This window comes from Hordeum vulgare, chromosome 5H (assembly GCF_904849725.1).
Source record: "Hordeum vulgare subsp. vulgare chromosome 5H, MorexV3_pseudomolecules_assembly, whole genome shotgun sequence".
Taxonomy (NCBI): domain Eukaryota; kingdom Viridiplantae; phylum Streptophyta; class Magnoliopsida; order Poales; family Poaceae; genus Hordeum; species Hordeum vulgare.
In genome coordinates, this window is record NC_058522.1 from 432,536,902 (window position 1) to 432,608,990 (window position 72,089).

The 72,089-nt window shown below is 44.1% G+C and overlaps 3 protein-coding genes across 3 annotated transcripts; all 3 read left to right on the forward strand.

The window, feature by feature from the left end:
- The first annotated feature begins 25,757 nt into the window (after nucleotides 1-25,757).
- On the forward strand, nucleotides 25,758-31,836 carry LOC123397531. The gene is made up of 10 exons (XM_045092058.1): nucleotides 25,758-27,076; nucleotides 27,650-27,805; nucleotides 27,897-28,250; nucleotides 28,334-28,397; nucleotides 29,348-29,565; nucleotides 29,645-29,758; nucleotides 29,886-29,991; nucleotides 30,067-30,278; nucleotides 30,627-30,730; nucleotides 31,310-31,836. Exons 1-10 carry the CDS (start codon nucleotides 25,823-25,825, stop codon nucleotides 31,455-31,457), a joined length of 2,730 nt encoding a protein of 909 aa, XP_044947993.1. The 5' UTR covers nucleotides 25,758-25,822; the 3' UTR covers nucleotides 31,458-31,836.
- A 679-nt stretch (nucleotides 31,837-32,515) lies between these two features.
- LOC123397532 (20 kDa chaperonin, chloroplastic-like) lies at nucleotides 32,516-36,680 on the forward strand. Its single transcript, XM_045092059.1, has 6 exons — nucleotides 32,516-32,667; nucleotides 32,756-32,928; nucleotides 34,160-34,339; nucleotides 34,651-34,806; nucleotides 35,517-35,594; nucleotides 36,341-36,680. Exons 2-6 carry the CDS (start codon nucleotides 32,761-32,763, stop codon nucleotides 36,512-36,514), a joined length of 756 nt encoding a protein of 251 aa, XP_044947994.1. The 5' UTR covers nucleotides 32,516-32,667; nucleotides 32,756-32,760; the 3' UTR covers nucleotides 36,515-36,680.
- An 824-nt stretch (nucleotides 36,681-37,504) lies between these two features.
- On the forward strand, nucleotides 37,505-38,800 carry LOC123396827. The gene has a single exon (XM_045091633.1). It carries the CDS (start codon nucleotides 37,505-37,507, stop codon nucleotides 38,510-38,512), a length of 1,008 nt encoding a protein of 335 aa, XP_044947568.1. The 3' UTR covers nucleotides 38,513-38,800.
- The last annotated feature ends 33,289 nt before the right edge of the window (nucleotides 38,801-72,089 follow it).

The following is a 72,089-nucleotide window of genomic DNA, read 5'->3' on the forward strand; positions in this document are numbered from 1 at the left end:
TGTCACATGAAAGAAGTTACAAAGGACAAATATGCTAGGTAGCATTCCACATCAAAAATTCAGTCTTTATCACTTCCCTACTCGAGGACGAGCAGGAGTTAAGCTTGGGGATGCTTGATACGTCTCCAACGTATCTATAATTTTTTATGGTTCCATGCTATTATCTTGTCAAACTTTGGATGTTTTGTATGCCTTTTATATATTTTTTGGGACTAACTTATTAACTCGGTGCCAAGTGTTAGTTCCTGTTTTTCCGTGTTTTTGACCCTTTTCACAGGAGAATATTAGACGGAGTGCAAACGGAATAAAACCTTCGAAAAGATTTTTTTTCCGGAACAGAAGATACGCACGGAGCTTGGGAACCAAGGCAGAGGCCGCCAGGGGAGGCCACAAGCCCCCTAGGCGCAGCCAGGGGGGCCCGAGCCTAGCAGCCTTGTGGGCCCGCTCTGGCTCGTCTGCCCTACTTCTTCCGCCTATAAATCCCCGAAAAATCCAAAACCACCGGAGAGATCCACGAAAATACTTTTCCGCCACCGCGAGCTTCTGTCTCCGCAAGATCCCATCTGGGGCACGTTCTGGTGCCCTGCCGGAGGGGGATTCGGATACAGAGAGCGTCTTCATCAACACCCTTGCCTCTCCGATGATGCGTGAGTAGTTCACCATAGACCTTCGGGTCCATAGCTGGTAGCTAGATGGCTTCTTCTCTCTCTTGGATCTTCAATACAAAGTTCTCCATGATCTTCATGGAGATCTATCCGATGTAATCTTCTTTTGCGGTGTGTTTGTCGAGATCTGATGAATTGTGGATTTATGATCAGATTATCTATGAATCCTATTTGAGTTTCTTCTGATCTCTTATATGCATGATTTCATATCCTTGTAATTCTCTTCGAGTTATGGGTTTTGTTTGGCCAACTTGATCTATGATTCTTGCAATGGGAGAAGTGCTTGGTTTTGGGTTCATACCGTGCGGTGACCTCACCCAGTGATAGAAGGGGTAGTGAGGCACGCATCATGTTGTTGCCATCAAGGGTAAAAAGATGGGGTTTATATCTATTGCATGAATTTATCCCTCTACATCATGTCATCTTGCTTAAGGCGTTACTCTATTCGTCATGAACTCAATACACTAGATGCATGCTGGATAGCGGTCGATGTGTGGAGTAATAGTAGTAGATGCAAACAGTATCGGTCTACTTGTCTCGGACATGATGCCTATATGTATGATCATTGCCTTAGATACGGTCATATCTTTGCGCGGTTCTATCAATTGCTCGACGGTAATTCGTTCACCCACCGTAATATTTGTTATTTTGAGAGAAGCCTCTAGTGAACACTATGGCCCCCGGGTCTACTTCACATCATATTTTCAGCCTTACACTTTTACTTTGTTGCACTTTCCACCTTCCGATCTCACCTTGCAATCAATCGTGAAGGGATTGACAACCCCTTTGTAGCGTTGGGTGCAAGTTTGGTGTTTTTGCGCAGGTACTTCGGAAACTTGGCTTGATACTCCTACTGGATTGATACCTTGGTTCTCAAAATTGAGGGAAATACTTACTGCTATTGTGCTGCATCACCCTTTCCTCTTCAAGGGAAAAACCAACGCAAGCTCAAGAGGTAGCAAGAAGTATTTCTGGCGCCGTTGCCGGGGAGGATCAAGTCAAGAATAGTCTCCCGTCAACGTTTCAATTTCTGGCACCGGGGATTATTCTAAGTGAAGCTTATCCAAGTAAGTGTCGCAAACTCATCTCTTGCATTTACTTTGTTGCCTCTCGTTTTCCTCTCCCCCACTTCAGAAAATAAAAAAATTACAAAAATATTTGCCTTTTTTGTTCGCCCTTTTCTTTTGCTTGCTTTCTGTTCGCTTGTGTGCTTGTCTGCTTGCTCAAGTCACCATGACTGAAAACACCAAACTTTGTGACTTCTCGAATACTAATAATAATGATTTTATTAGTACTCCGATTGCTCCCGCCACTAGTGCAGAATAATATGAAATCAATGCTGCTTTGTTGAATCTTGTTATGAAAGAGCAATTCTCCGGCCTTCCTGGTGAAGATGCCGCATCCCATCTTAACACCTTCATTAAGCTTTGCGATATGCAAAAGAAGAAAGATGTGGATAATGATGTGATTAAATTGAAGATATTTCCGTTCTAGTTGCGAGATCGAGCAAAAACTTGGTTTTCATCTTTTCCCAAAAATAGTATTGATTCTTGGAACAAGTGCAAAGATGCTTATATATCCAAGTATTTTCCGCCGGCTAAGATTATCTCACTCCGTAATGATATCATGAATTTTAAGCAACTTGATCATGAACATGTTGCACAATCCTTGGAGAGAATGAAATTGATGATTAGAAATTGTCCCGCTCATGGCTTGAGTCTTTGGATGATTATACAAATCTTCTACACTGGTTTGAATTTCGCTTCTGGAAATATCTTGGACTCCGCCTCGAGTGGAACGTTCATGGAAATCACATTAGGAGAAGCCACAAAACTCCTAGAAAATATCATGACAAACTATTCTCAGTGGCACACTGAAAGATCACCTACTAGTAAAAAGGTACACGCTATAGAAGAAATTAACTCGTTGAGTGCTAAGATGGATGAGTTAATGAAATTGTTTGCTAGTAAAGGGGCTCCTTTAGATCCAAATGATATGCCCTTGTCTTCCTTGATTGAGAGTACCAATGAGAGCTTGGACGTTAATTTTGTTGGTAGGAATAATTTCGGTCACAACAATGCTTTTAGAGGAAACTATGTTCCTAGGCCTTTTCCTAGTAATCCCTTAACTTTGGCAACTCCTACAACAATACTCATGGAAATTAAAATAAATTACCCTCTGATCTAGAGAGTAATATCAAAGAGTTTATCAACTCGCAAAAGATTTTCAATGCGTCCATAGAAGAAAAACTACTCAAAATTGATGATTTGGCTAGGAGCATTGATAGAATGTCTATTGATATTGATGCTTTGGAAGTTAGATGTGCTCCTCCCAAGATCAATATGGATGAAACTTTGAAAGCTATGCATGTTTCCATGAATGAGAGTAAAGAAAGAACCGCCCAAATTCGTGCTAGACATGAATGGCTTAAAAAGGCGTGTTCTCGTGATGAGAATCACGAAGATCTTAAAGTGCTTGGTGTGACTCCCATTGAATCCTTGTTTTCTAGTGTCAAAACTAATGATGACGGGGTTGGATATGAATCCACCTTGGTTGAAAAACGCCGCAATGATTCGGAGTCTATCTATCTTGATGCTAAAAGCATTGAAAGTGGAGTAGAGGATATCAAAACTTTGAGTAGTAATGAAACTACTACTTTGGATTTCAAGGAATTCAATTTTGATAGTTACTCTTTGTTTGAATGTATTTCCTTGATGCAATCCATTCTAAACTCTCCACGCGGTTATAGCCAAAACAAGGCCTTTACCGATCATATCGTCGATGCTATGATAAAATCTCTTGAAGAGAAACTTGAGTTGGAAGTTTCTATTCCTAGAAAGCTTCATGATGAGTGGGAACCTACTATCAAAATCAAGATCAAAAACTATGAATGCAATTCTTTGTGTGATTTGGGTGCTAGTGTTTCCGCGATTCCAAAGTCTTTATGTGATGTTCTAGGCTTTAATGAGATTGAGGAGTGTTCTCTTAATTTGCATCTTGCGGATTCTACTATCAAGAAACCCATAGGAAGGATCAATGATGTTCTTATTATTGCAAATAGGAACTATGTACCCATGGATTTCATTATGCTTGATATTTATTGCAATCCTACATGTCCTATCATTCTTGGTAGACCTTTCCTAAGGACTATCGGTGTTGTCATCGATATGAAGGAAGGGAATATTAGATTTCAATTTCCTTTAAAGAAGGGCATGGAGCATTTTCCTAGAAATAAAATAAGATTGCCTTATGAATCCATGATGAGGGCTACTTATAGTTTGAGCACCAAAGACGACGATACGTGATTCTATCACCTCATGCCTAGCTAAGGGCGTTAAACAATAGCGCTTGTTGGGAGACAACCCAATGAATTTATCTTCGCTTTTTGCTTTCTGTTTTGTTGCGTCCACACCATCATAATTCTGTTATGGTTGTGCCTTTTGTGTTTCTTTTTGTGTTTGAGCCAAGTAAAATCTTTATGACTAGTTTGGTGATGGTTGTTTGATCGTGCTGGAAAAAGACAGAAACTTTTCGCTCACGAAAATATTTTTCAGTTTTATCCATAAAGAGATTTTGAGTTAATTCATTTTGATGCTAGTTGATATGCCATTTTCCCAAACTGTCGTAATTTTTCAGAATTTTTGAGATACATAAGTATACGAAGTATACAGATTGCTACAGAGCGGTCTGTTTTTGACAGATTTTGTTTTTGTTGTGTTGGTTGCTTGTTTTAATGAAACTATGGATAGTATCGGGGGGTATTAGCCATGGAAAAGATAGAATACAGTAATCTAACACCAATATAAATAGAAATCAAGTTTGCTACAGTACCTCAAGAGGTGGTAGTTTGTTTTCTTGTACTAATGATATCACGAGTTTATGTTTAAGTTTTGTGTTGTGAAGTTTTCAAGTTTTGGGTGATGTTCTCATGGACAAAGGGATAAAGAGTAGAAAGAGCTCAAGCTTGGGGATGCCCAAGGAACCCCAAGCCAAATTCAAGGACACCAAAAAGCCTAAGCTTGGTAATGCCCCGGGAAGGCATCCCCTCTTTCGTCTTCAATCCATCGGTAACATTACTTGGAGCTATATTTTTATTCACCACATGATATGTGTTTTGCTTGGAGCGTCTTGTATCGTAGGAGTCTTTTATTTTTGTTGTGTCACAATCATCCTTGCTTCATACCTTTTGAGAGAGACATACACTCATCATGAATTTGCTATAATACTCTTTGAGCTTCGCTTATATCTTTTGAGTTAGGCAATTTAGTTCACATGTGCTTCACTTAGATCTTTTAGAGCACGGCGGCGTCATATTTTGGAGAAATAAGAACTCTCTACCTTCACTTATATATTTTTGAGAGTGATCTCTCTAAGTAACTTGGTAGTTGGCTTGTGCTATGAAAGTAGTCCCAAAGGTGATAGGCACCCAAAGAGGATACAATGAAACTTCCATCTTCTTGTGCATTGATTAGAAAGAGAAGTTTGATTCCTCTCAATTAGTTTTGAGACATGGATTTGGTGATATTAAGAGTTATGTTAGTAGGGTGTTGTGAATCTAGAAATACTTCTGTTGAAGTTAGTGATTCCCGTAACATGCACGTATGGTGAACCGCTATGTTAGGAAGTCGGAGTATAATTGATCTACTGATTGTCATCCTTTGTGTTGCGGTCGGGATCGCGCGATGGTTAACACCTACCAACTCTTCCCCTAGGAGTATGCGTTTAGCACTTTGTTTTGATTACTAATAAAAACTTTCGCAATAAGTATGTGAGTTCTTCATGACTAATGTGAGTCCATGGTATAGATGCACTTTCACCTTCCACCATTGCTAGCCTCTCTAGTGCCGCACAACTTTCGTCGGTGCACAAATCCACCATATGCCTTCCTCAAAACAGCCACTATACCTACCTACTATGGCATTTTCTTAGCCATTCCGAGATATATTGCCATGCAACTCCCACCGTTCCGCCTCACGACTTGTGGCGTCACTCTCATATTGCCATTGCATGATCGTAAGATAGCTAGCGAGTCACACGCCAAGCTAGATCGTTGCACATCCCGGTACACTGCCGGAGGCATTTCCTATAAGAGTCATCATTGTTCTAAGCATTGACCTTTGAGTAAATTAAAGTGTGATGATCATCATTATTAGAGCATTGTCCCATGTGAGGAAATAAAAAAAAGGCCAAAGTTGCCCACAAAAAAAATGGAAAGAGGCCATAGAGCCCAAACAAAAAAAGAGAAAAAGAGAGAAGGGACAATGCTACTATCTTTTCCACACTTGTGCTTCATAATAGCACCATGTTCTTCATGTTTGAGAGTTTCTCGTTTTTTCACCATCATATGCTAGTGGGAATCTTCGTTATATAACTTGGCTTGTATATTCCAATGATGGGCTTCCTCAAAATTGCCCTAGGTCTTCGTGAGCAAGCAAGTTGGATGCACACCCACTAGTTCTCCTTTTGAGCTTTCACATACTTATAGCTCTAAGTGCATCCATTGCATGGTAATCTCTACTCTTTCACATTGATATCTATTAATGGGCATCTCCATAGCCCTTTGATACGTCGAGTCGATGTGACCATCTCCTCCTTTTTGTCTCACAACCTCCACCACACTCTATTCCACCTATAGTGTTATATCCATGGCTCACATTCATGTATTGCGTGAGAGTTGAAAAAGGTTTGAGAAAGTAAGAGTGCGAAAACAATTACTTGGCCAATACCGGGGTTGTTCATGATTTAAATTAGTTGTGTGGGGATGATGGAGCATAGCTAGAATATATGATTTTGTAGGGATAACTTTCTTTGGCCTTGTTATTTCGAAAGTTCATGATTACCTTGCTAGTTTGCTTGAAGTATTATTGTTTTCATGTCAATAGCAAACTATTGTTTTGAGTCTTACGGATCTGAACATTCATGCCACATGAAAGAAGTTACAAAGGACAAATATGCTAGGTAGCATTCCACATCAAAAATTCATTCTTTATCACTTCCCTACTCGAGGACGAGCAGGAGTTAAGCTTGGGGATGCTTGATACGTGTCCAACGTATCTATAATTTGGATAGTGGGATGCTTGATGCTGTTATCTTGTCAAACTTTGGATGTTTTGTATGCCTTTTATATCTTTTTTGGGACTAACTTATTAACTCAGTGCCAATTGTCAGTTCCTGTTTTTTCCGTGTTTTTGACCCTTTTCAGAGGACAATATTAAACGGAGTCCAAACGGAATAAAACTTCCGAAATGATTTTTCCTGGAACAGAAGATACGAAGGGGGAGTGAGAACCAAGGCACAGGCCACCAGGGGAGGCCACAAGCCCCCTAGGCACGGCCAGGGGGGCCCGCGCCTAGCAGGCTTGTGGCCCCGTATGGCTCGTCTGCCCTACTTCTTCCGCCTATAAATCCCCGAAAAATCCAAAACTATGAGAGAGATCCACGAAAATACTTTTCCGCCACCGCACACTTCTGTCTCCGCAAGATCCCATCTGGGGCACGTTCTGGTGCCCTGCCGGAGGGGGGATTCGGATACGGAGGGCTTCTTCATCAACACCATTGCCTCTCCGATGATGCGTGAGTAGCTCACCATAGACCTTCGGGTCCATAGCTAGTAGCTATATGGCTTCTTCTATCTCTTGGATCTTAAATAAAAAGTTCTCCATGATCTTCATAGAGATCTATCCGATGTAATCTTCTTTTGTGGTGTGTTTGTCGAGATCCGATGAATTGTGGATTTATGATCGGATTATCTATGAATCTTATTTGAGTTTCTTCTGATCTCTTATATGCATGATTTCATATCCTTTTAATTCTCTTTGAGTTGTGGGTTTTGTTTGGCCAACTTGATCTATGATTCTTGCAATTGTAGAAGTGCTTGGTTTTCGGTTCATACCGTGCGGTGACCTCACCCAGTGACAGAAGGGGTAGCGAGGCACGCATCATGTTGTTGCCATCATGGTTAAAAAGATGGGGTTCATATCTATTGCATGAATTTATCCATCTACATCATGTCATCTTGCTTAAGGCGTTACTATGTTCGTCATGAACTCAATACACTAGATGCATGCTGGATAGCGGTCGATGTGTGGAGTAATAGTAGTAGATGCAAATAGTATCGGTCTAATTGTCTCGGACGTGATGCCTATATGTATGTTCATTGCCTTAGATATCGTCATGACTTTGCGCGGTTCTATCAATTGCTCGACAGTAATTCGTTCACCCACCGTAATATTTGCTATTTTGAGAGAAGCCTCTAGTGAACACTATGGCCCCGGGGTCTACTTCACATCATATTTTCAGACTTATACTTTTACTTTGTTGCACTTTCCACCTTCAGATCTCACCTTGCAATCAATCGTGAAGGGATTAACAACCCCTTTGTAGCATTGGGTGCAAGTTTGTTGTTTTTGCGCAGGTACTTTGCAAACTTGGCTTGATACTCCTACTGGATTGATACATTGGTTCTTAAAACTGAGGGAAATACTTACAACTACTGTGCTGCATCACCCTTTACTCTTCAAGGGAAAAACCAATGCAAGCTCAAGAGGTAGCAATACGTCTCCAACGTATCTATAATTTTTTATGGTTCCATGCTATTATCTTGTCAAACTTTGGATGTTTTGTATGCATTTTATATCTTTTTTGGGACTAACTTATTAACTCAGTGCCAAGTGCCAGTTCTTGTTTTTCCCGTGTTTTTGACCCTTTTGAAAAAAGAATATTAAACAGAGTCCAAACGGAATAAAACCTCCGAAAATATTTTTTCCGGAACAGAAGATATGCAGGAAGCGTGAGAACTAAGGCAGAGGCCACTAGGGGAGGCCTCAAGCCCCCTAGGCGCGGCCAGGGGGGCCCGTGCCTAGTAGGCTTGTGGGGCCCGTGTGGCTCGTCTGCCCTACTTCTTCCGCCTATAAATCCCCAAAAAATCCAAAACCACGACAGAGATCCACGAAAATACTTTTCCGCCGCCGCAAGCTTCTGTCTCCGCAAGATCCCATCTGGGCGACGTTCTGGTGCCCTGCCGGAGGTGGGATTCGGACACGGAGGGCTTCTTCATCAACACCATTGCCTCTCCGATGATGCGTGAGTAGTTCACCATAGACCTTCGGGTCCATAGCTAGTAGCTAGATGGCTTCTTATCTCTCTTGTATCTTCAATACAAATTTCTCCATGATCTTCATGGAGATCTATCCGATGTAATCTTCTTTTGCGGTGTGTTTGTCGAGATCCGATGAATTGTGGATTTATGATCAGATTATCTATGAATCTTATTTGAGTTTCTTCTAAGCTCTTATATGCATGATTTCATATCCTTGTAATTCTCTTCGAGTTGTGGGTTTTGTTTGGCCAACTTGATCTATGTTTCTTGCAATGGGAGAAGTGCTTGGTTTTGGGTTCATACCGTGCGGTGACCTCACCAAGTGACAGAAGGGGTAGCAAGACACGCATCGTGTTGTTGCCATCAATGGTAAAAATATGGGGTTTATATCTATTGCATGAATTTATCCCTCTACATCATGTCATCTTGCTTAAAGCGTTACTCTGTTTGTTATGAACTCAATACACTAGATGCATGTTGGATAGCGGTTGATGTGTGGAGTAATAGTAGTAGATGCAGAAAGTATCGGTCTACTTGTCTCGGACGTGATGCCTATATGTATGATCATTGTCTTAGATACCGTCATGACTTTGCGCGGTTCTATCAATTGCTCGACAGTAATTCGTTCACCCACCATAATATTTGCTATCATGAGAGAAGCCTCTAGTGAACACTATGGCCCCCGGGTCTACTTCACATCATATTTTCAGCCCTACACTTTTACTTTGTTGCATTTTTCGCCTTCAGATCTCACCTTGCAATCAATCGTGAAGGGGTTGACAACCCCTTTGTAGCGTTGGGTGCAAGTTTGCTGTTTTTGCGCAGGTACTTTGGAGACTTGCCTTGATACTCCTACTGGATTGATACCTTGGTTCTCAAACGGAGGGAAATACTTACTACTACTATGCTGCATCACCCTTTCCTATTCAAGGGAAAAACCAACGCAAGCTCAAGAGGTAGCAGTGCAAGAGCGGGAGGTGAAGCTTGAGCTGATGAAGATGGTTTTGCTTCCGGAACTGGCACAACTGCTGACCTAGACTGGGTCTTGAACTGAGTGGTGGTAGGAAGGGGTGACTCTTCATCATCACTGCTGGAGCGTGGAATCTTCACTCAATCATCTTCATGCTGAAGCTGCGCAAAAGTTGTGGTCAACTCTGTTCCTTAACATCCAGGTCATGGAATTTTTCTCAACGATCCTCTCGAGTGTCTTCTAGTTTAGCAAGATCTCAGAAACTTTCTTATCGATCCCTTGGATGGTGTTGACCAAGGAGGACATCTGCTCATCTCTGCTTCTAAGCTGTGGGGTTGGAGTTGGAGCATTCCTAGCAGCCTCTGCTGCCTCTCGAGAAGTAGCTGAGATGGGATGGCTATCGTCCATCACAACTTCATTGTCTTCAAAATCAGGCTAAAGTGGCAGGTGGGGACGATCAAGTAGATATGCATGCTTGCCAATCTTGGCATTGATGGGCATCTAAATGTATGTAGCATATCCACATGATCTCTTCTGATCTACAACAGTCCTCTTGACAGTCTCAACTATCAAGTCCATCACTCGGTACCAGGTGTGGGTGTCTAGCTGATGCAGCATGTTGATGGAATAACCTCTAATCATCTTATCATCACCTGTTTTGGGCATCCGGGTGTATCTCATGATGGTGTTCATAGTGGTATCCCTGCTTGCAAGAAATAGACAGAGCCAAACTTGTGAGATGGCTCAAACTAATGGGGCACTGGCTTGTACATGTTAGCCATGGTGTTGTGGTTCATCTTGAGTTTTGAGTACACATGAAGTCTTCTTCTTGAGCTTTTGGAGAACCAATGATAGTGGCCACTCATCAACTGTATATTCATACACGTGACCGTTAGTCATCCAAACAATTCTTCCATCTGAATAGAGATGAGTGGTGGAATAGAATTGCATGATCAACTCATCGTTCCATGCAGTTATCTCTTTGCCAACAAAGTCTTGAATATCAACCATCCTTCAATTTTATCTCACATGGAGAGAATAATCTTCATTGGCCTTGATGTATTCCCAATCGACATATCTCATGTCGCTGACTGCTGGATTCTTATCAAGAAAAATTGTCTCATAGAAATCTTGTTGTTCCCTTGTGTGAAAGCGGGGATCAACAGTAGTTCTCCTTGTCATACCATATGGATCAGCAGATCTCCACTTCCTCAGACTTGAATCTTCACTCTTCTTCATGTCCTCAGCAGTAGGATGAGAAGCGTCATGGGTTGGCAGATGAGGTCTCAGCTTCATAAGCACAGGGGCATCCTCATCTTCCTCTACAACAAAATTTGTGGAGGCAGAGCCCTTGTTCTTCTCAGTTGCAAGAATATCCTTTGTAGTCCTCTTTGGAGCTACAAACTTCTTAGTCTTAGGTGCTGAAGGTTTTGGGGCAGACTTCTTAGGCATAGCATCAACCATCAGCCTTTTCCTCTTAGGAGGAGGAACCTCCGCTGGAATTTCTTCCCCCTCATCATCAGCAGCTTCTGATGGATCTTCATACATTGAGGTTGGTCTTCCAACAACATGGATAGTTCTCTGTTGGGATCTTTTCTCACCTCGCTTCTTCGTAAGCCTAGCTTTTGGATCTCTAGTGTCAACAGGTTTAGCATACTCCTTCCTCACAGTCTTCCTAACTGTGGTCTTCTCCTTCTGCTTGTGGGGAGAAAATTCCTCAGGGATGAAGTCAACATCTTCTTCATCAGAATTGAGCTTCCTTCTGGACCTGGTAGCTATCTTGGGCATGCCATGGGAGCTAGGAGTACCTGGGTCAAAAGGTATCCTCTCAGGACTAGTGCCTGAGTCCATTTCACAAATGGGCTCACTAAAGTTGTTTTGGCTATCCTCTGAACCTGACATTTTGACAAGAACAAGCACACAAGCAGACAGGAAAAGAAGGATACAAGTAGACCGTGTGAAAAAAATATAGAAGAGCTGGAATGGATGAGCATTAAAAAATTGCAGAAGTTTTGTAAATTTTGAACACTGGAAATTTTAGTTTTAACATTCAGTAAAAGTGGATTTCGGTTCCATCGAGTCAGAAATTTCGGAGCCACCGAGACAAATGTTCTTATTAACAGGAACTTGGCACCCTTTTCAGTTTCACCGAAAAGGAGAACTTGGTTCCACCAAGAACATTCTGAGTAACCCTAAAACCAAAATTGGTAAGACCGATTTTTGCAACTCGGTGACACCGAGATTCAATCTTGCGGACTGTTAGCCCTAAAATCGTATTTTCTCGCTAACCTAAGGAATTTTTATGCTGGAAAGAATTAGTGCAGTAGTGGATAGAGAATGGCAGAACCTATTTGCGCAAAGAATCAGATTTGGAGCACAAAAGGAAATCGAATTTGTACCCTAACTTGGCGTCGATTCTCTACGACGGCGACGAGAACTCATGTGGCGAGGGCGCACGAGAGGATCAAGGAGACGTCCAGGGGACTAGGGTGCAGCAACGAGGAGGTGCAGTTGTTTGACGTTTGAAGTGATTTTCAACCGTCGGGGTCCGCGAGGGCGCATGACAGTGACGTTTGAAGGGATGTTGCTGTCGGTGACACCGAGACAAGATTTTTGGTGCCACCGAGTTCCACAACTGTGTGCTGACACTGAAACTCGGTGAGGCCGAAAAGCAAAACTTGGTTGCACCGAGATGATAAAACCTGATCAACCCTAGGCTTCGGTGGGACCGAGATTTTGAGGTTGGTTACACCGAGATGCACTTTGGGAGGTTTTGGAATTCATCCCTTGTCGAGAGTAGAGACGGATATCCGAGTGCTCCTCACAAAGAGTGTCCCTAAAGTGCTTCCGCAAATTTTGTGATGAAGCATGAATAGAATTTGAGACAAGAAAGCAAGAAATAAATAGAAATCCAAATGACAACAATTGGATAACCTCGAATGAGAAAAATATGCATACCAACATGCTCACACAATAAGATGTCAAATAAATATGGTGAACATGCACAATCATTCTAACATCTATCAAGCACTTTGGCGATGATGAAGTCATCTATATATGAGTATATTGACTTAGGAGCCAAGTTAGAATACTTGATCATAGGTCATACTCATCGATTAAGCATAAGTGGGGTTACCACTTTTGTATAATGCATTAATGTGTTCACATCATTTAGGAGATGCTTATACTCAAGTCTTAGAGTAAAGCTCCCCCTAGATGTGACACCCCCTAAGAGGGATAAACTAACCTTGGGTTTTGTCATAGAAGACTTCAGGTAGGTGTAGTAGTGATGGATGCTCATTGTTTATGAAGATCATATTGAGTTGGGAGCAATCCTTGTTGTTTCTTAGTCTTCTCACCTACATGGGTTAGCCCCAAAGCAAAAGGAACAAATGCAAAGATAACTATGGACATGGAGTGAAATACGTTGGAGGTGATGTCCAAAGATGCGTTAATTACCTTGTCCCTTGCTCAGCTTTGAGGGAATGCGTGACTCCTTGAACTGATGCATATGGTTGGAGTTGGTTGCATATAGTTCTTGCCAAAATTAATAAGAGTGAATTTCATTGGCGGAGTCACCCCTCAAGAACTTTCTGGTTCTTCCTCTTGGGGACCCACATCACCTTGATGGGGATCCTTGGAGTTGTGATAGCACTAGATGAGGTAGTACTAGAAGTGTCCTTGGGAACCCACTCGACCTTGGCTTGGGGTTCTTCCTCAAATAAGTCAATCTCCTCTTGAAGCTTTTGCTTGCCCTTGTTGTCTTGTGGTAGAAGGCCATCTTGAGAGAAAGTTCCCTTGGGAGGATTAGGATCATACTTCTCCTATTGAGGAACAAACTTGGGAATGGGTTTGGACCTTCTTTCCAAACATCTCTGTTGACATTGAAGCAGACAACACCTTGCTTCTTCCGATGTCCTCCTTGCTTGCGCACAATTTCCTCGAATTGCTTACTTCCGGCAAGACTCTTGAATACACCTCTCTCTATAATCCCATTCCATAAATTGTTTTCTTTCTCAAGTGTAACTTGGCAAAGGGAATCATTAGTGGAATCAAGAGAGCTACTAGAAACAACATCATTTGATCTAGCTTTAGCATTGTTGTTACTAGATGAAGAAACTTTCTTGCCTTTGTTACCAATGTTCTTACGTTTAACTTGTGGAACAAAAGTAGACAAGAGTAATTGTTTGGCTAGATAAGAAGAACTCTTCTTTCGAAGATCATCATTGATTGCTTTTAGAAACTCATGCTCTTGCTCTAAATTTAGCTTCTCGAAGCATAGCTTCTCATGAGTTCTTGCAAGCTCTATATGATCTTCTAGAGTAGTTTCATGATCTAACTTAAGAGTATTTAATTCTTTAGTTAGTATTTCAATCTTTTTCTTATCATCATCATTTGATTTCTCTTGACTAGCATGATTATTTTCAAGTTCATTTTCAATGTTATCACTAGTCTCATCAAAGAGAAAATCATCTTCCCCTAACAAGTCATCCTCATCACTATCAAAGTCAGAGTACTCATGGTGTGATACCTTGGGGCCTTTTGCCATAAAGTAGTTTACAATCCCTTCATTTAGTGAATAAAATAAGTCATAGGAGTTGGAGGAAACAAGTGCAAGACTGGAAACACCTTCATCTTGACTATAGTCGGAGTTGGGGTGATAGCTTCTCTCAGATTGGTTGTCAGACTCGGAGCCAGAAACTCATTCACCAACGTGAGCTTGATGTCTTCTTCTTGAACTGGTCTTGGTGTACTCGTCCTTTTTCTCCGATGCTTTGCCCCTCCTAGAGTGTCTTCATTCAGAATTATCTTCTCTACTCCTTCTCTCTCTAAGAGGTGACTCATCTCCTGAGCTTCGTCTTCTAGGTGACTCTTCTCTTCGTTTGTGGAGAGCCGAGCACTCATTGGAATAGTGTTCTGGCTTTCCACATTTGTAGTAGTTTCGGTCACGACTAGATGAATGCTTCTCATCATATCTTGAGCTTGAGCTTCTCTCTTTGCCTCTACTCTTGTAGAACTTGTTGAATTCTCTAACCATGAGGCTTATCTCTTCATTAGTAACAAGGTTGTCACTTGAAGTAGCGGGAGTATCATTTGAAGCTTTGTAAGCACCGCTTAACTTGTTGTGCAACTCATCTTTGTCCTCGAGAGACATTTCATGAGCAACAATCCTTCCAATGACTTCAGTTGGCTTGAGATCCTTGTAGTTTGGCATCATTTGGATTAATGTGCACACGGTGTCATATCTTCCATCCAAGGCTCTAAGTATCTTCTTGACGATGAATTTGTCGGTCATCTCTTCACTTCCTAAGCTTGCAATCTCATTTGTGATGAGAGCTAGCCTAGAGTACAACTCAGCGACTCCTTCACCTTCCTTCATTTTGAACTTGTCAAGCTGACTTTGAAGCACATCCAACTTAGATTCCCTCACAGAAGCACTACCTTCGTGCATATCAATCAAAGTATCCCAAATTTCCTTTGCATTCTCAAGGCGACTGATTTTGTTGAATTATTCGGGACACAAGCAATTGAACAGAATATCAAAGGCTTGAGCATTGAATTGCAGCATCTTCAATTCTTCCGCTGTCACATCACGATATGGTTCTTTTCCTTCTCCGAAGAAATCACCTTGCACACCAACACGAACAACAGCCAAAACGACACGATTATGACCAAGAATATGCATTTTCATCTTATGCTTCCAATTAGCGAAATTAGTGTCATCGAAATATGGACCTCTACGGTGATAATTTCCCTCACTAGACGCCATACTCCCCTAGGTTTTGAAACCAATGCAATGGAGGCCAAAGATCTGATACCACTTGTAGGATCGAAAATATGTCTAGAGGGGGTGATTAGACTACTTGACAAGAAAAAAACTTAGCCTTTTCCCAATTTTAGTTGTGGGCCAGTTTTAGCAATTATGACTAGTCAAGTACACCCTACACATGCACATCTAAGAGTATAGGAGTGGAAAGTAAGACATGCAAATGTAAAGTAGAGTGTAAGGTAGGGAGATCAAATGCAAAGGTTGACATAGTGATTCTTGGCATGGTTCCGATAGGTGGCGCTATCGTACGTCCATGTTAATGGAGACTTCAACCCACGGAGGGTAACGTCTCCGAGAGTCCATGGAGGGCTCCACCCATGAGGGGTCCACGAAGAAGTGCCCCTTTCTATTACACCACGGCTTCCATCCACACAGGACTAGCCTGAGTCACGGTAGATCTTCACGAAGTAGGCGATCTCCTTGCCCTTACAAACATCTTGGTTCAACTCCACAACACGAAGTAGGAGTCTCCCAAGCGACACCTAACCAATCTAGGAGGCACCACCCTCCAAAAGGTAATAGTGTGGTAGCACGATGAACTCCTTGCTCTTGTGCTTCTAAAGATAGTCTCCTTAACACTCAACCACTCTCTATCAGGCAGGGGTAGGAGAGATTGATCTTGTGGAAAGCAACTTGGTGAGCCTACAAATCAAGGTTCAAATGGTTGGAACGGAATCTCTTGATCTCAACACATGAGTAGGTGGCTCTCTCTCAGAAAAATGGATCTGGCAAGTGTAAGTGTGTTATGAGTGCTTCATCTCGGAAAGAGAGGTAGGTGGAGGGATATATATAGGCATCCCCCAAAATCCAACCGTTACAACATTATTCCCCAACTCGGTGACACAGAAATGAATCTCGGTGGTACCGAGTTGCACTAAATGTGGCAACTTTTGAATTCTCGGTGAGACCAATATAGAATTCTCTGTGGTACCGATACGGTGGCCTAGACCAGTTTTCAAATCTTGGTGAGACTGATTTCAAACTCGGAAATTCTGATTCTTGAAATCTTATCAACAGAAAGTTGGTCACCGAATCTCGGTGGAATTGATGTGGAAGTTGGTGGTATCGAGATGGTAGGGTTTGGCATAGGATCTATCAAGTGTAAAATCGGTAGGGCCGAGTGGAAATAGTTGGTGGCACCGATTTTCCAGGTTTATGTTTGGATAGAGATATTTTGTGGGAGAATGACTGGGTATTTTTGGTGGCTACCTCTAAGCACTTGAGCAATCAATTCATCATAATACCTCACCCTCTTTTAATAGTATTGGCTTTCATATGGACTCAAAGTGATTTCTCACAAATGTAAAATATAGAGTCTTCTTGCTTGAAGCTTGAGCCAATCCTATTCCTTTCCTTGCATCAAGGGGTTTCTCCTCACAATCCTATAGCCAAAGCATCTTTGAACTTTTTCTGAAATATACTTGAGTAAACTCATTACTCCAATGATGCATATGTTGTGATTAATTACCAAAACCACCTTAGGGAGTAATTGTGCTTTCACTATATTATCAAAAAATGCAAAAATACCTTACTCGGTGACACCCTCCCTTCCTTCCTAAATATAAGTCTTTTAAGAGATCCCACTAAGAGACTACATATGTATGTATATAGACATGCTTTAGAAAGTAGATTCATCCATTTTACTTCGTATGTAGTCCCCTAGTCAAATCTTTTAAAAACTTATATTTAGGAACGGAGAGAGTATTTTCTATCACTCTTATTTGCATCTATCAATCTATATTTACTTTACCCACGAGAGATTGACAACCCCTCCACGCGTTGGGTTGCGAGGATTTGCTATTTGTGTGCAAGTGCTCCTTACATAGTCTTGTGGATCATCCTACTAGATTTATACCTTGGTTTCATAACTAAGGGAAATACTTGTCGTCGCTGTGCTACATCACCCTTTAAGCTTGGAGGGAAACCAACGCATTAGCGAGGAGTAGAATTACATGAAAGAAGTTGTCGTCGGCCGATTGTACCTCATGGTGAAAGTCAAGGAAGAGAATTAGTTCTATGGAAATGAACTATACATTGAGTTTGATGAATTGTTTTGGTTATACAATCAAGACGCACTCGACAAATCTATCATGAGTTGTTATTGTATGTAAGTGATTTCTTTCTGTAATTTAAGTCTCTAGCTCACCTCGTTCATTGCGTGTAATTATCCTCACTATATTATTTTGTACGCTATTATGCAGAATGAATATCATGCAGAATGAAGATTCTCCAATGCAAAAGAGAGCGAATCTATGCCATTGGGTTCATTGACCCATATATCCTTACTGAAAAATTGATACAACACCACCCCGAAGACTCGTAGATGAACTTGCTAAGGTTTTTAAAGACACAAAATACCAAAATAGAAATATCATGACCTTACAACTTCAAGTGAGTGTTACTCTCTTGTAGTACAAATTCTATTTTGCTTAGTCTATGTTAAGTGTAGTTGATGATTTATGCATGCCTTCTTATGTAAACGTGTGCATATGCCAGTGGATGTTGCTAATCATTAGAGTTGATGATGTAATTGTTGAAGTCCTAGACTCACTAAATAAAAATCCCGAAGATTACGCCAGCGTGGTTAAAATGCTCCGCGAGTAATTTCAATCATTATCGCACTATGTCGGCCTCTTACGTTCATTTTCTGATATAAAGTAATTAATAAATCCTTTATTCATTTTCTTTGTCGGGCAGGTTTAGAAATAGTTCATCAAAGAGGTTAGGGATGAATGAAAACCGGAGTTGCGTTGGAAACTCGTCAAGGGAATTAATTAAGTAGTACAAACTAGGTCTGCGCATCTCTTTAATTCCAGTTTCAGTACCATTATCATGTTTGATTATTATTTGATTGAATTCTATTATCACAAAGTGCATGAGCCATAAATACAGGACAAATTTATGTGCATACTACGTCTGTGAGATCGCATAGCGATGGAATGGCGCACAGATGAACAACAACGTTAGGTACGTAAACACTATTCATATTTTTTTATGATGATCTAATATATATACAACTAATATATTTATTTGATCTCCTTGTTTAAAGATTGAAGAAATGCGGCAGAAGGTCCTGCCACATAACCACATACGAGCAATTCAAAAGGAAATTGCGAGATTTTTCCTTAAAAAGGTCATACCTCAAAGCGGAGAATACCATTACATGTAATGATCTTCAAATTGTACATATCAAATTATATATATATATATATATATGTATGTATGTATATATGTATGTATGTATGTATGTATGTATGTATATGTATATGTGTATATATATGATCGTACGAGAAATTATATTATATATGCATCAACATGTACAATATATAGTAGCATAAAGTATGTTGAAATGAATGGAAAACACAAAATGAAAAGGAAAAATAAACTATAAATCCTAAACCCTAAAACTCTAAACCCAAACAAAAAATACAAAATCTTTAGTTCCGGTTGGTGACACCAACCGGGACTAAGTGTCCTCCAGCCCCCGCCACACGTGTGCGACCACATGGAGCGACTTTAGTCCCACGGTATGGCCAACTGGGACTAAAGGTCGGACCCTTTAGTCCCGATTGGTGACCCGAGACTAAAGGTAGTTTCCAACTGGGACTAAATCCCTCTTCTCCATTAGTGAATGTTTGGTACTGCGCTGAACTTTATCATCCACGACAATGATTACTTTTCCAATTAAAACATGAATTTGATGCTAGGCCCTTTCCACAAGACCACAGAATGATAGTCACAAAAACCAATCAATTTTATTTTATGCCGGTCACAAAAACCATGTTTGTCTTGTCCTCTCTTCTTCTTTCTTGCAACCTTAGCACAATTCCTATGATACTTTTCTGTGTTCTTAGACAACCTTTATATCATGGACTACCTCCACGTCCACCCTTCTTCTACGAGCATATATCATCACCATGAGGTACATACACTTCATGTGGACTTGAAGTTGATGGTGTGATGAATCAAGTTTCCATTATGAAATATATTTACTAATGTGTAAGAGATATGCTATTATCTTAATTGGTACATTCTAGATATTTAGTTGTTAGTTTTCCGATAATGCATATTAAATATGTCTTGAAGTATGTTACCATAGTGTAGAAGTTTCTTGTTGTTAAAGGCAATTTATAGTGTGTATGGATGGCCAAATTAAGTGATGTGACGTGAAAAGGAAATTGATACTATATACAAGATAGGGAGAGGGAGATAGATAAATAAAGAGCGAGAGGGGAGGGGAGGGAGAGAGAGAGGGGGAGCAGGATGGAGTGGAAAGGAGGGGGGGAGGGAGGGGAGAGGGAGAAGGAAAGAGATGGAGGGACAGTAGCTTGCCATGGCACAACAAAAATCCGCCTGCACGCCTTGCTAACATAAGAACATTTTGAAATATACCCAAAGTGCAGAAAGAGGGAGGGATGGGAGAGAGATATGCCCTAACTACATGGTTTCATGTTTGAATGGGTGCTTGGATTGGGGAGATGGAGATAGTGGATGGAAGAAGACGAGGAGGAGGCAGAGTGGTTTGGTGGTAAAAGAAAGCCGAGAATGCCGCTTGATGTACATGAAGATCTTAATTTTTTTAGACAAAATTAATGTTGAATACTAGAATGTATATGTCCCTGTAGTGCACATACAACACACACTGAAGATGAGGTGGGTGTCATCTGTTTTTAAATAGAGGGTTCCAGCAAGAAATGTCCCGTCACGATGGGAAACCAAACAAAAAGGTCTGACAGGAATTTTGAGCAGCCTACTGAGTGCCACGGCAGGAAACAACGGTTGAATTTTGAGGAGCCTATTAGGTGTCCGTTTGATGTTAGAACACGCCAAGACGCATGAGGAGGAAATGATCTTTGACCTTAGAGACAATCTTAATCATTTGCATGATTTATTTATATATGCATCATACCCCATAGCAACCACACAAGCATTCTACTAGTCATAGTGGGATTTATCATATCAACAATGCCAACAACACCATGACACACCATCAGGAAAAGCTTGCTATAAATAAATATATAAAGCAGATCGTTGTTTTTGGGACTGCTATGCGTCTACTCGTGGACATGTGCTATACGTCTGCCACCTCGATGGCCGTTTGACATGTGCGCGGACAACGTCCGATCGATCTCCTGCCACGTCCCGTTTGTCCCCTCCCCACTCATTAATTCCCGTAACAATGACTTTGTTGCAGAAACAACTACTTTGCCTCGGTCTAGATAGACCTGCGTCCAACAAAGATCTATTGCAGAAACACGTGTAGAATGTTTTTTGCAACAAAGATCGTGTTCTGAAAATACCTGTGGAAAATTTTGAAGCAGAGTTTGTTATATAATATTTTTCGCAACAAAAATCGTGTTGTGGAAACATGTGTAGAATTATTTTTCTGCAAAGGTCTTGCTGCAGAAATATTTTGCAACCGAGTGTTTGTTGTAGATTTTTTCTGCAACAAAGTCATGTTGCATATTTTTTTGCAGTCCTCACTTTTTTGCAACACATGTGTTGTTGCGGAAATAAGTTTTGCAACACATGTAATGTTTCATAAAAAGAAAAATGGCGACACTGCAATCTAGATTCTCACCCGCACCACCCCGCCATCGACTTCCGTAGTTGCATCCTCCACTCTGCTCGACCCCAGGAAGGATGACGGCCCCGCGGTCGCTGGTGGTGGGCGGAGGTCATCTTCGTCGAGACTCGATAGGAGCAGCGATGAGCATTGTAGATGGAGGGGAGGGAGGAGCGGGGAGTGGTGGTGGATGCGACTGACGGACGACGAAGCGCTCTAGATGGAGGGGAGAGCAGCGACGTTGTAGATGAAGGGGAAGGGAGGAGCGGGGGGGGGGGGGGGGGCGTGGTGGATACAGGCGACGAATGATGAAGCGCTTGCTCACCGCCGGCGGCACGAGAATGTGTTCGGTGGCGGCACCGTTGCTAGCACAGTAGTGCCTCATCTGAATGTAGCGGAGATGTGAGAGAGAGGATTTATTATGGGGAACGACCGGACGTGTTCACTATTTCAGAAGGGAGAGACGTATGGACGCACATGTGTCGTGCGCACGAGGAGGCGGACGGAAATTGTGTGATCCGCTGAATGATTAGTATCGTTTCCCTTTTAGATGCATTACTTTGAAATCTTCTGAGAAATTAGTGTCTCGTCAAAGACACACTTATGTATCTAGCGTGCTTTCTTTCACGATTCGACCAGTAAAATGCTCCTAAGGACATGTTTGGTTGCATGCATCATTTTTTGCCCATTTGCATACTTGTTTCAGCTGGGCCTGGTTGAGCATATGGAGGCATAAAAAAACAACATCTGCATGTTGATTGGTTGCCTGATGTCCTCTCCCCGCATCGTAGCGACGCCACTATGCATCTTGCATTGTATGTGGTCACACGAATGCATGTTGTTTTGTTACATACGAGCATAGACTTGTGCTCACCTTGTACCCTACATGGTGAGCTTACCGATACCACCACACCTTGTACACATTCACACCGAGCACACCAACGCCACAACACAACTATGCTGATGAAGTGGACGAAGATGATGAAGTTGTTCAACCCTAATGGTCGATCCACCTTGCCAACTGCAACTTTTCTGCATGAATGCTCTCACACATACCTGGAGTAAGCATCTTATGCCTCTTGCCTAGTCTTAAACCCTCCTCTGTGGTTCCTGTTGTCGTACCCTGAAACTTGTTTATTGCAAGCTTTCCATGAACTGTAAACCCCTGGAACCCTACCTTCAAACACAACATACCACTTGCCCTGGCACAAGAGCAATAAGTTCAAGCAACAAGCATTGCAACACACATACAACAAGCAATGAAGAACTCTAGGAGCAAGCAGCGGAGCAGAAGATCATTAGTAAGCATGCATGATCGTAGCAAGTTCAACCTACACTACTTTGGTGTCATCCTACCACCACATCCAAAAGAGGGTGTATTCCTATCACCGCGAGGATCACCGTGAGAGGTTAGTATATACCACCTCACCAACCATAAGATTGTTTTAAGCCCTAACTACACAAAAATATACGTCATCATCGTCCTTGTCGCCATCACCATCGAGGATCATGCACGTCGTCGCCACCACCAGAAGCAATACTAGTAGTAGTGCTCGACCATCTAGGTCCTCAGCGAGAGCACCCTGTGGGCTGGTACCATGGCAACAAACCCAACGCCCTGGGCTTTGTTGTCCAATAGGTGGATGAGGGCCATCATGAGAGCCTCTCGGCTCCATGATGGCACCGTAGAGCTGAGGATGGACGTCCACACTCTTGCTCTCCCTGAGGGCGGTGACAACCTTCTTCACTGTCCCAGTCATGTTGCTGAAAGACGCTGAGATCCTCGTCCACGAAGCTTGCCCTCTTCCTCTTCCTATCAAACACAGGAATGTGCTCACCATCCTTCTCATGAGCATCAGTGTTGATGGTGTCTGACTCCTGGGTGTCTGGCATGCTTGCTTGCCGGTTAACAACCCGAAGGAGAATATCTGTTGCATCTCGTGGTAGTTCTAGATAGGGGTGTTGAGGAACTCCGTGTCCTTGGGGTGAGCCTAAGAAGAAACAAGGTAGATATGTTAGTTAGTATGCCAATGGTTCATAGGCTTGAACTGATGGTCTGTTAGAATGGCATGGTTTCGGAGCTTACTGCGACGTGCCCTTGGTAGTGCTCTGCCTCCAGAAGGATCGAGCAGGTGTCCTCATAAGATAAATCACGCCGAGGTCTGTGAGCTTGGACGCAGTGATCCACCTAGCTCTCCACTTCCTCAGGTGGTTGTACACCTGGGTCGAGGTGACCTCGTGTCCAGAAAAGTCAAACACCTACTTTGCAACAAGGTTCAAGTGCACCTCCTTGAAGCCCTTGTCAATCCTCACCCCACTAGATATGATCTCACACATCTTGTTAAACACAAAAGTGGAGAGGAACGACTGCCATTTCATGCTTCCCCTGCCATCCTTCTTCTCCTTTACTGTTGCCTTTTGAGCAGCAGCATGGGCAACAACATTGGGTTGAGCCAGCTCAAATGGAGGAACCGTATGCGACACCTCGAGAACATCTGAATCTAGAGGCATCTGTTCCATAGGAGATCGGGAGTCCTCGACGTAGGACGACAAGAACTGGCTCTCGGACAACACGAGAGACTGACTAATCTCTTGCGTTTGTGTGGTCATGTCCTACAGACGTAAGCATCATGAACTACCAAATCCATCAAAGCATACCACACATCAACACAACAGAAGAGAGCACTAATCTTGAACACATATGGATGATTTTGTTCAACACTTCCACACTACCAGCAAAACATCTATGACCACTAGCTACCAACACTTGCCCACATGGAAACAACCCCAGCATGCTCCAAATCCATCATAGCTAGCTACTACAACATCACAGTCAAACAGATGGAACGACCTAGCCCTGCCACATGGACATATCTAGGTAGAACTAGTAGAGAGGGGGTGATGATTGAACTTACAAACGCCATCAGAACGGCCGGGGAGGAGGCGCGTGGCACGTCGGAGAGGAGGAGGAGGACCCACCGCCGTAGTCAACCGGTCGCCGGAGTTGTTGCGCCACTTACCTCGTCGCCGAACTAGATCCGTGCCGGAGGAAAGCTCGAGAGGGGGGAAATGGTGGCGGGAGTTTTGCCGTCGCGGTCACCCTCGATATATAGGGCGATCGAATCGGCGGGCGATGACTCGAATTCGTCCCGTGCTTTTTTGGAGATGCGCCATCGCCCCTGCCATCTCCCTCCCATGCGCGGCGAGCCCGACTCGCAAAAAAACGGCTGATTCGGCTGTTCCGAGCGGGTCTTGCTGAGAGGTGCTTTGAGGTTCGTGCCTGGCTGAGCCTAATGCAGGCAACCAAACACGTCCTAAATAAATATAAAATCTCGTTTTTTTTAAATCTATACCTAATAATAAAGAGGCTATTGCTTCCGTCGGAAAACCCACCGCGACATTTTTATAAAAAAGCCCCTGTAATTTTTGTTATTCAACCCGCGCTCCATTATTTATCTACAACACAAAAGGAAAAAACGATTCGCTGCAAAAATTATACCCGTACGCATCGCCTCCTCCCGTCGACCCTGGGCCACCCTAGCCTGTGCCCAGGCCGCACCACATCACTCGCCGCCGCGACCGACCTCAACCGCCACCGCTGCCGATCTCAACCCACCCGCCTCCGCAGCAGTACCTCTCCTCGCTCACTGCCCTCATTGCGGCGCTCGAGCACATCGCGTCGACCCTGGTCCACCCTGGCGTGTGCCCAGTCCACTGCCACATCACTCGCTGCCGCGGCCGACCTCAACCACCACTGTTGTCGATCTCAATCCATCCGCCTCCACGACCGTACCTCTGCCCGCTTGCTGCCCCCGTTTCGGCGCTCGAGCACAACTTCTGAATCAAATCAACGCGACAACTACAGTGACTCAGGATGATGCGTCTGCTCGATGCAGAACGGCGGTGGCGCGACGGAGCGAAGTACTTGCAGGTGGAGGCGGGCCTCCATGGCTCACACGGGGAACTCCGAGGTTATGGCGCGGCAACAACGACTCCTTATGGCCAGGTAGAGGCGCCTAACCCTTGTTCCCCTCATCGTATCCCCTCCTCTGACAGGAACTCATCATCTGGTGAGATCCCCTCCCCATGCCTCCAACCGTGTGCACCGGCAAGAAATTTTGTTTTGTGGGGATTTGTTTGCTTATGAATGAATGTATTGAATGTAAGATTGTATTGTTGTAGAGACAGAGAATGGAACACCACCTTCAGTTTGTCATCTGATCCCGCATTTTCTACCCCATGAGTGAAATAAGATAACAGTCCATTGATCAATTCACGTAGCCTCTTTGTTTTGCTTTGCTTGTCCCGCTCAATTTTCCACATCGAATTAACAATGAATGGATTGATTTCTCAACAAAATAGGATAGGACTGACTACATTAGTTAGTTAGTTTATTATTTTAATAAATCAAAATAATTATAAAAAAATTAAAAGCGTGTGATATTTTTTTTCCGTTGCAACGCACGGTCCCTTTTGCTAGTGAATATAAAATCTCGTAGATTAACAAAGAGAGAGAGAGAGGCCAAAATGGCATGGTTACACGCAAACACGCCTACCGAAGGGCCCACGGAGGCACGGAGCCCCCTTGCGTTTCCTCACAGAAATAGGCGCGCCCTTTTCCATTTTCATTTTCAAATAGCCACGGCCAAAATATTCCATCTCCCAATTCCTCACCAAATTCCCCTCCTCACCAAATGCCGGCGAACCCATGGCCGCCGGCGACCTCCACCTCCACCCCCCATACCAACACCACAGCTAGGCCCTTCATTGCCGCCGTAAGCTGCGAAGCCGACGACGACGACGACTTCCAGATCCCTCCTCCCACCAGCCGCCCCCGCCCCCTGAAGCCCTCCTCCAATGGCGCCGTCTCGCGCCGCCTCCGTAAGAAGCTACAACTGCCATCACCCTACTCCGGGAAGGAGAACCGCCCCGTTGCCAGCGGCACGGCTTCCGCCGAGAGTGTTGTCCCAGTGGCTGCGGCGGCTGCCGAAACCCTAGCCGGCCGTTCGAGGGTTGGTACCGGCACGCGCCGCGTACCGGAGGGCAACGAGGTGAAGGGTGGAGCAATTTGCGGCTCATCGAGGTCCCATTCGGATGACCCCAAGTTAGGCGCTACCGAGCAGACAGGATTGGGCAGCTACGGCGGTTGCAACGGAAGTTCCAATAGCTTCCCCGATTCGACAGACTCGATTGTTTTGGAGTCAGGCGAAACATGTAATTTGGGAAGTTGGCACTGTGAAGAGGCGGAAGGGGTCTCCAGGGCTTGCAACGCAGTTCCTGTGGAGAGGGTGCTGGGGGGAAGATCTGGTTCATGGCTCCATGCGTCCGTCTCTGATGAAGGGAATGCGGATATGGAAGCTGAGATTGCATCTCAAGCCGAGACCCAAAAGAATAGGTGGAGTGGATTTGAAGTCCATGACGGCAATCGCCACTCATGTTCTATGGAATCAGAGCTTTTAGTGCCGAATTCAAAATATGATTTTGGAGGTGCAGATTGCAAATACTTCCAAGAGCCCGGATCAGGAATCTCTAGCTTTGTTTCTGAAGAGAGGAAAGTTGCTTTAGAAGATGCTGCTACTTGCAGTCCTGAGACTAGGGAGAAGAAATCAAGCTCAACTGCAGATTTTGTAGAGCATCAATCCTCGAATTCAGTTGAATCAGTGCTTCTGGAATCATGTACGACCCATCATTTTGAACAGGACGATTGTGACAATTTTGAGATTGGAACCCAGCTTAATGAGCTCATAAACCTGTGCATGGAGGATCAGGTGCACAGTCATGGTAACAGTAGGGCAACTCCTGTTGAAGGGAATAAAATGGATTCTGGGAGGTTTGAGTCAGTTTATAAAGTGCAGTGCCCATTATGTGGGTCAGATATCTCTGATCTGAGCGAGGAGCTCCAGTTAGCACATACTAACAATTGCCTCGACGAAGATGAACCTGCTAAGGTGATGCTTCAGTGTCATGCTCCCTCTGTCCCAAAATAAGTGTCTCAACTTTGTACTAGCTCTAGTACAAAGTTGTACTAAGCTTGAGACAGTTATTTTGGGACGGAGGGAGTATTACATATATTAAACTGCTGTGCTAGTATAGTGTTTATATTAATCATTCATGATAACTTATTGGGCTCTCAAAGGCAGTTTATTTTATTGGGACCGTACTGATGTGTTTCTTGAAATTTTGTACCAGTGTTCATTATTGAACCTAAGCATGAGGTTGTTTAATATTTTCATTCACTGTGTATTAATCATAGTCACATGGACTGTTGTTGTGCATGTGCATCATTATCTGCCTAGTTGAGTTGATAGATGAACACATGAACATATCTTGCCAATATTTTGTTGTGGATCGTGGGGCTGTTGGCGATATGAGGATTCTATTTTCGTGTCATGTTAACTCAAGCACACACAAAATCAAGTGATGGGAGGAGACTCTTGATTCGATATCTTTTGGTTAATGGTTTTTGTATCAATTATTTCTCATCAACATTGCATAAGATGTTTGAATTTCCTCTGTTCCAGGAATCTAATCCCAATCATGAAAGAGGACCTTGCGATGGAGAAAATACTGAGAAGTGTGTTGTAGAATGGTTAAGGAACCTGGGGCTATCTAAATATGAGGAAATTTTTACCAAAGAAGAAATTGACTGGGAGACCTTGCAGTGGCTCACAGAAGAGGTAGTCAACGTATACTGGTTGGTGTATTAAATTTGACAGTCTTTCTAGTTATAGATAAAAGAATTGACATAATGGTGCCTATGGATTGCAGGATCTTCTAGGTATGGGAATCACTTCTCTTGGACCCAGAAAGAAAATTATCCATGCTCTTGGTGAATTAAGGAAGAAAAATGACAATGCTAATGACACAGAAGCAGATGTGTTAATTTCTGAAAATACTAAAAGGACTAAAGGTCCAATGAACGGGAATAAATTAATTACGGAATTCTTTCGGTGTTCCTCATCTGATCAGAAACAGAGAGACCACAAAGTCCAGAAACCATCTAATTTAAATAACCAGAAAAATTCTAGTGCCAAGGCGGCTGTTAGCAGAAGTCGTACTCGTAAAGCAAAGGTTAAAGATACACCTCTTTGGTGTTGCATCCCTGGAACACCTTTTCGAGTGGTATGGTATTTCCAGGCACAAGTCAATCTGAGCATTTGTCCTTCATACGGTAGTGGTTTCTGTAACTAAATTTGTTGCTGCAGGATGCATTTCGCTACTTAAGAGGAGATTGCAGCCACTGGTTTTTGACACACTTCCATCTAGACCGTAAGTCAAGGTCCTTTTTTGCGTGCCAGTGCCAACTAATAGAGTAATCACAGAAGATGATCGCCAAACTTCCTGAGTGCTTTTCCCCCTGTTTGAATGAAGATTTCTCAAATCCCAACGAACAATTTTGTTATGTTTTCGTGGTGATGTAGTGGTTTTGCCCTAAGTTATCCAGAAAGAGATGTCTGCAAACTTTAATCAGTATAAGAGCTTCCTGCTGAGCAATCGGTTTTTCTGAGCCCAAAAATGTATGAAGATACCTAGCCCCTACGACTTCATGAACATCGTGAGGCTGTTCTTTAGCAATCTAAGTGCTTTTCTAATGAAATAGGGCCAGGGTACCCTACTACTCATCCATTATGTTAATCACTTGGTGTGTGAGTCACTGAATTTGTATGGAATTTGGTAGGAGGATTATCTTTAAAATAAATAAATTCTTTTCTGTATATTTGAATCTGCTGACTGCTGGCCTCTATTGCGTTATACATATTTAACGTTTGTTTTGTACTGTTCATGGAGCTACAGCCGTGGCATCAGAGTAATTTTTGAACTTACCTAATCAGAATATACTGGTGCATAATTGTAAAAAATAATATAATTTGACAACACGCTTGCTTAGCTTACTGCTGTTCCTTTTGTAAATTATAATTTGGAACACACAAAATGGAGTTGACATCAACCTCATATGGACTAAAGTGATAGTGGCGTGTAGACAGTTTCTTGTTTAATCAAAGAACCATTTTATTTCTCACTTTTTGTTGAATTATCGTCTGTAACGTTTGTCTAGGTTACTAGTTGACCACCAGACTTTGTCTATTTGCATGCCCATTGGTTGTTCACTCTATCTCTAATAGTATGTTTCAGTCAATTGAGTGCTTCCCACCTCAGTGATGCTACACACTTCTATTTGATGTTTTGATTCCTAAGCTTGAGGTCTTTGTCTTTAACAGACTACCAAGGCTTGACTAAGAGCTTTTGTCATGGGAAGATATACTGTACCTCAATAACAGCAAACCTTGTACACCATAAGATTGGTGTCGCATGGGATAGAATGCATGTATTGCCACTGAACAAAAGGGTTACTGTTGCCGGTGTTAATTTGACATGTTTTGATGCCAACCATTGCCCTGGATCAATAATCATCCTTTTTGAGCCTCCCAATGGTAAAGTAAGTATTGTTCTGATTTGCTTCTATCATCTGTTCGCATGATTAGTCAATATCTTATTTTTCCTTGCTTGCATTTTAGGCTGTTCTACACACTGGAGACTTCCGATTTTCTTCCGAGATGACCAACAATCCTGTTTTGCAGTCTTCTCATATCCACACTCTAATACTTGACACGACCTACTGTAATCCACGAGTATGTATTTTTCCTGACCAAAAGTGTTACCAAAGTTCCTGCAAAAAAATAGTGTTACAAAATTTAGAGTTGAGTTTTTACGACCAATCTACCATTAATTCTTCACACTCAAAAAATTATTTTGCAGTATGACTTCCCAAGTCAAGAGATTGTAATACAGTTTGTCATTGAGGCCATACAAGCAGAAGCTTTTAATCCAAAAACACTGTTTTTGATTGGCAGCTACACAATTGGTACAGTTTCATCTTTGCGCCCTTTAATATTCAAATGCTCTTGTATCTCACGTCTTATATTATCACTGATCACAGGAAAAGAAAGACTGTTTACAGAGGTTGCCCGTTTGCTTCAGAAGAAAATATATGTTGGAGCTGCAAAGCTGCAAATATTAAAACACTTGGAGCTTCCTCAGGAAATCATGCCCTGGTTGACAGCCAATGAAGCTGAAAGTCACATACATGTTGCCCCCATGTGGACTCTAGCAAGCTTCAAACGGTTGAAACATTTATCGAGTCAATATGCTGTAAGGCTGACTGTTCTATCCTTCCTACCAGTTGCATACTATTTAAGTTATAATATCTCAAAGCTACTATCATTCATGAGTATCAGGTCAACCTGGCAGCCATTACCAGCATTCTGTTTATCTGATACCAAGATTAATAAAAGACATCTAGGTTTTCTTTTTATGCTTAGCTTTCTGTTTGATGAAATGGCCAAAATTTAAATATCAACATTTCATAATTCATACCCGAGAGTTGCTATCCAGTGGGAAACCGGAATCTCAGTGCATTGTTATTCCCATGTTCTTGATGGGAAACCGGAATCTTAGTGTCATCTATTATGATTTTCTGATGGCTACTTTACTTTTTAGGACCGATATGACCTCATTGTGGCATTTTGTCCCACTGGTTGGTCATTTGGTAAAGGGAGGAAAAAGACACCAGGCAGAAGGTGTCAACAAGGGACAATCATCAGGTACTGTCCTGGAATTGCTAAACTAATACTCCCCCTGTTCAATATTATTTCATGTTTTGGGCATCTGCACTTCAGCAATCTCCAACATGCAACTTTGGTACTATCGACAGTTCTTTATGAATATGCAAACTTTTTATTATAAATTATTAAACCATGAAAGCATGTTTCATGACTATAATAATCATGTAAAGCTCAAACGTTTCATATTTCCAAGGGAGTGGTAGTCACACTGTAATTTCCCTAAAGAAAATAGTAAGAAATCATTTCAGCACCATTGACACTTTTCAACAAGGAGATTGTAGTACTGTAGTTTTCACCTTATTTCTTCAGACGAGTTTTCACCTTATTAACCTCACTTAATATTTGTCGAAAATGAAGAAGCTGTTCTAAGAGCTGGAGTGGGCATCCTTTTGGGCAAAACTAGATTTAACTTTGTCTACGCATTAGAGAAAATTGAGATTTTTGTTGTTAGTTCAACGTTTCTGAAGTTATCTTCACAAAAACCAAAATCTCTGATGACCTGATTACTGTCTCTGGGTTGATTCTGAAGTTCTGTCTGCTGTTTCTTCACCCGTACAGATACGAAGTACCGTACAGTGAGCACAGCAGCTTCACAGAACTCCGAGAATTTGTCCGGTTCATATCGCCAGAGCATATAGTTCCCAGTGTAAACAATGATGGTCCTGAGAGTGCAGATGCTATGCTGGCCCAATTGTTAAATGACTAGTGAAATGTATCGCTCCACCGTGACAGCGTGATCTATTAACTACCGTTAGTAGATTACCTAAATTGATGTCCAAATATACAGAGCTGAAGGTGAAGCAGTCTGTTTGCTGTGCTGATGCCCCTAATTTCTGATGCTGAGATCATGACGTAGGAACGTGCCAAATGCTCGTTGGTAAATTCTTTGGCAAAGCAATTGCCCCACCGAAAGAAGTTCTACAACACATACTTGTGAACAGGGGGAAATGTAAAATGCATGACTGAGTGAATCACAATCTTTTTTCATTAGTTGTGGATGATTTATGGGTAAGAATGTAAAATCACAAGACCGGGGGTATCTGAGTGAATATTTATAAGTAATCCCTCACATATCATTTGCCCAATGTTGTGCATCAGTATCTTCTGTAAACATGGTTCATCTGTGGACAATCTTTGGACATCACTAGACGAAAGGGCCATATGCAACCGCTCGTGATTATCCTATATTCTGCATATCTCGTTTGGTGTGGGGATCCCTTTGTTTGTTTGATATACTTCCTCCGTCTCTAAATATAAGTCTTGTTAGAGATTTCACTGTTAACTACTCCCTCCGTCAAGTATGTCAAAACTTTACTTTATATTAAAGTTAGTACAAAACTGAGTCATTTATTTTGAGACGGAGGGAGTACATACCAATGCACATAAGCATATTTTAGAGGATGGATTTATTTATTTTGCTTCATATATAGTTCGTAATGAAATCTCTAAAAAACTTATATTATTTAGAAATGGAGGGAGTAGTTGACTTATATGCGATCATTCAGTTTGTCGCAAAGTCTCTGTTAAGTATGCAATTCTCCTTTTATTTCCCGAGTTTTTTTATGATCCTCCAGGGTTTGGTTGAGCGTCTGCAATCCATTCGTAACATATTTTTTTCCTTTCATAATGGGCCAGGCCGCAAGACATAGCTGGGCCGGTTCGAAGCAATTCCCCCAGGCCGGATGGATGGGTTGCGGGAGTCCGAATCGCGGCACCGGCACCCATCTTCTAGAACAATCCGGCAGCCTCCTTTTTCGTCCTAAACCCGACTGCCCGAGAGTAACAAAATCCTTATCCCAAGCTCAGTCAGGCTCAGCCCCCGTCTCCTCGGTTTCTCCTCCCCCACGAACCCTCGCTCCATCCACCACTCTCTCCCTCTCCCACTCCGGCGCGCGCTCAGCTGAATCCTGCCGCAGGTACGTGCCGCGGAAGCTCGGTTCGTTGGGCCTCTCGTTGCTCACTCACGGTGTGATTTTGTGTGCTGTTGGCGGTTGGTTTGGGCAGGAGCCATGGCGTCGGTGCATCTGTGCGGCCCCAAGGTGGCGTCGGCGGCGATGGCGAAGCCAGCGCTGGCGGACGGGCTCCGCGTCCCCGCTTCGTCGTCTGCGCGTCCCGTGCCGACCGGGCGGAGGCTCCGGGGCCTCGTCGTCAGGGCCGCCACCGTCGTCTCGCCCAAGGTAACATTCAAATGACCGGGAATTGTCAAATACTACTATTGCCCATTTACCCAATTTGTGCTACTAGTTCTATGGCTACACCTTGCACCTAGCCATTATTTCGTTGAAGGAAACTGGATAGGATGTAGGAGAGGAAGCGCAATAGTCCAAACACTTGCTCCTATCCAGTTTAGAATGGTTAATAGTGCTTTAGGGTACTGCAAGGTGGAGGCGTGGAGGCTTAGGTCTGAGGGAGCGAAGATTAGTTACTCGTTGAGAATTGCTGGTCATGAGACTTTCTGTAATCTTATTAGAAAACACAGATCCACAACCTAACTTGTTTTTGAACACAAACTGGAGTACATAATTGAATACTCCCTCCGTTCCTAAATATAAGTCTTTCTGGAGATTTTACTAAGAGACTACATACGGATGTATATAGACATACTTTAGAGTGTAGATTCATTCATTTTGCTCCGTATATAGTCACCTAGTGAAATCTCTTAAAAGACTTATATTTAGGAACGGAGGGAGTAGTTTTTTTTCCTTAGTATGTTACTTATTCTGCTGTACAAATGTAAATTTCTGCCTTCCTTGTCTTATAAATACTTTTTTGAACCCAGCTACTCCCTTGTCTTGATAAATATGAAGACCATTACCATAAGTAGCATGAAAAATATGCGATACTTCTGATTTCTGAGCATTTCTGATGCACATCCTTCAAATGGGACTTTCAGAACTCAAACATAAAATTGATGTAATCACCAAACCTGCGTGTTTTCAAATTTGGGGCAGGACCAAGTTTGCTGGTAATTAGATGCGGTTTAACTCTCTTTAGCGTGATATGCTTTGGCTTTAGGGGAGATTGTTATGCACTTATGCTGCTATATATCTGGCACACTTTGCTTCCAAACTTGCCTAAGGTTAGGCGTTCAGAATCAGCACCACACTTTTGTGAGTCAATACATGTGGGATCCAGGTTGTAAGGAACAAATCTTTGCCTAAATTGAGGTGTGGCATGACTGTGCACCAACCAAGTATGTTCATGTGCAAAGCTACAGCTTTCTGTAGTTTACTTCATACACCACATCACCACATTATTATATCGCAGTTGTGCAGGCGAAGCAGGTCCGTTACTTACTACAAGTTAGCTTTGATACTGTTTAAACTTCTGAGAATGTAATGTGCAATACCCTGGCCTTTTGGTTTCTACCTAAGCTCTAGTGTTCATAAACTGGTGAATATTTTGCAGTATACTTCTGTGAAACCATTGGGAGATAGGGTACTAGTGAAGAGCAAGACCTCTGAGGATAAAACTGCTGGAGGGATATTGCTTCCAACAACAGCTCAGTCAAGACCACAAGCAGGGGAGGTTGTTGCAGTTGGAGAGGGGACAAGCTTAGGCAGCAACATCGTCGAGATCAGTGTTCCGGTAGGTACCCTATGTGGTTGACTAAGATTATCTTCTGTTTGGTGATAGGATCTATACCTGTTTAGCAGAGCATGTAAATAAAATAAACTGAAAGATAAATCACCTAAATGTGTTGTTACTGAAGTGCCATTTATGGACAAGAAACAATAACACTACAACTTAACTGCATGTAATCTTTTTTTTACATCAAAATCTATGTTCTTGAAGACTACTCGCATGACCTCTTCGTGGCCACAGTTTATGTTATTCTCCTGTTTAACCTAATATTTTACTGCGATGAGAGGAAGTAACAATATATTATCTGGTTACAGGTTGGTGCCAAAGTTATTTACTCTAAATATGCTGGCACCGAGTTGGAATTCAACGATACTACCCACCTCATCATGAAAGAAGATGACATCATTGGTATTCTTGACACTGATGACGTGAAAGATCTGAAGCCACTGAGTGACCGTATTCTCATTAAGGTTTATTTCAACACATCATTTCCACACTCTTTACTAAGTGGTTACTGTATTCCTCTTGTGAACAGAATGTGTATTCAAATCCTTTCTTGGTTCAGTACCGCAACTGCACACTCAATTTGCATAGGCTATATTATTGCCAAGTAATATTCATGGCTTATGTATCAAATTAGAATACGGCATTATGGTATAGAACCTATTCAACAGAAAAAATAGAGGATAATTTTACCCACTAACGATAGGGCAACAACTTATTAACAACCGAACAAGAAGTGCTCTTTAAAAAAAAATACAACGTAGAACAAGAAAAATACTCCTTATGTTATTTGATCTACTCTGTTTTGCTCATGAGCCTGAGCAACCTCATTTAATTGAAATAAAAAAAAGCTTGGTTGTATAACTCCTCAATTTTGTTCTTTCCTGCTCTTTCTTTCTGCCGGACTGTCTTTAGTTCAGATCCACTATGGTTCTATTCCAGGTTCACCATGCTCAGTATCTGTGCGACTATGCATTATTGCATCGCGATTGTCAATGTGAAGTTTTTTTTTGCTTGAAGCATTCAGATTAGACAACAGCGGAGCTAGATTTTCTGTAGAAAAAACCTTAATTCAGATTGCCAGGATCTATTTCTTTCTTGTCTGAGTACAGTTTGTAATATAGACACCACAAGCACCCATCACCAACTGAATTTTTCTATTCTCCTTTGGCATTAGGTTGCAGAGTCTGAAGAGGAAACTGCTGGTGGTTTGCTATTGACACAGATGTCGAAAGAGAAGCCTTCTGTTGGAACAGTGAGCACTTCTGTTTGTTATGCATTTGCTGCAATTAATCAGATGACCGTGATCATAACTGCTTATAACCTCAAACTAGAAACATATCAACTATGAAATAGTTGCATCCCTTAACACAATTATCGCTCTCTGTGAGGTGTTGTTTTTACTGTGTTTTTTCTACTTATTAATGTTAATAGTATATGTGTTCTTAAGCTATAAGGGAAGGAGGAACACCAGATCTGTGTTGAAGTGTGATCTATAGTCTTGCATAGTGTAATTAGTCAGTGCCCAAGAGGCCAAGACACCCTGCTGTTTTCTTGGCTATATATTTTTGCTCATTTTGTGGTGACCTGTTTTTTCCTGTTGCTTTTGTCGCCTGCCAGTTTCCACAATGGTGTCCGCGAGATGCCACTTTCACCACTAACTGAAACAACTATGGAGATCCCTAGACGCCTAACAAGTAGTAGTACTCATATTGCTCGTTGACTAGGTTTGATAGATAGACTAGACCTTAACTGGGGTCCCAATCTTGAATGTATTTTTACCATCATATGAAACATGAGCAATCAGGCACACCATACTACCATCATTTATTCTTTTTTCGCATTCCCTACATGCACTCTATACATGACTGCATGGCTATGAATTGAGCAATCCTCCTGTCTTGGGTAGTTAGCTATCCACTTTGATATAGTCATATAATGTTGTTGCGTAGACTTGTTGCATGAATTACTGAGCTCTGACCACCTCTTTGGCTGAAACAGGTGGTCGCTGTTGGCCCCGGGCCTTTGGGCGATGATGGCAGCAGGACGCCGTTGTCGATCACTCCTGGAAGCAGCGTGCTCTACTCCAAGTATGCAGGAAGTGAGTTCAAGGGTTCGGAAGGCGAGTACATCGTTCTCAGATCATCTGACGTGATAGCTGTGCTGTCATCATAAGCTTGTCCTGCCCTGCTCATGCGAACTAGGAATTTTGATATTTAGTCCAGAACCTTGTTTGGTTATTGCTCTTGCTTGGGATTGGTGAATTGTGAATTGCTTCTTCGCTCTATCGTGGAAATGTTGCCTGATAGTTTTAATAAGACGACGGCTTAGATTTCAGAAATGTCTGTGCTTTGCTTCTAAGCGTCTTGGTTTGGTGGGCGTCTAAACTTTGACAGATGGACAGGGTCAGCGTTTCTCACGAAGATTGGCGGCTTGAAAATAACCCGCTCATGTGAAGAACGCTTGGTAGTTGTTTGTAGTCAAAAAGCGTGCAGACATTGCACTTGGCTCGGTTGGTGAACGACTATACTGGATAATACTCGTCTGCTAGAGTTGGTGTATCAGTACAGAAGATTTGTCTCTAGGGAGGGCCTAGTCTTACAAAATGCTCATCTGTGCGTTGTTACCTAACCGGCTCTTCCTTTCTTGCTGGCGAGACATAGACTGACAAATCGTCAGTGCGGCGTCTGAAAGAAAATGTCCAACAGAAACTGATGCCACTCGGACAGCGAAAGGAAGAGCTTAACAAGGATACAAATTTCTCCAGTCAATTCTGGTGACCTAAGCTTCTCCGAGCCTGCAGTTCGTGAAGGAAAAATCTGAGCCCTGGCACGACTTTCACACTGTCTCTGGGCCGCGAGAAGCTGGCCAGGTCGACGCCCCCCACCTGGTCAACCAAAAGCCCCGGCGGCGTCCTCATCAGCCGCGCGCGACCGAATCAAACAAACGCAACAAAAACTAGTCCAAAGCCCCCGTGCCGCTTTCTGCCGCCAATTAACCGATGCTGCCAACACGAGCACGAGACCCCGGAGTCGTCCGACACGGTCACACTCGCACCTCCAGACTTAATCACGCCGCGGCGACGCGCGCGTATATAGCCCGCTGCGCTCGGCGCGCCCGATCCGGCACGCAAGAGAATTGTCTCTGTTTGTCTCCACTGGACCCATGGCGAGCCACGACGCGCTCTGGGCGAAGCTCTGGGAGCTGGAGCTGCAGCTCGCGGCGTACAAGCTCCTGCACGCCGCGCGGCGCGGGGAGGACGACGACGTGGCTCCGGACGGCGCGCGGGAGGCCGCGGGGACCGGCGCCTGCCGCCGCGGCAGGCAGTACGACGCTTACATGCGCCGGCGCGACGCCAGGCGCGTGTCCGTCGCCGCGGCGGCCAAGAGCCAGCAGCAGCAGCAGAGGCCGATCGGCGGCACGCGTGCCGGCGGCAGGCCAGGCCCGCTCACCGTCAAGTGCGCCGCTCGGGACACGCCGCAGGTGAGGAGGACGGTGCCGTCGGGAGTGTCCACCCCGAGGAAGGAGCACGGCGCGCTTCCACTGCCCAGGAGCAGGACGGTGAGCAGCGGCGCGCCGGTGGCGATGCCGCAGTCGCACCGGAGGCGGAACAGCGTCGGCGGCGACCTGGGCGACTGCGCCACGCCGAGGCCGTTCCTCAGGCGCGGCAGCGGGACCGGCGGCGCGATCGGGAACCTGCGGTCGCCGAGGGTGCACGACCTCCCCAGCGGCAGCCCGAGCCCGAGGCGGGCGCCGCTGGACCAGTTCGTCCCAAAGGTGACGGCCGGGCGGCACCTCCGGTCCGTGTCGGAGCTGCCGCTCCGCGCGACGTCGGTGGAGTCCCCGAGGTGGGTGGAGACGCCGCGGCCGGACCAGTCACGGGCGAGGAAGCGGTGGGGCGGCCTGGAGAGCCCGCCGCCGGCGATCTTCTCGGCCCCGGCGGCCAACCCGCACATGGACCTGGCCAAGGGGCTCCGCAAGCTGCTGAGCTTCGTGAGGAAGGGCAAGAGCGGCGAGCGCCAGCGCGACGGCGGCGGGCGTGAATCCGGCGACGGGAAGCCCGTGAAGGAGTGGACAGCTTGCTCCGTCCTTGATGGCCCGTTCGAACGTGCGAGCCTGGAGGGGCACCGGTTCCCCCTGCCCATGACACGGGCAGTCGGCACCTCCGGATGAGGCGTGTGGGCTGGCATGGCACGTAAACCGTGATGCTCATTAGATACGCCCTCTGCGTTCCTCGTGGTCGTGGGGATGCTTCGTCCACGTACGGCCATGCTTTCGTAGCTTTGTATTGCGCTCCATGAATTAACCTGTAGATACCAGCTTCAGCTTGTGTGTTCCGGTTGTTTGAGAGATGTGTCGCGAGTGAAACATGCTTTTCGATCGCAATTTTCTCGCTCATCCAGCAAGTCATCAATCAGGTTGAAGCCGAGGGTTTCTGGTCAAATCTACATGTTTACACGATTAGGTTAGTTGTATGTACTTTCATAATGCATAATATTATTTATTAGTATCATAAACTAATTTATTTATTGTCATGTATGATACGTGTACTCCTCTATACGAGTGCATATGACACTTTACAAAAAACAGGTTTTCTCAAAACGCTTAGGCGTGCTTCAATAACTCCCCTCCTTGTTTCCCTCCCAGCCTCGTTTGCTGCCTCTTAGTACCTTTAGAGCATGGTTAATAATACAACCAACAATCGGCTACAAGGAGTTGCTATGTCATATAGAGCCAACCTAATAGTCGGCATATATAATAGTAATTTTTAGATGTGTATTATTTTAAGAATAGTTGACCTATCTTACAATCTTACAAAGTGTTTTGGGTCTCGTGCTGCAGCTGGCTACTCATCAAGAACCTGCTTCTCTTCTCTCTCCTCCTCTCTTTCCTCCAACTAAGCAAGAATATAATATTCTAATCCTTATAGCCTGCTTATGTCACCTTATTGTACTTGCTCTTACATGCAGTGCGTCTACTCGGTGATTAGTGAAGAAATCAAAACCTGTTCACATGCAATGAAGTACGTGGGCCTGGAGTAGCTAAAAAGACATCCACTTAAATACAACGATCAATTTAATTGGAAGGATGACCGACCTTGTTTTCTCTTGCTCTCCAATCAGCTACCACCTCGGTCGCGCTGCGCCTCCTAAAGTGCCCTATGCACTGGTACAGAGGAAGTAGTACATTATTTAATACGATACAACATCATAATACGATATTCAATCATCTCTTTCTTCATTTAATTATATGTCACATCATTAAAATTATCTTGTTGGCATGCATAATACGATCTATGATACCTTCATCCTTGGGGAAAAGAGACGTCCAAACAGATCTCGATCCAGGGGACCCAACTCTCCCCTCCGCCGCCCATAGCGCGAGCGACCGAGGGGGCTCAACTCTCCGCCGTCGATCGCCTTCCTTCTTCCCGTGCCCCTCCGCTGCCGTCAGTGGTCGGCGTCGGGCTAAGCCCGCGCGTGCGATGGCGGCGACAGAGGCATCACCGTCTCACTCCGGACTCGGGATGCACGGGATCTCCGTTCTTGAGGATGAGGCCACGATCGATGGCGGCGGCGCCGATCTCGCCCATGACGGCGTCCATCTGCAGCTCGGCGACATGGCGGCCGGTCGGTGACCCAGTGGCGGCCATGGCGGCAGACTGATCCGAGGCGGTCGAGGCGTCAGATCTAGAGGTCCCCTTTCTCTTGCTCCCTCTATCGCCGTCCCGGTGGTTTACGGTTGCAGGCTCCGGTGATGGTGAGCCCTGGTGGTGTACCTTGGGTCTGGGGGAAACCTTGGCCGGTCTGGCCGGATCGACGGTGGCGTCGCCCATGGGTGTCGCTTTCCTTCATGAAGGTGCAGCCGAGGGCTCAATTTACCCACCCCGATCTCCTACCGGGTGAGAACCTTCAATCCTCTTCGGATTTTGCGGCAGCGGTGCTGTTCGCATCGTGACCTTCCTGGAGGTGTTGATAGGGGCCCTGGAGCTCGGTTGGAAGTACAAAGGATCTGCAGGTGAAGGGGATGAGACCAGTGGCTGGAGTTGGTGTTCGCGAAGGAGGAGCGATGTTGCAGTTGTGTGTGCGCTGGACCGGTGGGTGCCCCATATTGGGCAAGCGGCTTGGTTGGATCCTCATGTCTTAGATGCTAGGCTTGGTAACGAGGTCTATTTGGTATTAGGCCAGACTATCAGCATCCCTTTATCAACTGGATATGAGTAGCGACATAAGTTGCCTAGATGGTGGCTTCAGACTTACTACCGTATTGCTTTGTAAGGTCTTCTGTGAATAATCAATAAAGTGGCTGCATGCATCGCCTAGATGTGGAGGCCGGGGGTGTTCCTCCTTTTCTAAAAAAATCACGACCAACCTTAGCATTTGTGACAGGTCGTCCAAGAGTTTGGAGCAAGTTTTTTCTTCTCCTTTTTGCTTTTCATGTGCTCCATCTGTTTTATTTACTGCCCATATTAGTTTTGATCTAAATCAAACTCTCTATAGTTTCATCAGATTTGTAGAAAATAATATGATTTCTCATTGTAACAAATATATATGATTCTAATTGTATTGATTTGATACCGTGGGTGTTAATAATTCTACATAAAAACTTGGTCAAACTTTACTTGAGACGAATCTAATATGGAGAACACTGGAATGGTTTCTAGCGTCGTTGTTTTGTTTCATCTAAATATGTTACTTGCATTTTCTTCTTCAAAATAGAGGGTTTATCCCAGACATTAAATTTCTACTACCGAGCTCAAATGCACCCCATAAACAATAAAAATGTCGGATTTTTTGGCAGCAAACTTTTTGAATTTTCTATCTACCCGCAAAATTCTATGGATAAATAACATCCTATTATTGCTCTGGGATAAAAATAATCAATGCTCCAACAAGACTATCTTTGAACCCACTTTGCTTATGCCACTCTAGAATTGGTCATTTCACTTTTGCCACTCTTAGCTTTTAACAATACATCACAATTGCCATTCCGTGGCAAAAACAATAATTCCAAAGTGGCAACTGCGATACATTGTCAAAAGCTAAGGGTGACATAAGTGAAATAAAATAATATTGTTTTTGCTACCAAATGTTATTTGTGATGTATTGTCCAAAGCTAAGAGCATCTCCATGTTGGAAATATGCCCTAGAGGCAATAATAAAGTAGTTATTATTATATTTCCCTATTCATGATAATCTTTTATTATCCATGCTAGAATTGTATTGAATGAGAACTCAAATACATGTGTGGATACATAGAAAACACACCCTTCCTAGCGAGTCTCTAATGGACTAGCTCATTGTTCAAAGATGGTCAAGGTTTCCTGGCCATAGACATGAGTTGTCATTTGATAACGGGATCACATCATTAGGAGAATGATGTGATGGATAAGACCCAAACTATGAACGTATCATATGATCGTGTCAGTTTATTGCTATTGTTTTCTATATGTCAAGTATCTATTCCTATGATCATGATATCATGCAACTCACTAACACCGGAGGAGTACCTTGTGTGTATCAAACATCGCAACGTAACTCGATGACTATAAAGGTGCTCTACAGGTATCTCCGAGGATGTTTGTTGAGTTGGCATGGATTAAGACTGTGATTTGTCACTCTGTGTGATGGAGAGGTATCTTAGGGCCCACTCGATAATACATCATCACAACAAGCTTGCAAGCAATGTGACTAAAGAGTTAGTCACGGGATCTTGTATTACATAACGAGTAAACAAACTTGGTGGTAACGAGATTGAACTTGGTACGGAGCTACTGACGATCGAATCTTGGGCAAGTAACATACCGATGGACAAAGGGAATTGTATACGGGATTGATTGAATCCTTGACATCGAGGTTCGACTGATATAGATCTTCGTAGAATATGTAGGAACCAATATGGGCATCCAGGTCCCACTATTGATTATTGACCAAAGAGTGTCTCGGTCATGTCTACATAGTTCTCGAACCCGCCGGGTCTACACACTTAAGGTTCGATGACGATATAATTATAATCGAGTCATTTTGTTGGTGATCGAAGGTTGTTAGGAGTCTCGGATGAGATCCTGGATGTGATGAGGAACTTCGGAATGGTCCAGAGGTGAATATTGATATATAGGGTGAAGGTCATCGAAGTCCGGAAGAGCTCCAGGGCACACCGAGGAAGTGACGGAATACCGAAAGGAGTTTCGGGAGGCCCCGACAATTGTAGGGGGGCCTCATGGGCCAAGGAGAGGGGGCACCGCAGCCCACTAGAGGGCTAGGCGCCACCCTACACCTCAGCCCACTTCGGCCGAAGGGAGGGGACCTCACCCTAGGGTGTCGGTGCAACGCTCAAGATGTGACCCTATTCTTATTTTTGGCGCGAGGGCCTCGACAGGGATAGAAGCGTATCTCGTCATTTCACAAGAATAGATTTCGTTACAAGTACATGTACTGAAGAGATGAGTATATGAAATTGGCTTACACTCGCCACAAGCTACATCAGGTACACATCAATACAACAATATACAGTCATCATGAAGAAGAGCAGGGTCCGACTATGGACGAAAACAAACGATAAAAGAATGACGTCCATCCTTGCTATCCCAGGCTGCCGGCCTGGAGCCTATCCTAGATCGAAGAAGAAGAAGAAGAAAACTCCAAATAGCACAATCATCGCGCTCACGTCATAATATCACTTTACCTGTACCTGCAACCGGTGTTGTAGTAATCTGTGAGCCACTGGGACTCAGCAATCTCATTTCCAAAGGTATCAAGACTAGCAAAGCTTAATGGGTGAGATATGATTAAGTGGTGAGGCTGCAGCAAGCGACTAAGCATTTATTTGAAGTGGCTAACTTACGAGTACGAGAATACAAGAGGGGATGATCTACGCATAATCAGACGTGAACTAATAATGATCAAATGAATGATTCTGAACACCTACTTACGTCACACATAACCCCACCGTGTCCTCAATCGGAGAAGGAGCTCACAAAAGAGACAGTCACGGTTATGCACACAGTTGGTAAGTTTAATTAAGTTTACTTCAGGTCGTCTAGAACCGGATGTTAATCAAAGTTTCCAAGTTTGCCACATAACCGCGGGCACGACTTTCCGAAAGATTTAACCCTGCAGGGGTGCTCTAACTAGTCCATCACAAATTACCACAAGCCGCATAGAAAGCCTCGATCGCGTAACTCGTGATCTCCTCAGATTCCTTAATGGAAAACCTCAAATCTAAGATATCCCAAAGCATCACCGGAATCCCGATGCACAAGATATTTCGTAAAAGGTAAAACAAGTCCAGCAAGGCCGCCCGACGTGTCGACGAACCCGATAGGAGTCGCGTATCTCGTTCTCAGGACACAACCAGATGGAAAAGCCTACAAGTAAAACCAAACCTCGAGTTGCCCCGTGGTGGCCCTGTAGTGTGCCGTTTTTGGACCAACACTCATGAGGAGCACTGGCCCGGGGGTTGATTAATTATCTACGGGTGCCGGCGGGTCCCTATGCTTTTTATTAGTTATTAGGCAAATGTAGTACCAAAGTTGGGCCTTGCCAGACAAGCTTTAACTAAGACGAATCATCAAGGGTGTCCCCATAACAACCCCAATCGTGTTAGGAGCGCTCAATTATGGAATATAACACTGGTAGCCGAAACTAAGGCGACAAAGGTGGAACAAAACACGAGGCTAGAAAGGCCGAGCCTTCCACCTTTTACCAAGTATATAGGTGCATTAATTTAAATATCATTAGTATGGTGATATAACAAGAAACCCATGTTATCACATGGAAGCAACTACACCCACAACTAGCAACGCTATCAAATGGTTAAGCAAGCGGTAACATAGCCAATGAGTGGTTTGCTAGGTTGTAGAAAAGGTTGAAGGTTTTCATGGCAATGTTGAGAGGCTGACACTTAACAGGTGGTAGGCTGCGAGACATAACGAAAGAAACAAGACAACTAGCATGACATTGATAGTAATGGTATCTAGGGAAATGACCATCTTGCCTGTGATCCCGCTTGGAAGAAGAACGACTTCGTGAAGCAGATGAACCGACGTAGTCGAACGGATCCTCACATTTCGACACGCTTGCGGAACTCTATCGAGAGGGAGCAAACCGAAACAACAATCAACACACAATATACACCACGACACATGCATGATATGATGCACATCCTAATATGATGCATTTTCATTTCAATTATGCAAGGCATGGCATGGCAATCCACAACAGTCAAAGACTACACATTAAGTGAAGCTCAATATGCAACGAGTTGCATATTGACGAAACTCCACATACTAATTATTTAGTTCACTCCCGTTTAAGTACACAACAATATTAAATGTTGTTTAAACATGGCAAGAGGTGAAGCATGCGATTCTACACGTCATACTAGTCGGTTCACATAAAAGAACATTGAACGGAGCTATGGTTAAATATACGTGCAACACAGGATATTATGCCATGAATGCAACATGCGTGCAATTGATAGCCACAACAACGTTCCGGTTCTGATAAATCGACGAGATACTGATGCCAACGAATTGTGAGCGTGTCATGCCAAAGAATAATGGGGTGATCCCGGTTACCGGGTTCCCATGTGTCGGAGGCATGAAAATGGGGTACCTGCAACTAACATGGTGATATCCCACAAGTGTAGGGGATCGTGTGTAGCCTTTTCGATAAGTAAGAGTGTCGAACCCAACGAGGAGCTAAAGGTGGGATAAATATTCTCTAAGGTTCTATCAACCACTGACACAACTCTACGCATACTAAACATTTTGCAATATCTAGGAAATAAAACTAGAGTAACAATACGGGTAAACAAGATAGTTTTGCAAGATAATAAATACAAGAAAGTAAGTGTTAGTGCTGCAGCGATAAAATATACTAAGTAACCATAAACTAACAGTACCATGAGTGCGGAAAAGTGGTGGTAATTGTGGTGGAATTGTCCATGATCAAATAGTCAAATTCAAGGTTGATATTCCTCTTTTATGTGGGAGAGGCAAAGCTAACAAGCTCTCACTGTCCAATGATTGCAAGTACTTATGATTGGAACTCTAGCAAACATCCGTAAATACTAGAAGATACATTAAGGTAAAAATACCCAACCATAGCATTAAGTTCAAAAGGTCCTCTTTATCCCATATGCTTTGATCACTAGATTGGGGCTCATGTTTCTGTCACTCAAGCAACCCACCCTCTAGCTTTCTCCACATACTACAAACCCTATGATGTGATCCATGCGTGCATAAACATATGATGGGCACCATAGGACTGTAACAAATTCAACATATAGCTCAAACCATTCATGTAGATTCAACAATCAATCATATGACAAAAGGGAACTACACAAACATGACATAGATGCAATAGATCATTTGCAAATAATTTATAACATCAAACACCATGTTTACGTAGGGGATTACAGAGGTTTGTGGGAGAGTGAACCGCTGTTGCTATGGAGGAGATGATGATGGAGGTGTTGGTGAAGGCGGCATCATGACAGAGAGGGTGGAGAAGGGGCATCACGTGAAGTGCAGGGCGACGCCGTCGGCCATCGGCAGTGCAGGGGGGGCCCTCCTGCACCGGCCGGACATCATGGGGGAGCGCCGCCCCTTAGCCCCATTCCTCCATGGCTTCTTGGTGCCATATATGAGCCCTCCCCCATGGAGATGAGGCCATGGGGGAGGCAAATTTCGTCGATTTTGGTGGCTGCCTAGAAATCAGGGTTTTCCTCTCCTTATATGAGCTGAGACGATCATCCTTGGCCCTCCGATGGATGCCCCTTTGATCCAAGGGCTCTTGGGCACCTCTAGAACCTTCCTAGGGACCCCTCTCAGCCCTAATGAGGTCCCAAAGTCGTGGCTTGGCCGAATCCATCAAATATGTTAAGAGTTGGACGTCATCGATTCCCGTAATCCCGTAATCAGATATTTGTCCTCCAGTAAAACGGGCTTTCCTGGAGGGTCCGAACTTCAAATGGGCCTAATTTTATGTCTAGAATTATCAGCATAAAATTGCCCACACTTTTTCTTCTGTGAGATTTCTGTTGGAGGCCGTCTTCGACCCGTAAAGTGGCAATCTTTAAAAGAATTTTCACACAGATTTCAGGAAAGTCCCAATTCGACTCCAACAAGGTTTCCTCTTGTATTTTTGATAGTTCCTACACATAAAAGTGTAAAACAAGAACATTGTGCACTTTTGCAACTATTAATAGGTTAGTCCAAATAAATCATAAACTTAATATAAAAACAATTATCAAAATCATAAAAGTAGCATGAAACCATAAAAAATTATAGATACGTTTTGGACGTATCACATGGCCTCTACGAAACAGACAACAATGCAACTCATACAACAACACATTCGGTCCACGGGTGATCGTCTTGGTGGTTATACCTTTGAAGCGTGCCTCTTGGAGCGGATCGAGTTGTTGCAGTGTAGATGTACATGGTCGTCATGGACGTAGTGGAAGTAGACGTTCCTGCGACGGTAGTTGAAGTAGGTGTACACGGGTCGACGAAGAACTTGATGAATGTGATGTCCTTTCGCGTCGTAGTGGAAGTAGTTTTACCCGCACCCGTAGTCGTACGCCGGAAGTAGTCGTCCAAGGCGCCTGTTTTGGGGGTTCCGCATGCAGTTGAACTCGACGTGGTCTTGGGTACCCACGGTTAGATGCGTTCGGGGACATCACGTCCAACAAAGAGGCCAAACGAGGAAGGGGCAATTCTTGGTCGATGATGCCGGATACGCTCCTGAGCAGAGCATGCACAACAACAAGTGGAGCAAGCACGACGATGCAGCACGCAGGAGGCATGCGAGAAGGATTTGGCTGCTGGAGCCCACCTGGCGGTGGCTCCTGGAGGCGCGGCCAACGCGGATGGCGAGGTGCTCGGATCCACCTCCTCTGGAACAGGGGGTTGCAGCAAGAGGCGACGCGAGAGCAGCGGGGTTAGGAAGCAACGCGGCAGCCCGAGACAAGGTGGTCGCCGGCGGAGCATGGCAGGCGAGGGGTAGGTGAGCTGCATGGCTGGGGACGGGGCGAGATCGCCGGGATCTGGTGAATCCGGGGCTGTGGCGGCCGAAGAAGGCCCCAACAGCGGCAGACTGCGGGGTGGCCGGCAGCGGCTGCGGCTGCGGCGGGCTGGAGGCGAGGAGGGGCAAGCAGGTTGGCAGTGGCGCTGGTTGCTGCTGCTCGCGACGACGGGATCGAGCACGAGTTGTGGGCGGCGGCGCAGACTTGCACGGAAAGGAGGCGCGAGGTGCGCTGGGGCTTCGGGCGCACGACATTCGGTGGCTGCGACTCCACAGGGCACGGGAGGAGCTCAGGCGCTGGCTGTGCGGGGCGAGGGCGATGGGATCGAGGCCTCCCTTGATGTGCTGTGGGCGCTGGGGTCTCGGACCGAGGAGGGGATCGAGTGGAGGCTAGCTGCGGTTGGCCCAATGGGGAAAACGAGATGTGTGTGTGTGTGTGTGGGGGGGGGGGGGGGGGCGCTACGGGCTTAGGGTGGCTAGGGCTAGGTTTTGTCTAAAATGGGCTAGGGGTAGACTACATAGCAATTGGATTAGCTTTAGAGGCATTTGGACCCCCCGATTAAATCGTACGGTTGGATATAACTAGGTTAGGAAGTCCAGTGGACAAACCGATGACGGTTTGCGATAAAACAGGGTTGAACCGGATCCAACGGCCACGACCGCTGGGTTCGGGTTCCGGGAGGTTTTCGGGCTAGGTTGCGCGCAGGTCGGTGCACTGTGCACACGGGCTAGGCGGAGATGAGAGAGAAAATGGGCAACCCGGCGACAGAGTTTAAAGCAACGAAAAACTTCCGACGGAATGACCGACTATAGTGCTGCTATAGGTTTAACGGTTCGGGTATCAAACGAACTCGGACTGCGACGAAAGTTGACAGGCGGCTGATACGTCTCAAACGTATCTATAATTTTTGATGGTTTCACGCTGTTATCTTGTCAACTTTGGATGTTTTGTTTACCTTTTATATCTTTTTTGGGACTAACTTATTAACTCAGTGCCAAGTGCCAGTTCCTGTTTTTTGTGTGTTTTTGACTCTTTTCAGATCTGATTTTGGAACGGAGTCCAAACGGAATAAAATCCCTGAAATGAATTTTTCCAGAACGGAAGAAGATCAGGAGGCTTGAGGGCCAAGCAAGTGGGCCCACAGGGGGCCCACAAGCCCTGTTGCCGCGGCCAGGGGGGAGGCCGCGACAACCAAGCTTGTGCCCCCCTGGCGCTCCCCTGCCCTAGGTCTTTGGCCTATAAATTCCCTAAAAATCCAGAAAAAATCAGGGCATCCACGAAAACACTTCTCTGCTGCCGCAAGCTTCCGTTTCCACGAGATCTCATCTGGAGACCCTTCCCGGTGCCCTGCGGGAGGGGACTTTGGAGTTGGAGGGCTTCTTCATCAACATCATCGCCCCTCCAATGACTCGTGAGTAGTTCACTTCAGACCTACGGGTCCGTAGTTAGTAGCTAGATGGCTTCTTCTCTCTCTTGGATCTTCAATACAAAGTTCTCCATGATCTTCATGGAGATCTATCCGATGTAATCCTCTTTCGCGGTGTGTTTGTCGAGATCCGATGAATTGTGGATTTGTGATCAGATTATCTATGAATTATATTTGAGTCTTTGCTGATTTCTTATATGCATGATTTGATATCCTTGTAAGTCTCTCCGAGTCTTGGGTTTTGTTTGGCCAACTAGATCTATGATTCTTGCAATGGGAGAAGTGCTTGGTTTTGGGTTCATACCGTGTGGTGACCTTTCCCAATGACAGAAGGGGCAGCAAGGCACGCATCATGTCGTTGCCATCAAGGGTAACAAGATGGGCTTTTATCGTAGATATGAGATTGTCCATCTACATCATGTCATCTTGCTTAAGGCGTTACTCTGTTCTTTTGGACTTAATACACTAGATGCATGCTGGATAGCGGTCGACGTGTGGAGTAATAGTAGTAGATGCAGAAAGTATCGGTCTACTTGTTTTGGACGTGATGCCTATAGATATAATCATTTTCTTAGATAACGTCACGACTTTGCGCGGTTCTATCAATTGCTCGACAGTAATTCGTTCACCCACCGTCTACTTGCTTTCATGAGAGAAGCCACTAGTGAACACTACGGCCCCCGGGTCTATTCACACCTATCGTTTCCACTTTCACTTTTACTTTGCTTTGTTTCTTTGTTGCTTTCAGTTCTCACTTGGCAAACAATCTATAAGGGATTGACAACCCCTTCATAGCGTTGGGTGGAAGCTCTTTGTGTTTGCGCAGGTACTTGGGATATTCCTTCACTGGATCGATACCTTGGTTCTCAAAACTGAGGGAAATACTTACCGCCGCTGTGCTACATCACCCTTTCTGCTTCGAGGGAACACCAACGCAAGGCTCCAAGGCCACGGGGGAATCCTTTGCATATTTGCCAAGGAAGTCCCTAAAGGCGTAGCCGTAGCAGAAGGATTCCTGGTGCCGTTGCTGAGGAGTATCAAGACAAGAATAGTCTCCCGTCAGCACGCTTGTTTCTGGCACGTTGGAAGGTATTTTGTTGTAGTAGCAGAAGTATTTGTGGTGCCGTTGCCGGGGAAGGAGTGATCTATCTAAGTAGGTCTCACAAACTCATCTCTTGCATTTACTTTTTTGCCAGTTGCCTCTCGTTTTCCTCTCCCCCACTTCACATTTGCCGTTTTCATTTGCCTTTCTCCTTTGCCTTTCTCCTTTGCCGTTTTATTTTGCCTTTTGCCTTTTTGCTGTCTTCCTTTGCCGTTCTCTTTTGCCCGCTTCACTCGCTTTCTTCCTGCTCGTTCTTGTGTGGGATAGTCCATCAATAGCTAGACCCACTACTCCAAATGATACCCCTGAGAACGAAGTTCTCAATTTCAGGCAGAATGAGGAAGAAAATTTAAAGGACGTTTGGTACAGGATTTGCAATGCTCAAAGTAGATCCACTCGTAAGCAATCCACTACCGTCCTTCTTCGCAGTTTTTATGTTGGAATCTCTCCTTGGAATAGGTATATTCTTGATACCATCGTAGGCGGGAATTTTTTGGGGAGCCATACTGTTGACTCCTATGGAGCTATCATGAATTTGGTAGGCTCACCCCCGCTCATGGTTAATGGAACTACCTTAACCTTGGAACACGTGATGCAAAGGCTTGACGCTATTGAAAACAAAATTGCCACAGTTGAACTTATTGAGGGTTTGGATAGAAAGATCCACAATCAAATTACTCAGTACGGATCCAAAGTGGGAAATGTTTTGAAAAAATTAAGGGAGAAGGAACCTATAGTTAATGATTCCTCTAGAATTGGCAAACTAGAGGATGTCATAACCAACTTGGGTTCCGCTTTTGCCGCTGTGAAAAATACTCCAAATCTCACTCTCAAGAAGACCGTCAAGTATGTTTTTGTTCCTAAAGCTAGTGGTGAGTCATCAATAAAGATGAAGATCTTAAGATGATAAATGATCACACTACTTATGGTTTGAGCACCAAGGATGACTATACGTGATTCCATCACCTTATGCCTAGCTAAGGGCGTTAAACAATCGCGCTTGTTGGGATGCAACCCAACGAATCTATCCTTTTTCTTTCTGTTTTGTGTTTTCCACACTTTCATAATTCTGTTATGATTGTGTTTTTTGTGTTTCTTTTTGCGTTTGTGCCAAGCAAAACCGTTATGATTAGTCTTGGGGATGATCGTTTGGTCATGCTGGAAAAGACAGAAACTTTCTGCTCATGAAAATAATTTTCATTTTTTTTCTGTAAGAGATTTTGAGTTGATTCTTTTTTGCTGCTGATTGCTACGCAAATTCTTCAGACTGTTGTAATGTTTCAGAATTTGTGAAGTACCAGAAGTACACGAAGTATACAGATTGCTACAGACTGGTCTGCTATTAATAGATTCTGTTTTGTTGTGTTGGTTGCTTATTTTGATGAAACTATGGATAGTATCGGGGGCTATTAGCCATGGAAGATTGAAAATACAGTAACCCAACATCAACATAAGTAGAATTTAAGTTTGCTACAGTACCTAAGGAAGTGGTGGTTTGCTTTCTTATACTAATGTTATCACGAGTTTCTGTTTAAGTTTCGTGTTGTGAAGTTTTCAAGTTTTGGGTGAAGTTCTTATGGACGAAAAGATAAAGAGTGGCAAGAGCTCAAGCTTGGGGATTACCAAGGCACCCCTAGATGATTCAAGGATGTCGTAAAAGCCTAAGCTTGGGGATGCCCCGGGAAGGCATCCCCTCTTTCGTTTTCAATCCATTGGTAACGTTACTTGGGGCTATATTTTTATTCACCACATGTTATCTGTTTTGCTTGGAGCGTCTTGTATCGTAGGAGTCTTTTATTTTTGTTGTGTTACAATCATCCTTGCTGCACACCTAGAGAGAGAGACATGCACTCACCGTGATTTTGTCGAGCTTCACTTATATCCTCTGGTAGACAATTCAGCTCACATGTGCTTCACTTATATCTTTTGAGCTAGTTGCTTTTGCTCTGTGTGCTTCACTTATATCTTTTAGAGCACGGCGGTGCGTGGCTTGGTAGTTGATCTATGCTATGAAAGTAGTCTCAAAAGGGGTAGTTATCCAAAGGGATACGAAAACTTACACCTTCATGTGCATTGAACAGTTAGAGAAGTTTGATTCATCTCAACTAGTTTTGAGTTGTGGTTATGGTAATATTGAAGTTATATTAGTAAGGTGTTGTGGATCTAGAAATACTTGTGTTGAAGTTAGTGATTCCCATAGCATGCACGTATGGTGAACCGCTATGTGATGAAGTCTGAGCATGATTAGTCTATTGATTGTCATCCTTTGTGTGGCGGTCGGGATCGCGTGATGGTTTATACCTACCAACCCTTCCCCTAGGAGTATGCGTTGAATGCTTTGTTTTGTTTACTACTAAAACTTTTGCAACAAGTATATGAGTTCTTCATGACTAATGTTGAGTCCATGGTTTAGATGCACTTTCACCTTCCACCATCACTATCTTCTTTAGTGCCGTGCAACTTTCGTCGGTGCACAAAACCCATCATAGGCTCCCTCAAAACAGCCACCATACCTACCTACTATGGCTTTTTCAAAGTCATTCCAAGATATATTGCCATGCTACTACCACCATGACATGTGCCACCATGTCTACATTGCCGTTGCATGATCGTAAGATATCTAGCATGATGTTTCCATTAATGTCTATGCCATGCTAGATCATTGTCGCGGTACACTACCGGAGGCATTCCATATAGGGTCATCGTTGCTCTAAGTTTTGAGTTGTAAGTGTGATGATCATCATTGATGGAGCATTGTCCCATGTGAGGAAATAAAAGAGGCCAAAGATGCCCACCAAAAAAAAGAGAGGCCAAAGAGCCCATCCAAAAAAAAATGAAATGAGAGAAAAAGAGAGAAGGGATAATGCTACCACCTATCCACACTTGTGCATATTAAGCACCATGATCTTCATGATTGAGAGTCTCTCGTTTTGTCACCACCATATAGCTAGTGGGAAATTTTCATTATATAACTTGGCTTGTATATTCCAATGATAGGCTTCCTCAAATTTGCCTTAGGTCTTCGTGAGCAAGCAAGTTGGATGCACACCCACTAGTTTTCTTTAAGAGCTTTCACATACTCTTAGCTCTAGTGCATCATTTGTATGGCAATTCCTACTCATTCACATTGATATCTATTGATGAGCATCTTCACACCTCATTGCTATGCCTAGTTAATGTGACCATCTTCTCCTTGTTTTTCTTGCAACCTCCACCACACTCCACACCACTTATAGTGCTAAAACCATGGCTCACGCTCATGTATTGCGTGAGAGTTGAAAACGTTTGAGAAAGTAAAGGTGTGAAAACAATTACTTGGCCAATACCGGGGTTGTGCATGATTTAAATTCGTTGTGCAATGATGATAGAGCATAGCCAGACTATATGATTTTGTAGGGATAACTTTCTTTTGGCCTTGTTATTTTGAAAGTTCATGATTACCTTGCTAGTTTGCTTGAAGTATTATTGTCTCCACATCAATAGCAAACTATTGTTTTGAATCTAATGGATCTAAACATTCACGTCACATAAGAGGAGTTACAAAGGACATCTATGCTAGGTAGCATGAAAGCATAAAAAATTCATTCTTTATCACTTCCCTACTCGAGGACGAGCACGAGTTAAGCTTGGGGATGCTTGATACGTCTCAAACGTATCTATAATTTTTGATGGTTTCACGCTGTTATCTTGTCAACTTTGGATGTTTTGTTTACCTTTTATATCTTTTTTTGGGACTAACTTATTAATGCAGTGTCAAGTGCGAGTTCCTGTTTTTTTTCTGTGTTTTTGACTCTTTTCAGATCTGATTTTGGAACGGAGTCAAAATGGAATAAAATCCCCGAAATGAATTTTTCCAGAACGGAAGAAGATCGGGAGGCTTGAGGGCCAAGCAAGTGGGCCCACAAGCCCTGTTGCCGCGGCCAGGGGGGAGGCCGCGACAACCAAGCTTGTGCCCCCCTGGCGCTCCCCTGCCCTAGGTCTTTGGCCTATAAATTCCCTAAAAATCCAGAAAAAATCAGGGCATCCACGAAAACACTTCTCTGCTGCCGCAAGCTTCCATTTCCACGAGATCTCATCTGGAGACCCTTCCCGGTGCCCTGCGGGAGGGGACTTTGGAGTTGGAGGGCTTCTTCATCAACATCATCGCCCCTCCAATGACTCGTGAGTAGTTCACTTCAGACCTACGGGTCCGTAGTTAGTAGCTAGATGGCTTCTTCTCTCTCTTGGATCTTCAATACAAAGTTCTCCATGATCTTCATGGAGATCTATCCGATGTAATCCTCTTTCGCGGTGTGTTTGTCGAGATCCGATGAATTGTGGATTTGTGATCAGATTATCTATGAATTATATTTGAGTCTTTGCTGATTTCTTATATGCATGATTTGATATCCTTGTAAGTCTCTCCGAGTCTTGGGTTTTGTTTGGCCAACTAGATCTATGATTCTTGCAATGGGAGAAGTGCTTGGTTTTGGGTTCATACCGTGTGGTGACCTTTCCCAATGACAGAAGGGGCAGCAAGGCACGCATCATGTCGTTGCCATCAAGGGTAACAAGATGGGCTTTTATCGTAGATATGAGATTGTCCATCTACATCATGTCATCTTGCTTAAGGCGTTACTCTGTTCTTTTGGACTTAATACACTAGATGCATGCTGGATAGCGGTCGACGTGTGGAGTAATAGTAGTAGATGCAGAAAGTATCGGTCTACTTGTTTTGGACGTGATGCCTATAGATATAATCATTTTCTTAGATAACGTCACGACTTTGCGCGGTTCTATCAATTGCTCGACAGTAATTCGTTCACCCACCGTCTACTTGCTTTCATGAGAGAAGCCACTAGTGAACACTACGGCCCCCGGGTCTATTCACACCTATCGTTTCCACTTTCACTTTTACTTTGCTTTGTTTCTTTGTTGCTTTCAGTTCTCACTTGGCAAACAATCTATAAGGGATTGACAACCCCTTCATAGCGTTGGGTGGAAGCTCTTTGTGTTTGCGCAGGTACTTGGGATATTCCTTCACTGGATCGATACCTTGGTTCTCAAAACTGAGGGAAATACTTACCGCCGCTGTGCTACATCACCCTTTCTGCTTCGAGGGAACACCAAAGCAAGGCTCCAAGGCCACCGGGGAATCCTTTGCATATTTGCCAAGGAAGTCCCTAAAGGCGTAGCCGTAGGAGAAGGATTCCTGGTGCCGTTGCTGAGGAGTATCAAGACAAGAATAGTCTCCCGTCAGCACACTTGTTTCTGGCGCCGTTGGAAGGTCTTTTGTTGCAGTAGCAGCGGCCTACCTATACTATATTAAGACCACGCACCAAGTTTCAATCCAATCGGAGAAGCTTTAGTACACCCCTTTTAAAACAATATTTAATGATGTTATGGGCACGTGCGTGCGTGGTTGGTCTCAAAATGGTCAACGGCAAAACGGAGAGAACCGGTAACTAATAATGGATGCCAGTTTTGAAAACTGGCGGCAAGGGAGTGCAGATGCAATGCAGATGATGCGATGATGAGTGCGTCAAACAAATAATCACAGGCCGGGAACGAAATAAAAAGGGGAATCTTCTGGAGCATCGATCTCTGGCTGTTACAACTCTCCTACACTAACAAGAGATCTCGCCCCGAGATCTAAGAATGAAGAGAGTAAGAGGATGAGAAGGCAAGAGGTAAAACTTAGTCGCTTCTTTGACAAACGAGAGAAACCAACGATCCTTGAAGCTTGCAATGAGATGAAGAATGATATGAGAAACAAGGAAGAATTCACACAAAATTTCGGCAACACTTCGGTAGGAAATTGAGGATTTTTTTTGATAAGATGGAAATATGTTGACAAGATTCACAACAAACTAACTAAATTGATAAGGAAGGAAAGAACATGATCTTGACAACCCGAGATGATTGATATGAAAAGAGAAACATCATAACATCTCCGAACAAGAGAATAGATACTTGAACATTTGAAAGAAAAGAATGGAGAAAAAATGACATATACTACCACAATTGAACTAGAAGAGCACCCTTAGAAAGAAAAATTGAACGGAGTTGTTGGAAAACCAACAACGAAGAGAACAACTTGTTGTGGGCTTATGGAAACCATCCCAAAATAATGAGGTGACAACCAGCCACTAACAAAAAGAAGGATTGATTGGATGCAGCAAGAAAGGCAAAACTTCTTACACAAACAAGATATATTGAGAACTTGGGTCAACGATAATCACCATATAGCAACAACCCTTAGGAACAACTTTAGGTGAAATCCAAACCAAGCTAGCTCAATGGAAGAAAATATGGGTTGAAAAAATATCTCATGATCAAAGAATTGGTGGGTTTAAATATCTCATTCTTGAAACAAATTCTCTTCGAGACTCCTCCACCAACAAGAATGCTATAACACCACTTCAAGGATAAAGGAGGGAGAATTGCACTTGGAATGCAAAACACTGGATATTTGAGCTTCTCCAACAAGAATGTTGAAGAACACTTCGAGAAATAATTGAAACCTTGATGGACCACCATGAAGGACCTTCGGAATAGAAGGATGATAGAAAAGAATTGAAGCTTGAAAAGAATAAGATTGGGGCCTTGCAAAAATTAGATGAAGCTTCACGAAGTGATGCTTGAGAAAACTTGGAACTCCAGAAAAAGGGAGGTTGAACAAATTAGAATTTAGAATTGATATCATGAGTCACTCCGGAAGAAGAATTGAAATCAGCTTGATGAAATAAGAATAAGAATTATGTTATGCTTACCCTTCATCAAATTTAACTTGATGACAAGCAACGGATTTAGCATAGCACTTATTCTTCCTGAACAAGATTGGGGAGAGAGAGATGGAGCACAAATTGAAAAAATCTTGAAAGAACCACCGATAAGAATTTGGAAAGAAGGCGGATACCAATAATGAATGGAGATACATGAGAATGAAGACATCATGATCCACCCGACAGAAAACTTGAACAAGACACCGGAATAATTGAGAGATGAACGAAGAGACAACCATTGAGAAGAATTGATATTGAAAGATGAAATCTGAGAACGAAGAAATCTTCCTGAAATGATGGCCTTCCGAGGATCGAGAAAAGAAAAAAAAATGAAATGCACCGGATAAATATGGAAGGAATTACTCATGACTGGAAACAATTGAGAGGATAGCATGAAGCTGAAATCACAATCCCCAAAAGAATGCACAAGATTTAAGAGAACCACTTCTTCGGTCTTCAGATTGAGAAACATGAGAGGAACACCACCAAGAATTACCAAGACACTCTGGAATAATGAAGAATGAAAGGTTGAGCCAATGACGAGAATTAATTTTGAAGCAATCTTGGAGAAGGAATATGACTGATGAAATTCATACTTATGTCATAGTTGAAAAGAACTAGGGATCTCCGGAAAATATTACAAGAGCTAGATAAATCCTGGGAAAACATGTGGGTTATCGCCCCACTAAAAGAAAACACCGCTGAATGGATTTCTTAGGAAGAGAGATATTGCACCGGTATAAATAAAAATTTGATGAGGTGAGACCCTCGAAATAATTGAAAGGATTGAAAACAAGAACTTCTGAGATATCTTCAACACTCCGGGTAGAATAGGGAGGGATGAAAACAAGAGAGGCTTGGATAAGAATTTCCAACACAGAATCATTAGAGGAAGAAAAGGATATGATGGACACCGAAATCTTGAATTGAATTCACGGAAAAGTGAACACGAGTGAAAAATTATGAACTCAGAATTCCTGAGAATCTTCACAATGAATCATCGGATACCACACGGAAGAGAAGATAGCAGAAGCATCAATGAATTGAAATGCACTTGGATGATAAGTGAAACATTGAAGAAAAAGGGAGGGAGGGTGGGGAAAACAAAGACAACTTTGGACAGATGAGATGAACTCCGGAAAGAAATGAGCGATTGATCATGCAATTCTAGAAAAGGATAGAATGACTTCACTTGAAGAGAAGCATGCCGGTTGAAAGGAATTGATATGACGACTCCGGTTGAAAAGAGTTGATAAGACAACTTGATGAGCAAAATAATTTGCATTTCCATAAAATATGAGGGCACCTTTTGGAAAGTTATGAATTCAGCACTTGACATCGAAGCAACTCGAATTACCATACCCCAACAAAAAAAATGATGAGGCTTACGAAACAAGCCGTAACAAATTCATCACAGAGATTTCGTCTGATATTTTCATGGATAGGATTGCACGGACTCTATCGTACAACAACCATCATGTACAAGGTAGTGCACACGACATACGAAGCATCCACGAGTCATAGCAAGCTACAAGGACTCTTTAAGACATAATGAGAACCGCTGTAAGACGATCGTGAACAAACGAATCCACTAGGTGTCGAACCCCAACCGCACATCATGCATCCGTTGGAAGACTGTCCTATAAGTAAGTACTTGAATTCCCACCTAAGAACTCCCGAAATTTCTGTTCATGCAATCGGGTCCACGGATACAAGGAGTAAAATCCATCACTCAACTCCTAGCAATAACACTACCCGTCTAGTGTATCACATCCGTCAACACATAACCAGAGATCTTGGAAACTGATCTATTTCAGACACTCGTAATCACAACAATACTAAGTATTGCGGTACCCCCGAACTCTCTGCACCAGTACTGGGGATGCCGGGCTTATCTTGCCACTACTAGTATTGAAGCAATTTCGAACATCCTCCATCCTGAGATACTAAGAAATATGAATGATAACGATGTGCTCAAAGTCTCCTGGAGATCAACTCCGCGGAATAAAATCAACACAACAGGAGGCACCAAGTTAGAACTCCGTCAAATCGACATCATATAGATTCCAAAATACCCGCGTGATCCTAAACTTTTTTGGAGTGAGAAGAGGAGTAGAATTAAAATTCTTACGTCAAGATTCCTCACCAGAGCATAGAAGAGGAGAAAAAAGAATCCTACTCTCTGATATATAACTAGACTCAAAGAAGTTTTTTTACTAGATTTGACTCTGCCAAGTTCGATCAATCAAGGGGGCTCCTAGGTCGGTACTGCTCTGATACCAACTTGCAACGCTCAAGAAGCGACCCTATCCTTATTTTTGGCACGAGGGTCTCGATAGGTGTTGGGGATATTATCCCATCATGAGACCCGCCCTAGGGGGTTGGGTCAGGATAATGGCGGCTCAGTATTCCATGCTCAAGATGGGCCATGACTTATGAAGCGGAAGACACAAGGCGTATATCGTGAGAGCTGGCTGCAGCCCAAGACACGAAGAAGGCGACTTACGGCCCATATGGGAAAAGAGTCGCTTGGAGTTTCCTTGCATAGAGGACAAGGCAAGTTAGAAACGTACCGACTCATGAATCGCAATATGACCCGGACTCTTGTAAACCTAGAGCCTTGACCTGTATATAAAGGAGAGTCTCGAGGGTTGCTAGGGCTAAGTTAACATCAATCGAGAGCTAGGTCAGGCGAATCCGCACCCTTGTAACCGATTTCCACAGAAATATACACATAGCAGGACGTAGGCTTTTACCTTAATCTGAGGGGCCAAACCTGGGTAAACTCATCTCCCATTCCCGAACAACCCCTTTGAGTCGCCACATAGTTGCGATGGCTTCACCACTAAGTCCTTTCATGAGGACATCTACCGTGACAAAACCATGATAGTTGGCGCCCACCTTTGGGCCTGCGCACGGTGGAGTTGAGTTCTCGAAGGGAGCCCTTCCAGGGTTCGGGAGCTATGCGGTCGACCTCATGACTAAGAGTCGCCGCGGAAAGTACTACATCGACAATTCGAGCTGGGGTCCTGAGGGCGGTTCAATCGAATCAGGATACTGGGCCCCCTTCGGCAAGATCCATGTCTTCATCGGCAAGATCGGAACACCGGTTCCCGAGCCAGACATCTGCACCGACATCGTCGAGCCGACTCGGCTCGCCCAACCTGCCACATCTCGAATTGGACGGCGTAGCGTCTTTGTCGGTTTCACGCAAGGGGCTAGCCTCCCGGATGAGCCGGAAGCTGGTGGAGATACCCCTGTCAATTCTTATGGCGAGTCATCGATCAGAGATACTGACTCAATATGCCCTCTCTACGAGGGAAGGCTTGGCGGTTTCCCTGAGGCGGTGATATCTGAAGGGCCACAGGAACCACCCCGCCAAGCCGCCATCTATATGGCAAAAGCCACGGCGGCTCAGGACCAGCTGAACGCGACAACTGCCAATGGGGCTAGCGGATCAGGGAAGACCCCGGCTCAGGCCATGTCAAATCTAATGGCTGAGATGTCAAAACTCATGGCAGTAGTTGTGACGGCTGATAACCAAGAAGAAGTTAACGCTGAATTGGCTAAACTTCATGAAGATATGGCTCAAATATAGCGCCAGATCGATGCGGAGAAGACCCGGATGGCGGATTAGCATGTTCATATCAACGAAGAGGTGGAGCGTTTGAAATTGGAGGCATGGCGACTCGACCGCAAGCGAGTCGCGTCGGACACTATCTATCAGAGAAGGCGTCAGAGTTGGGTCCCACCCAACCTTAATCCTTCTCGCCTGTTTAGCAGCCCGCAAACGCCCGACATGGACCATAACCCACCACACCAGAGCAATCCACAGGGTGAGATTGTCCAGCAGCGAATGCAGCCCCTGTTGAACCCGCAGGCGGCTCAGCACTTCCAAACACCTCAGGGTCACTTCTTCGACCTGGTGGATAATGTGCTAGCTACGACCTGTCACTTGGAGTCTCTACCTATTTGTGGGAATACCACGCTGGAAGTGGAGGCAAGGAACGCCATCGAGATGTTAAAAACGGCAGTGGTCCACCAGGCGCAGTTTTCATATAGTCGAGATCGTGTGCACTCCATGCCACAGGCAAGTCACACGAAGAGTCGCCCAGATGATCCTCCGGCGGTTTCCAGCGATGTCCGTCGACACCAACCTCAGATCAATCTACTAGAGCCGCCAACATCGAATGCTCAGGCGCTTGTCAATGCTAAACGAGCCGCCCGACAGGCCGAGGCAGAGGCAGTGGCTGCATTGGCGGGTCAGGGAGTTCCACCTTATGCCCAGCCGGTTCTTGGATACAGTTGGCAAGGAGGAAGGAGTGTAGGGGTCCACTGCCTATCTTTTGCTCTGCACAATGAGCGCATGCCCAGAGACTTTAAAGGCCCCCGAAAGGTACCCAACTATACACCCGATCTTGAGTCGGGGGCGTGGGTTGAGAGTTATGAACTGGATATGGATATGCCTGATGCTAGTAATGCAGTCTCTACCTAGTATTTCACCATGATGTTGGAAGGGCAGACTCGCATGTTGTTGAAGAACTTACCACCCAACTCCATCAACACTTGGGCGGAGCTCAAGGAGCGCTTCGTCAAAAACTTTCGGGGAACCGGCAAGCGTCCGATGACCATTGTAGATCTCCAACACCGTGTTCAGCGGGCGGATGAATCAGCTCACCATTGGACAAGGCGGGTCGTGGAAATCATCCACTCTTCAGATGACATTATGGCGGCTCAGGCCGTGTTGATCTTGGAGAGAAACTTTCATTTTCAGCCCCTGGTGTTGAAGCTTGGCCGCCTCAACCGGAAGGTACAAGATATTGGCGAGTTAATGGACACCCTCACCAGGTATGCTGAGTCGGACGACACGAAGGACGCCGACTCTGATGACGAGAAGGCCAGTGAAGTTAAAAGGGGAGATGGAGCTAAGGGTCACTTCCAAACTTCTGGGTGCATTCATAACCAGGGAGGTCAAGGAAAAAGAAGGCAACATGATGGCGTGTCTGATTTTGTTGCTAACACCAATGCCAAACCCCGGAATCAATGACAGAACATAAATCAGGGAGGCTTTGAGGACTTGGGCTTTAGTGGAAGGAAGCCGCACAATTATGAAGAGCTTCTTAAGGGACGTTGCCCTAAACATAGTACCCTAGGTGCCCCGTCTACTCACTCTTGGGAAACTGTTTTGTGATGCAGGAGTTTCGCCTTCAGGCGTCCCGGGATCACCACGGAGCCAACGAGGGAGCCCAGCAGGGTCAGTTTGGGCCGAACGGGTCACGAGGTGTTTCGTTCAGTGACTTTCCTAACCCAGGGCCTCAGGGGCGAGGCGGCTCGCATAATAATGATGGAAAGTCATCGGGCCAAGGTAGTCAGCAGTATAATGACCAGGGCGATTTCCAGCAGCCAAACAACTAGGGCGGTTTCTAGAGTAACCCTAAGCAGTTGAATGGTGGGAAATACCATGTCTTCACGACGGGCACCTGTAAAAGAGATAAGAAGGTAAAGCAGAGGGCCATCAATATGGCTGAGTCGGCGGTTCCCAGATACTTAAATTGGTCTAAACAGCGTGTCACGTGGAGTAGAGCTGACCACCCGCCTCAAATTGATAACCCTGGTGACTTGGCATTGGTGGTGGCGCCTCAGGTTGGTGGATACACGCTCTCTAAGGTCCTCATGGATGGAGGTAGCAGTATCAACATCTTATACTATGACACCTTCCGACGGATGAACTTTGATGAGAAGGACTTAATGCCCTCAACCACGGTTTTTCACGACATTGTTCCGGGCAAGTCGGCATACCCTGTTGGGCGGATCAAGTTGAATGTGGCTTTCGGTGATGAGTCGAATTATAGGAGCAAGTCAATGACATTTGAGGTAGTCAAAATTAAAAGTCCTTATCATGCTTTGTTCGGGCGGCCGTCTTATGCTCGTTTCATGGCCCGACCTTGTTATGTGTACCTCAAGCTTAAAATGTCGGGTCTCAAGGGCACCATCAGAGTCAATGGGAACTGAAAGATAGCTCAGGAGTGTGAAGAAGGAGATGTCGCATATGCCGAGTCGGCGTGCGCTACCAAGGAGTTGAAGTTCCACAAGGCCAATGTGGATCTAGCTGACATGAGCCCGTTGAAAAATCCGACGGTTGATTCTGAGCCGCCCCTTAAGTTCAAACTGGCAGATGACACCAAGCAGGTTGATTTCGTCCCTAGTAACTCTTCCAAGCAGTTCACTATTGGGACCGGCTTGGATCCCAAATAGGAAAGCGCGCTCATCGAATTCATCCGTGAGAATTGGGACATCTTTGCATGGAAACCTTCTGACATGCGAGGTGTACCGAGAGAATTCGCTGAGCACCATCTCAATGTAGATCCCAAGATGAAGCTGGTTCGTCAGTACCTTCATCATTTTAATGAGGAGAGGCGCAAGGCAATTGGAGAAGAAACACAGACCTCAAGAAAGCTTGTCCGAAAGATCCTTTTGCCCTTCCCCGTACCAATCAAATCATTGACTCTACGGCGTGTTGTGAGCGCCTGTGCTTTCTGGACGAGTATTCTGGTTATCATCAGATGAAGATGGCCAAGGAGGATCAGGAGAAGATGACCTTTATCACCCCCTTTGGTGCTTTTTTGCTATGTCTCAATGCCTTTTGGGCTCAAGAGCGCGGGGGCGACTTATCAGTGTTGTATTCAAAATTGTCTGCACAACCAGATTGGACGTAACGTCCATGCTTATGTCGATGACATTGTGGTAAAGTCACAGAAGAAGGAAACACTTCTAGGTGATCTCAAGGAGACATTTGACAACCTCCAGGTGTATCAGATGAAGCTTAACCCGACCAAGTGCGTGTTTGGGGTTCCTGCAGGAAAATTGCTGGGATTCCTGGTGACCGAGCGTGGCATAGAAGCTAACCCGAATAAGATCAAGGTGATAACTTCGTTTGGGAAGGCGGCTAACATTAATCAGGTCCAGCGTATGGCGGGTCGTATCGCGACACTGAGTCGTTTCATAAGTCGCCTCTGTGAGAACGCTATTCCTCTTTATCAGTTGCTCAAGAAAAGAGATCACTTTGTCTGGACTGATGCGGCTGATGCGGCTTTCGAGGCCCTCAAGAAGCAACTTGCTGAGCCGCCCGTGCTAGCAGCCCCGACTGACAAAGAGCCAATGCTCTTGTACATTGCCACTAATTCTAAGGCGGTGAGTGTGGCGGTGGTTGTTCAACGTAAAGAAGAAGGCAAAGAATATCCTATTCAGCGACTAGTGTATTTCGTCAGTGAGATATTGACCCTATGCAAACATCGGTATCTACATTGGCAGAAGTTGGTCTTTGGGATTTTTATGGCAAGCCGGAAGTTGAAGCACTACTTCTTGGATCACCCAATCACTGTGGTCAGTTCTGCACCGATAGGGGATATTATACAAAACCGAGAAGCCAGCGAGCGGATTGCTATATGGGCGATAGAGCTTGGTCCTCATCATGTGAAGTATATGCCTCGCACAGCCATCAAGTCTCAGGCTCTAGTAGACTTCATCAACGATTGGACCGAGTTGCAGATTTTGGAAGATATGCCTGATAACACATATTGGACTATTCATTTTGATGTCTCTAGGCAGTTGGAAGGCTCAGGTGCTGGAGTGGTGTTATCATCCCCAAGAGGAGACAAGTTTTGCTATGTTCTATGGCTTATGTTTCCTTGTGCAAATAATGCAGCTGAATACGAGGCTTTGCTTCATGGGCTCAGGATGGCCAAGGAGATGAACCTGAGCCGAGTAAGGTGCTTAAGCGACTCAGATTTAGTGGCTCGGCAAGTGTCAGGAACGTGGGATTCTAAGGATCCATTGACGAAGGCTTATAGGCGTGCGGTAACCAAGGTGGCGGGTTATTTCCATGGCTATCAGGTTGATCATATCGATCGTCAACAGAACGAGGTGGCTGATGCTCTCTCTCAACTCGAATCAAAACGTAAGCCTGTTCCCCCAATGTGTTCTTGGATGTCTTACATAATCCTTCTGCGAAGTTGCTTTCTGAAGAAGTGATACATCTCGAACGTATCTATAATTTTCGATGATTTCATGCTATTATCTTGTCAAACTTTGGATGTTTTGCATGCCTTTTATATTTTTTTGGGACTAACTTTTTAACTCAGTTGCAAGTGCCAGTTCCTGTTTTTCCATGTTTTTGACCCCTTTTAGAGGAGGATTTTAAACGGAGTCCAAACGGAACGAAAGTGCCAAAAAGATTTTTTCCGAAACAGAAGAAGATCGGGAAGCGTGAGAATGAGGACAGGGGGCCTGCAGGGACCCCACAAGCCCCCTAGCCGCGGCCAGGAGGGCCCGCGCCTCCCAGGCTTATGGTCTCCCTGGACCACCTCTGCCCTAGGTCTTTCGCCTATATATTCCCTAAAATCCTAGAAAAAAATAGGAGATCATCGAAAGTACTTTTCCACCACCGCAAGCTTCTGTCTCCACAAGATCCCATCTGGGGCGCGTTCTGGTGCCCTGCCAGAGGGGGGATTCAGATACGGAGGGCTTCTTCATAAACACCATGACCTCTCCGATGATGCATCCGTAGTTCACCATAGACCTACGGGTCCATAGCTAGTAGCTAGATGGCTTCTTCTCTCTCTTGGATCTTCAATACAAAGTTCTCCATGATCCTCATGGAGATCTATCCGATGTAATCTTCTTTTGCGGTGTGTTTGTCGAGATCTGATGAATTGTGGATTTATGATCACATTATCTATGAATCTTATTTGAGTTTCTTCTGATCTCTCTTATGCATGAATTCATATCCTTATAATTCTCTTCGAGATGTGGGTTTTGTCTAGCCAACTAGATCTGTGATTCTTGCAATGGGAGAAGTGCTTGGTTTTGGGTTCATACCGTGCGGTGACCTCACCCAGTGACAGAAGGGGTAGGGAGGCACGCATCGTGTTGTTGCCATCAAGGGTAAAAAGATGGGGTTTTCATCATTGGTTTGAGATTATCCCTCTACATCATGTCATCTTGCTTAAGGCATTACTCTGTTCGTCATGAACTCAATACACTAGATGCATGCTGGATAGCGGTCTATGTGTGGAGTAATAGTAGTAGATGCAGAAAGTATCGGTCTACTTGTCTCGGACGTGATGCCTATATGTATGATCATTGCCTTAGATATCGTCATGACTTTGCGTGGTTCTATCAATTGCTCGACAGTAATTTGTTCACCCACCGTAATATTTGCTATTTTGAGAGAAGCCTCTAGTGAACACTATGGCCCCCGGGTTTACTCCACACCATATTTTCACCCTTACTCTTTTTCTTCGTTGCACTTTCCGCCTTCAGATCTCACTTTGCAATCAATCTTGAAGGGATTGACAACCCCTTTATAGCGTTGGGTGCAAGCTCTTTGTGTTTGTGCATGTACTCTGGACTTGACGAGATTCTCCTACTGATTGATACCTTGGTTCTCAAACTGAGGGAAATACTTACTGCTCCTGTGCTGCATCACCCTTTCCTCTTCAAGGGAAAAAAACCGACGCAAGCTCAAGAGGTAGCAAGAAGAATTTCTGGCGCCGTTGCCGGGGAAGGATTTTTGTTGCCGTAGCAGAAGAATTTCTGGCGCCGTTGCCGGGGAGGATCAAGTCAAGAACACATCCAAGTAAGTGTCGCAAACTCATCTCTTGCATTTACCTTTTCTGCCTCTCGTTTTCCTCTCCCCCCTTCTGAAAAAACAAAAATTTACAAAAAAATTCTTTGCCCTTTTCTTTGTTTCCCTTTTTCTTCGTTTCCCTTTTTTCGTTTGCCTTTCCTTTGCTTGTGAGCTATGTGCCTTCAATATGCTTGCATCTTCGCTTGCTGAAAATCTAGTGATAAGGATCCTCATCCACTTGCTAATCTCTTTAAGAGATCCAATTATGTTGATCCAATTGCTAGTGAGTTGAGTGCACTTGACTTTCTCTATGGAGTTTTGCTTGAGATGCGTGAATCTGAAAATCGTGATGAAATTCATGAAGTGATTCACGAGGGATCCTTGAATGAAAATCATGATTGCAATGGTTTCACTATAAATTCTATTAGTGACAATCATGCTAAAAATATGCAAAACCCTAAGCGTGGGGATGCTAGTTTTGCTATGTCCACTACTTGTTGCAATGATCGTGATTGGGGTAATGATTTTTCTTATGATCTTCAAAATTTGTTTAAGCCTCATGATGATTATGATATTTGCAATGTTATTGAAAGTGGGTTTGGAGAAGTCATGACTTTAGTTGATGATAATCCCACTATTTTTGAAGAGCCTCAACTTTGCATGCATGTGGATCATGAAAAGAATATCCTTTGTTATAGCTATATTGTTGAATTTGGTTATGATCCCACATGTAATTGCTATGAGAGAGGAAAATATTGTGGTAGAAACTTTCATGTTACCAAATTACCTCTCGTTATGTTGAGATTGCTATTGTCTCTTTCTTCTTCCTTGCATTTGGTAACTTTTGGTTGTCTTGCCAATTTGTTCTCCTATAAAATGCCTATGCATAGGAAGTATGTTAGACTTATATGTGATTCTCACATGCTTTATGATGCTCTCGTTGTGCTTCAGTTCTTGTCTTTTGTGTGAGCATTATTGAATTATCAATGCCTAGCTAGGGGCGTTAAAGAATAGTGCTTGTTGGGAGGCAACCCAATGAATTTATTTCTCTTTCTTTCTATTTTGTTGCGTCCACACTATTATAATTCTGTTGTGATTGTGTCTTTTGTGTTTCTTTTTGTGTTTGAGCCAAGCAAAACCTTTATGACTAGTCTTGGTAATGGTTGTTTGATCCTGCTGGAAAAAGACAGAAACTTTTCGCTCACGAGATGATTTTTCATTTTTATTCAGAAAGAGCTTTTGAGTTGATTATTTTTGCTGCTGGTTGATATGACTTTTTCGCAGACAGTCGTAGTTTGTCAGAAGTTTTGAGGTACCAGAAGTATACGAAGTATACAGATTGCTACAGACTTGTCTGTTTTTGACATATTCTGTTTTTGTTGAGTTGGTTGCTTGTTTTGATGAAACTATGGTTAGTATCGGGGGGGGGGTACTAGACATGGAAAAGTGAGAATACAGTGGCCCAACACTAATATAAATAGAAATCAAGATTGCTACAGTACCTAAAGAGGTGGTAGTTTGTTTTCTTGTGCTAATGATATCACGAGTTTCTGTTTAAGTTTTGTGTTGTGAAGTTTTCAAGTTTTGGGTGATGTTCTCATGGACAAAGAGATAAGGAGTGGAAAGAGCTCAATCTTGGGGATGCCCAAGGCATCCCAAGTCAAATTCAAGGACACCAAAAAGCCTAAGCTTGGGGATGCCCCGGGAAGGCATCCCCTCTTTCGTCTTCAATCCATCGGTAACGTTACTTGGAGCTATATTTTTATCCACCACATGATATGTGTTTTGCTTGGAGCGTCCTGTTTCTTAGGAGTCTTTTTTTTGTGTCACAATCATCCTTGCTGCACACCTTTAGAGAGAGACATGCACTCATCGTGATTTTGCTAGAATTATCATAGTGCTGCACTTGGTGTTCATTGATTTGGAGAAGGCCTATGATAAGATACCTCAGAATGTCATGTGGTGGGCCTTGGAGAAACGCAAAGTCCCAATAAAGTACATTACCCTCATCAAGGATATGTATGATAATGTTGTGACAAGTGTTCGAACAAGTGATGTCGACACCGATGACTTTCCGATTAGAATAGGGCTACACCAAGGGTCAGCTTTGAGCCCTTATCTTTTTGATTTGGCGATGGATGAGGTCACAAGGGATATACAAGGAGATATCCCATGGTGTATGCTCTTTGCGGATGATGTGGTGCTAGTCGATGATAGTTGAACGGGGGTTGATAGAAAGTTAGATTTATGGAGGTGGACTCTAGAATTGAAAGGTGTTAGGCTTAGTAGAACTAAAACTAAATACATGAGGTGCAGTTTTAGTGCTACTAGGCACGAGGATGGAGAGGTTAGCCTTGGTGGGCAGGTGGTATCGGAGAGAGACACGTTTCAATATTTGGGGTCCATGTTGCAGAAGGATGGAGATATCGATGAAGACGTGGGCCACCGAATCAAGGCTGGGTGGATGAAGTGGCGCCAAGCTTGTGGCGTACTCTGTGACAAGAGAGTGCCACAAAAGCTAAAAGGCAGGTTTTATAGGACAGCTATCCGACCTGCGATGTTGTATGGCGCGGAGTGTTGGCCAACCAAGAGACGACATATCCAACAGTTAGGTGTAGCAGAGATGCGCATGTTGAGATGGATATGTGGCCACACAAGGAAGGATCGGGTACGGAATGACTATATACGAGAGAGACTTGGGGTAGCACCGATTGAAGAGAAGCTGGTCCATCATCGTCTCAGATGGTTTGGACATATTCAACGGAGGCCACCGGAAGCGCCGGTGCATAGCGGACGGATAAAGCGTGCTGAGAATGTTAAGAGGGGTTGTGGTAGACCAAACTTGACATGGGAGGAGTCCGTTAAGAGAGACCTGAAGGTTTCGAATATCAACAAAGACTTAGCCATGGACAAGGGTGCGTGGAAGTTAGCTATCCACGTTCCGGAGCCATGACTTGGCTTCGAGATCTTATGGGTTTCAACTCTAGCCTACCCCAACTTGTTTGGGACTGAAAGGCTTGGTTGTTGTTGTTGTTGCTCATAGTGCTTCACTATATCTTTTGAGCTAGATAATTTTGCTCTATGTGCTTCACTTAGATCTTTTAGAGCACAGCGGTGCGAGACTTGGTAGTTGGCTTATGATTTGAAAGTAGTCCCAAAGGTGATAAGTACCCAAAGAGGATACAAAAACCTCCATCTTCATGTGCATTGAGTAGAAAGAGAAGTTTTGATTCCTCTCAATTAGTTTTGAGACGTGGATTTGGTAATACTAAGAGTTATGTTAGTAGGGTGTTTTGAATCTATAAATACTTGTGTTGAAGTTAGTGATTCCCGTAGCATGCACGTGTGGTGAACCGCTATGTTAGGAAGTCAGAGCATAATTGATCTATTGATTGTCATCCTTTGTGTTGAGGTCGGGATCGCGCGATGGTTAACACCTACCAACCCTTCCCCTAGGAGTATGCGTTTAGCACTTTGTTTCGATTACTAATAAAAACTTTCGCAATAAGTATGTGAGTTCTTAATGGCTAATGTGAGTCCATGGTATAGATGCACTTTCACCTTCCACCATTGCTAGCCTCTCTAGTGCCGCGCAACTTTCGCCGGTGCACAAACCCACCACATGCCTTTCTCAAAACAGCCACCATACCTATCTACTATGACATTTTCATAGCCATTCCAAGATATATTGCCATGCAACTCCCACCGTTCTATCTCATGACTTGTGCCGTCACTCTCATATTGCCATTGCATGATCGTAAGATAGCTAGCGAGATGTTTCAACGTCATACGCCAAGCTAGATTGTTGCACATCCCGGTACACTGCCGAAGGCATTTCCTATAGAAGTCATTTCTAAGGTTTGAGCTGTGAGTAAATAAAAGTGTGATGATCATCATTATTATAGCATTGTCCCATGTGAGGAAATAAAAAATAAAAAAAATAAAAAAAGGAGGCCAAAGAGCCCAAAAATAAAAAAAAGAGAAAAAAGAGTGGCCTAAGAGCCCAAATAAAAAAAGAAGAGAGAAAAAGAGAGAAGGGACAAGGCTACTATCTTTTTCCACACTTGTGCTTCATAATAGCACCATGTTCTTAATGATTGAGAGCCTCTCGTTTCGTCACCACCATATGCTAGTGGGAATCTTCATTATATAACTTGGCTTGTATATTCCAATGATGGGCTTCCTCAAAATTGCCCTAGGTCTTCGTGAGCAAGCAAGTTAGATGCACACCCACTAGTTTTCCTTTTGAGCTTTCACATACTTATAGCTCTAGTGCATCCTTTGTTTGGTAATCCCTACTCATTCACATTGATATCTATTAATGGGCATCTCCATAGCCCTTTGATACGCCGAGTCAATGTGACCATCTCCTCCTTTTTGTCTCACAACCACCACCACACTCTATTCCACCTATAGTTCTATATCCACGGCTCATGCTCATGTATTGCGTGATAGTTATAAAAAGTTTGAGAAAGTAAGAATGCGAAAACAATTACTTGGCCAATACCGGGGTTGTGCATGATTTACATTAGTTGTGTGAGGATGATGGAGCATAGCCAGACTATATGATTTTGTAGGGATAACTTTCCTTGGCCTCATTATTTTGAAAGTTCATTATTACCTTGCTAGTTTGCTTGAAGTATTATTGTTTTCATGTCAATAGAAAACTATTGTTTTGAATCTTACAGATCTGAATATTCATGTCACATGAAAGAAGTTGCAAAGGACAACTATGCTAGGTAGCATTCCACATCAAAAATTCATTCTTTATCACTTCCCTACTCGAGGACGAGCAGGAGTTAAGCTTGGGGATGCTTGATACGTCTCCAACGTATCTATAATTTTTGATGGTTTCATGCTATTATCTTGTCAAACTTTGGATGTTTTGCATGCCTTTTATATATTTTTTGGGACTAACTTATTAACTCAGTGCCAAGTGTCAGTTCCTGTTTTTCCCATGTATTGACCCCTTTCAGAGGAGGATTTTAAACGGAGTCCAAATGGAACGAAACTGTCAAAAAGATTTTTTCCAAAACAGAAGAAGATCAGGAAGCCTGAGAATTAGGGCAGGGGGCGTGCAGGGACCCCACAAGCCCCCTAGCCGCGGCCAGGGGGGGCCGCGCCTCCCAGACTTGTGGGCTCCCTGGGCCACCTCTGCCCTAGGTCTTTCGCCTATATATTCCCTAAAATCCTAGAAAAAATTAGGAGATCATCCAAAGTACTTTTCCGCCGCCGCAAGCTTCTGTCTCCGCAAGATCCCATCTGGGGCGCGTTCTGGTGCCCTGCCAGAGGGGGATTCAGATACGGAGGGCTTCTTCATCAACACCATGACCTCTCCGATGATGCATCAGTAGTTCACCATAGACCTACGGGTCCATAGCTAGTAGCTAGATGGCTTCTTCTCTCTCTTGGATCTTCAATACAAAGTTCTCCATGATCCTCATGGAGATCTATCCGATATAATCTTCTTTTGCGGTGTGTTTGTCAAGATCCGATGAATTGTGGATTTATGATCAGATTATCTATGAATCTTATTTGAGTTTCTTCTGATCTCTCTTATGCATGATTTCATATCCTTGTAATTATCTTCGAGTTGTGGGTTTTGTCTGGCCAACTAGATCTATGATTCTTGAAATGGGAGAAGTGCTTGGTTTTGGGTTCATACCGTGCGGTGACCTCACCCAGTGACAGAAGGGGTAGCGAGGCACGCATCGTGTTGTTGCCATCAAGGGTAAAAAGATGGGGTTTTCATCATTGGTTTGAGATTATCCCTCTACATCATGTCATCTTGCTTAAGG

Bases quoted from the DNA above. Each gene is read 5' to 3' on its own strand.
- LOC123397532 (XM_045092059.1), top strand. From the start codon at position 32,761: ATGGCGTCGGTGCATCTGTGCGGCCCCAAGGTGGCGTCGGCGGCGATG. The intron at 32,929-34,159 runs GTAACATTCAAA...AATATTTTGCAG, and splicing joins CCACCGTCGTCTCGCCCAAG to TATACTTCTGTGAAACCATT. The intron at 34,340-34,650 runs GTAGGTACCCTA...ATCTGGTTACAG, and splicing joins TCGTCGAGATCAGTGTTCCG to GTTGGTGCCAAAGTTATTTA.
- LOC123397531 (XM_045092058.1), top strand. From the start codon at position 25,823: ATGCCGGCGAACCCATGGCCGCCGGCGACCTCCACCTCCACCCCCCAT. The intron at 29,992-30,066 runs GTACAGTTTCAT...CACTGATCACAG, and splicing joins GATTGGCAGCTACACAATTG to GAAAAGAAAGACTGTTTACA. The intron at 30,279-30,626 runs GTAAGGCTGACT...TTTACTTTTTAG, and splicing joins ATTTATCGAGTCAATATGCT to GACCGATATGACCTCATTGT.
- LOC123396827 (XM_045091633.1), top strand. From the start codon at position 37,505: ATGGCGAGCCACGACGCGCTCTGGGCGAAGCTCTGGGAGCTGGAGCTG.